Source organism: Physcomitrium patens, chromosome 6 (genome assembly GCF_059467195.1).
Source record: "Physcomitrium patens ecotype Gransden chromosome 6, ASM5946719v1, whole genome shotgun sequence".
In the NCBI taxonomy this organism is placed as follows: Eukaryota; Viridiplantae; Streptophyta; class Bryopsida; order Funariales; family Funariaceae; genus Physcomitrium; species Physcomitrium patens.
In genome coordinates, this window is record NC_143415.1 from 19421756 (window position 1) to 19492112 (window position 70357).

The 70357-nt window shown below is 35.3% G+C and overlaps 7 protein-coding genes and 1 long non-coding RNA gene across 30 annotated transcripts; 4 read left to right on the top strand and 4 right to left on the bottom strand.

The window, feature by feature from the left end:
• Positions 1-4359: 4359 nt before the first annotated feature.
• On the top strand, positions 4360-9134 carry LOC112283621 (wax ester synthase/diacylglycerol acyltransferase 11). 9 transcript variants are annotated; one of them, XM_024522565.3, is made up of 8 exons: positions 4360-4459; positions 4881-5041; positions 6582-6924; positions 7068-7628; positions 7760-7972; positions 8105-8314; positions 8435-8572; positions 8673-9134. In XM_024522565.3, exons 3-8 carry the CDS (start codon positions 6655-6657, stop codon positions 8826-8828), a joined length of 1548 nt encoding a protein of 515 aa, XP_024378333.1. In that variant the 5' UTR covers positions 4360-4459; positions 4881-5041; positions 6582-6654; the 3' UTR covers positions 8829-9134. The 9 variants fall into 9 exon arrangements, with proteins under 9 accessions (XP_024378333.1, XP_090107629.1, XP_024378336.1 ...); XM_090251503.1 differs by having other exon boundaries at positions 4881-5012; XM_024522568.3 differs by having other exon boundaries at positions 4881-5000.
• Positions 9135-16997: 7863 nt separating this feature from the next.
• On the top strand, positions 16998-20980 carry LOC112283925 (neutral/alkaline invertase 3, chloroplastic). Of its 2 annotated transcripts, none has more exons than XM_024523331.3 (5): positions 16998-18061; positions 18451-18619; positions 18802-19013; positions 19277-19770; positions 19993-20980. In XM_024523331.3, exons 1-5 carry the CDS (start codon positions 17462-17464, stop codon positions 20351-20353), a joined length of 1836 nt encoding a protein of 611 aa, XP_024379099.1. In that variant the 5' UTR covers positions 16998-17461; the 3' UTR covers positions 20354-20980. The 2 variants fall into 2 exon arrangements, with proteins under 2 accessions (XP_024379099.1, XP_024379100.1); XM_024523332.3 differs by having other exon boundaries at positions 17060-18061; positions 20085-20980.
• A 9646-nt stretch (positions 20981-30626) lies between these two features.
• LOC112283418 (uncharacterized) lies at positions 30627-38394 on the bottom strand. 9 transcript variants are annotated; one of them, XM_024522052.3, is made up of 14 exons: positions 38187-38394; positions 36957-37053; positions 36638-36692; positions 36084-36172; positions 35801-35825; positions 35121-35159; positions 34545-34662; positions 33903-34069; positions 33199-33571; positions 32915-33042; positions 32508-32703; positions 31867-32370; positions 31681-31761; positions 30627-31401 (listed from the first exon to the last, which is right to left on the bottom strand). In XM_024522052.3, exons 2-14 carry the CDS (start codon positions 37035-37037, stop codon positions 30951-30953), a joined length of 2307 nt encoding a protein of 768 aa, XP_024377820.1. In that variant the 5' UTR covers positions 37038-37053; positions 38187-38394; the 3' UTR covers positions 30627-30950. The 9 variants fall into 9 exon arrangements, with proteins under 9 accessions (XP_024377820.1, XP_024377819.1, XP_024377817.1 ...); XM_024522051.3 differs by having other exon boundaries at positions 31681-31764; XM_024522049.3 differs by having other exon boundaries at positions 31681-31767.
• Positions 38395-40797: 2403 nt separating this feature from the next.
• On the bottom strand, positions 40798-44017 carry LOC112283420 (uncharacterized). Of its 2 annotated transcripts, none has more exons than XM_024522058.3 (3): positions 42499-44017; positions 41787-42029; positions 40798-41287 (listed from the first exon to the last, which is right to left on the bottom strand). In XM_024522058.3, exons 1-2 carry the CDS (start codon positions 43604-43606, stop codon positions 41818-41820), a joined length of 1320 nt encoding a protein of 439 aa, XP_024377826.1. In that variant the 5' UTR covers positions 43607-44017; the 3' UTR covers positions 40798-41287; positions 41787-41817. The 2 variants fall into 2 exon arrangements, with proteins under 2 accessions (XP_024377826.1, XP_024377825.1); XM_024522057.2 differs by having other exon boundaries at positions 41087-41287; positions 41787-42032; positions 42499-43950.
• A 7308-nt stretch (positions 44018-51325) lies between these two features.
• Positions 51326-58611, top strand: LOC112283738 (uncharacterized). 2 transcript variants are annotated; one of them, XM_024522810.3, is made up of 20 exons: positions 51326-51580; positions 52003-52196; positions 52733-52826; positions 53172-53268; positions 53542-53595; positions 53917-54008; positions 54265-54298; positions 54504-54582; positions 54737-54828; positions 55070-55144; positions 55304-55386; positions 55549-55678; positions 56049-56138; positions 56490-56555; positions 56711-56802; positions 57002-57067; positions 57229-57295; positions 57566-57657; positions 57806-57920; positions 58026-58611. In XM_024522810.3, exons 3-20 carry the CDS (start codon positions 52759-52761, stop codon positions 58185-58187), a joined length of 1554 nt encoding a protein of 517 aa, XP_024378578.1. In that variant the 5' UTR covers positions 51326-51580; positions 52003-52196; positions 52733-52758; the 3' UTR covers positions 58188-58611. The 2 variants fall into 2 exon arrangements, with proteins under 2 accessions (XP_024378578.1, XP_024378581.1); XM_024522813.3 differs by having other exon boundaries at positions 51428-51580; positions 54749-54828.
• A 141-nt stretch (positions 58612-58752) lies between these two features.
• On the bottom strand, positions 58753-62821 carry LOC112283739 (auxin transporter protein 1). Of its 2 annotated transcripts, none has more exons than XM_024522816.3 (8): positions 61543-62821; positions 61195-61380; positions 60938-61050; positions 60577-60760; positions 60289-60386; positions 59959-60166; positions 59561-59818; positions 58753-59428 (listed from the first exon to the last, which is right to left on the bottom strand). In XM_024522816.3, the coding sequence occupies exons 1-8, from the start codon at positions 61714-61716 to the stop codon at positions 59237-59239; spliced, it is 1413 nt and encodes a 470-aa protein (XP_024378584.1). In that variant the 5' UTR covers positions 61717-62821; the 3' UTR covers positions 58753-59236. The 2 variants fall into 2 exon arrangements, with proteins under 2 accessions (XP_024378584.1, XP_024378583.1); XM_024522815.3 differs by having other exon boundaries at positions 61195-61392; positions 61543-62795.
• Positions 62822-65693: 2872 nt separating this feature from the next.
• Positions 65694-66560, top strand: LOC149989195 (uncharacterized). Its single transcript, XR_016503477.1, has 2 exons — positions 65694-65905; positions 66016-66560. It is a non-coding gene; the product is annotated as an uncharacterized LOC149989195 (long non-coding RNA).
• A 1130-nt stretch (positions 66561-67690) lies between these two features.
• LOC112283406 (uncharacterized) lies at positions 67691-68855 on the bottom strand. Of its 3 annotated transcripts, XM_024522031.3 has the most exons (3): positions 68547-68855; positions 68109-68390; positions 67691-67996 (listed from the first exon to the last, which is right to left on the bottom strand). In XM_024522031.3, exons 1-2 carry the CDS (start codon positions 68716-68718, stop codon positions 68143-68145), a joined length of 420 nt encoding a protein of 139 aa, XP_024377799.1. In that variant the 5' UTR covers positions 68719-68855; the 3' UTR covers positions 67691-67996; positions 68109-68142. The 3 variants fall into 3 exon arrangements, with proteins under 3 accessions (XP_024377799.1, XP_090107633.1, XP_024377798.1); XM_090251507.1 differs by having other exon boundaries at positions 67691-68390; positions 68547-68825; XM_024522030.3 differs by having other exon boundaries at positions 68109-68817.
• Positions 68856-70357: the final 1502 nt, after the last annotated feature.

Genomic DNA, 70357 nt, shown 5'->3' on the forward strand with positions numbered 1-70357 from the left:
TCAACTCCAAATTGTGATCCTTATTTTCTACATAAGTAATTAATGCGTCTCTTCAGCTATTAATAATGTTCTATATTATAATAATAAATCTACCTAATTATTTGATCATTATTGAGACCTTCACATTTACTTTTAAATAACACATTTTCAATGCTATCAAGTGTAGTAACCACCTCCAATAGTATCTATAAGTATTGTCTATTTCTTTTAAGATTATAGTATTACACACATTATATCTTACTATCCATTCAAGGAAGGACATGTCTCTATAAAGAATCTTCATCTCAATTTTGATGTTATGTAGATTAAGGTAAGTTAAGTACTTCATTTAGTAAGATGGTATAAAAATATAAGAAACAAGTTTGAGAATTAACTTATAGAACTTCTTTTGAAGTCTTGAATTAACAAATAACAAATTCATCTTAAGAATTGTTGTCAATAGTTAATCATTGGTTTTTATGGATGTTCTTATTAAAAAACTATAAAAATTCTTAATATATTTTTTAGATTTTTGGATGATTCTTACATATATTTATTAATATTATATTTGTATTAATGAATAAGATATTTTAATTTTTTTTGGCATTGCCTTAAATCTCAACATCTTCTACTTTAAATTCTTAGTTGTTATTAATTTCTATAGAGGGTATTAGTAATTTTTTTCTTTGCAAAATGTTGATTTTAAATAAGACTTGAAAAGAGATATATAGAATATATAATAAATATTTATTGATTTTGGTAATTGCAAGTATTATGTAATATATTTAATATTTTTTTCATAATAGAAATACTAAATCTTTAATAATCTAATATTTTAAAAGATTAATTACTCTTTGAAATTACAATGGAGTAAGTATATCATATTTTTAACTTTAAATAGAAGTTATTATTTCTTAAGAATGACTTTATTTATTTTTTGTCTTTCTTGAGCCTTGTTAAGTTATATGTTTATTTTTATTTGAATCTCTACTATTCTATCTTAATTTCTGAATGTTTTGTTATTAAGCTTTCAACTTTAATATATATATATATATATATATATATATATATATATAATTATAGATAATTATTATAATTAAAAAAATTGATTTAGTAGATAAATATCTTGTATTATTATAAATATTTTTGCAAATAATAAAACAAAGTTGACTAAGAGATAGTTGATAGTATATTACAAATATTTTTTTTAATATTTTATTTATATATTAGTTTGAAGATAAAAAATTAAAAATAACTTGTTATCAATCTTTAATTTGTCAAAAAACATCTTCTAAAACCTTCATGTATATGAAGGCACTTGATTAGATATAATGATATTTAAAAGTTTATAATTTCAATAAATATTATCAATTATTTTTAGCTATTTTTTATTAATTCCAAATTTTATATATAGTATAAAATGTGCCATTTTGGTTTGATAATCCATTGTCACAAAACAAAGGCATAAAAATTTAGATAGAAAAACCTATAGTAATTTTCATTGAAACAAATGACTAAGGCTATTTAAAAATTGGTAGAAGATAAAAAAGTTTGTAGGATCAAAAAAGTGGAGTCTTACTTTAGAATAAGTGTGGTGAGATTAAATAAATATTTCAATATATTACTACATATAAGGTCATTAAAAACATTTTGTAAAATCAGCTCCAAAGCTTAAAATATATAAAATTTTATGTTCCTAGAAAGTCAAGTTATGCTTGAAGTACATAGATATTCTTTTCATTGCTTTAAGATTCTATTTCAACCTTTATTTGAATAAGTACTTGGTTCTATATAAATATCAAATATATTTTCTTATTTTCCAACTCGGATAAATGTCTCAATTCTAATAAATAAAAATCAAAGCAATTTGTTGGTATTTGGACTAATTCTTTTAGTAATCTTTTATAATTACCAATTAATTTTAAGATTATATAATTCAAACCAATAAAGGCAAAGTTCCATTAGATTTGAAGGACATTAAATGATGTTAAAGAAATTTTTAGACTCTAATATTTTAGCACCACTTTTAATAGCTTGAATTTTTTTATAATTTTTTAAAATAGAATTATTTATATATTAATAAATTCTATTAAATATAATAATATATTTTTTCTAAATTTATTAATTTTCTTTAATTCAAAGTCCTAATCTATAAAACATGCTAAAATTTTAGTATTAAAAAAGAATTTGAGCTAAAACTTTATAACTTAAGTTTATAAAAATATAAGTTTAAAACATAGTAAAATATTTGATAGTAGCAAGAGATTTATATTTGATAGTTGTGGTCTATGATTGTTGAATTTTAAGGTCTCTATTGCAACTAGACATCTTCGTTTTCTTATTTTTTCATATTTAAGTTTGTAGTCTATATATTAAATCTACTTGATTTGATGTGGCAATCTTATATTTTATGACTTGTTTTTCCATAATATACATACAAATTTTTATAATGATATTTGGTTTTTTACTAATATTAATCACTTGATTTTAGATTATATTAATTTGTATAAATTTTGGTCTTGATAAATATCTTTACAAAGACTTTGAAGTTGTTGCTATTACTTAATTTGTCCCTTTAAAACCAGGTCTTTGTTCTTGGCATCTTTTAAAAAGCTAATTGTTACATTCAATTGTTTGAGTAAAATTTTGTTTTAAGAAATCTATTTTTATCTTATCAATATTAGATCTTTGATATAATCTTTCAAACCATATCAAAATTGATTAATAAAAGCCCTACTATTCTAATCTATATCATTAGTTATTAGAATTTGAAACATAGATAGTAATTGAATATGATTCTTATTACAGACACTAATGTTTTGTTTCTACTTCTCTTTTTTAATTGCATTCTCTAAATATAATTATAAATGCATCAAAGAAAGAAAGTAAATCATATACAAGTTTTGAATCATTTTTTATCCAAGGTACAAATAAAAATAAAAAACAATTCCAAATAGAAGTATGTCTATAAATTTTACTTAAATGGTACCATTAAAGTATTGAGTAGCATGTCATCATAAGAACATCTTGACCTACTGCAGAAATCTTTAACTATAAACCTTACTTGAATGGTACGATCAAAGTATAGAAATCTTTGACCATGAATCTTTACCAAAATCTCCTTTGACTACAAACTTTATTCTGAACAATTGATTTTTTAGACCTCTCAATCCAATCTAGATAGCGAAATTTAAGCTACCAACAAATATTAAAATTCACAGTTACATCAAACTATCCAAATTGGATACCTTGTCACATCACTTAGAATTTGGCTAAGAAATCTACTACTTGTCATCTATCCAACCTAGGAGACAAGAATATTAAATGCAAGCTATAAAACTTTGTTACAAAATTGAAAAAGAAACGTAACTATCATTATTTGTTGTTAGTGATAATAACATGTACTATCACGACGTCGTCAGCAGCGACGGCTCCTGTAATTTGTTTGTTTGTGTGTTTTCTAGTTTCCAACGGGGGTTACGATATTCTGGACACGATTAGGACACGTGATTAGTGAGGGGCGACTTTGACACAGCGTTGTCGTTTCCCGAGGCGTGGAAGACAATTTCCATGGATGCAACGCGTGCCTAGAATCGTTCAAGCCAAAAAACGGTGAGAAGAGATGGATTAAGATCATGTCAGCAGCAACCAGAGAGGAGGAATCGACCGAGGAAAGATGATAAGCGAGAGCGTTGCGATGCGCCGTGGATGAGTCGAAATACCGCCACTTATGTTTTTTACCTGGTTTGGAAGTGTGAAGGAGTGAGAAGAACAAGTTGCTCCCACCGGCCCTAGACGGCGACACGACAAAAATTGAGGAGGAACGCCTGTTGATGCTTTTTGCAATTAACACCACGTCGACCGACGACTTTCAGAGAACACCTCCCTCGCTACCAATTCACAATAGGTTCCTCCCAACGAAAGCACCGCTTATCTTGCACTTTATCTTCCGTTGATGAAGCCCCTTGCGGGCCACTGTTTGCATCACTATGAGGTGATTGGAAGCAGCTTTGTAGCCGTCCGGGGCTCCATTGAGGAACAGGCCCCGTCCAGATTTCTCGGATTTAGGGCCGAGATTGACCGTGCGAGGATGCGAGGACCGATGGAGTACGATGGAGAAGCACACGACGGTAGCGTGTGAAGGCAAGTATGCGCGAGTTTCTCATCCGGGGCTCGATCCTCGTCGAGTAGAGCCCGACTTCATTGCGCCGATGAGGGAAGCAGGTGGGATCCTCCGGCGTCAACGAAAGAGACTCTCTCGACGGCTAACTTCACGACGTCTGGGACTGTAGTAGATATTGGACCCATACGAGGGTATCAATAAAGGTCGTTGCCATAAATTAATGTTTGTGTCCGATGGACATTCCGCTCTTCGGCCGTCGTGTTTGATCGAATCCGTGAGCCAATCGACGCATGATTCATGGCATCCACGGCGACCATTCCTGCCACCGTCACCCCAGTGCAGCTGCAGTTCGGCCAGGTATGCGACATAACCCTGGAGTGCGCGAGAGATTCGAAAAATAGGCTTTACAATTTTTGGGTGCTCCTCTGAGGAATTGGAGGCGTTGAATTGGAGCTTGTAGATTGACAGGAGCTGTAGGTTGAGGAGTGGGGGGTTGCGGAGATGTGAATACTGCTAGTTCAATTGCATTGGGACGTAGTCGTGGGCAGCCACTGGGGCAACCAAGGTGTGAAGCGTGTGTGTGAGATTTGCCTTGATATGGACACGGTGGCAGGAGGGTTTTTGTTGTTTTCGCTAGGGTTTGTTTGTGGTGAGTGTTGCTACAGGCGTGACCTTATCTGTTGAGGTCGAGGAGCGATAGGTCGGGGCATGGTTGAAAAGCTGAGATGTGTGCATTTTGCTAGTTATTTTTCCCTGAACTGGTGGAGCCGTTGCGAAGGTATTTTGGTCAGGAATAATTTTACATTCAGGAGTATTTGCGGTGACGTTGTGGAGATTTTTTGTGGATGCGAGTGTGGTGAGCGATACGATGGTATCGTATCGTTTGCAATCAGCAGAGGTGCGGTTGATGGTAGGCAATGGGATTTCCGTTACAGAGAGGTGTGTTGATATGACGTCGAGGATTCGTGCTTGTGTGTAATTGCAATTCCAGTGGTCGTGATAGCTCGTGTGGTAAAATGTTGATGATTGTTGTGCGGTGTTTGAGGCTGGAATCGTGATGTGTAAGTGGAGGTAATGGGGTGAATTAAGTGAAAGATGAGGTTAAGTGGCACAACTGCTGGGAGTATGGACTGCGTGGCGTCACGAGCAACTCGTGTTTGTCAAGGCCGCATAGGATTCCGGAGGGAAGGAGCAAGCAGAGGGGAGTAGTGTATTCGTACTAGCCGCTTACACGATGGTTTGTAATACGTGAGGCGAGCTGTGAATTTTTGCATTTTTAAAAAAAAATTTTTGGAGGATGTAGTGACGAGACCAGAGGGCTATTTTCACTTAAGAGAGCGAGTAGGAGGGAAGGAGCAAACGGAGGGGAATAGTGTTTCGGTGCAAGTCGGTTACATCTTGGTATGTAGGACGTGAGACGAGTTATGAACTAGCACAGATTGATTTGGCGTACTGCATCAATTTTTTTAGTTTTGGAGGGGTATAGCGACGAGTCCAGAGGGCAATTTTCACTTTAGAGAGCCAGCGCTCTTGCATGTGAGTGAGACTTTTTCTGTTGCGCATTTGATGCCGCACTACTTTCTATCGTAGTAGCTATGGTGCCACTATTTGTAATATGTACGTTTTTCTTGTCTCGCTGTTGAAGTGACTTATTGTGCGCGCGAGTGAGAGAAAAATTTAGTGTGTGGTAGGGAAACCTTGCCTTCTATTGTCCTAGCGACTTGGCGCGCAGAGGCATGTTATACCCTTGGGACAAGATAATGGATGAGACAATTTCTGAGGGACAGCTGGGTTGGTTTGGAGGAAATTGTGCGATAATCTGTGCGAGTTAGAGATGCTGAAGAGATTCGAGAGAGTTTGTGTGTAGTTTTAGGTGGAGTGTTGAAGTATGATTTGTAAATACTAGAATGCGTGTTGCTCAATTTGTTTTCTTTTTCCTCTGGTTTCGTGTTCTGCGAGTGAAAGCTTGGAGCCTACTCCATGGGTAGGGTTACGGGGTATGGACTGATGCGTATTAGAGGGATGGTCTAGGGAGAGGTCCCTCAACCCTACTAAGGGCGGTATTGTTGATCTTTTGCTCCGACTTGAAACATCGGTTTGTACCATTGGACAGTACGGAGATACTTTTTCGATTACTGTAGGCCCCTGAAAATCCTTAACGACTCTCTCAATGATGGTCGTAGATTTGAGGAGCATCTGAGTAACTTCGTCGTTTTACTTTGGATCTTTGTGGAAAGTTAGCTGCAGTCTGTGTGTGGTTGGTTATTGGTCTCCTGAAACATTCCAGGAATCGTTTCCCCTCCTACCACTTTTTCCGATTTTCGCGATTTCTTTAAACTCTCCCTATTTGCTGGTCATTGCAATTTTTTCTTTTTCCTCTTTAGAATTAACCAATTGCTAGTGTTGGTAGGATTTTCCCCAAGTTTTTCTTTTGTCATACTTTGGTTTTGATTTATTACGGTTAACCTTTGTTTGCCAGGAGTGAAATATGTATTAAGACCCTCACGTGTTAGCATCCGAAGTTCGGACAGCACCCTACCAGTGCAGCAACCATGGGTTCCGATGTATTCCCAGGCTTGTCTTTGCGCAAAATCCATGTCAAGGAGAAAGAAGCTTTCACAGTGGACTCCACGGTCTCAAAGATACATTCAGAAATCGTAGTCGATGAGCCTGTGACCCCAGCTGGACGGTTATTCATGCAAGAAGAAATGAATGTCTACATCCTGTGCACTCTGGCATTCGTCAACCCTATTGATGTGCCAGAGTTCAAAAAGACAATGATAGCGACTATCGTCAATCACAAGCGGTTCCATAGTATTATCGTAAGCACACATTTTACACACCATAAATCCTTATACTCTACAATGAGATGCGGCTCTTTTTACTTCTTTCTAAAATTATTTTATTATTATTTTTTCAACTTTTCTGACCTTTTTTTTTTTTCGGTTTATGCCCTTGTGTGCAGTCGAAGGACAAGAAGGGGAACGATGTATGGGTTCCAGTAGACGTCCAAATTGATGACCATGTCGTGGTACCGACAGTTGACAAGGCGGCTCCTCGATACGTAGAGGATTACATCACCGACCTTGCCCTCGCTCCTCCATTGGATGTGTCACGACCTATGTGGGAATTCCACGTGCTCAACGGCACCGAATCGGGGGAAGATGGAGCAACTGCGCATATGATAATGCGAGTGCACCATGCCTTAGGGGATGGCACGTCCCTCATGTCTCTAATGCTGGCTTGCACGCGGCGACTGGGGAAGCCTGACGAGCTTCCTGCGGTGCCGGTGGCAAGGGTACGCGTGAAGGAGAAGAAGAGTTTGTTTAGGCAGATGCTGGGATTACTTTTTCTCTTCTGGAATACGCTTGTAGGCATTTTTTTGTTCACGTCGACGGCGATCTGGTTGAAAGACAGTGACAGCGTGATCAAAGGTCACTTCGGGGTTGAGAAGGAAAAGAAGAAGCTGGTTTATCAAAGCATTGATATGACTGATATGAGTATTGTTAAGAATGCTGTCAATGGGGTGAGTGGTGTCAATGAGAGCTAATTGCATTAGACATCTATGAGAGTTGGTTTTATCTGAAGAAGCTGCTGATTCTTGGACATACTGCTTCAAGTTTGATTTTGTTAACCTGATGTTTCTGGCGGTTACAGACGATCAATGACGTCCTCATGGGCATGGTCTCTGAATCGGTCCGACTCTATCTAGAAGATCGCTATGCAACAGACTCTTCTCCTATCAAGCAGGCTGGGGGTAAGGAAGGCCAAGCTGAAGCAGTGGACATGAAGAAGGTTGCCTCTCATGTAGAAAAGCTGAGAATTCGTGCTTGTGCCTTAATGAACACCAGAGCAACACCAGGTTTGCAGGTTGGGCCAGCATTCAATTGTCGTTTGAATTTCCACACCCTCTCTGATTCTATTTTTATTTATTTATTTATTTTTAGTGCTTGAACCGACTTAGAGCCAGGTCTTGAATTCATCGTTGGCCGATTGTTGCAGGAGCTGGCATCCATGATGGATGGGGGGTCGCAACATCGGTGGGGTAACCATATGGGATACCTACTGATCGATATTCCTCTAAAACACCAACTGGATCCACTGGAAAATGTAATAGCAGCCAAAAAATACACTGATCGCAAGAAATCATCGCTCGAGGGGATATTTACTTATTGGAGCGGTGCCATGCTGATGGCCTTCACTGGGCCCACTGTAAGTTCAACGCATGTCACGAGTGAAATCTGTATCGTTCCCATGTCTTGAATCTTAATGCAATTTTTTTTGCGTCACCAAAGCTGATCGACCTAACTCTCTTAATGTTTGATGTCCCAGCTACCGCTAATCTTGACGCGACGAGTCATTCTCCAAACAACACTGACAGTCTCCAATGTTCCCGGGCCAACTGAGCCTGTCACTTTTGGTGGAAATCCCATTGTCGGCATCTTCCCTATAGTGTCTGGACATCCACAGGTGAAGCGACTGCTATCACAGTGCTGCTATATGTCCGTCTTGTCATGCATGCTTCCTGCTCCCTTTGCTAACACTCCAATTTTCTTGTGGGATGGTGCAGTCCTTGTCCATATACTTGCAAACATACAATGGTAAAGCGAACCTGGTGGTCATGTCAGCTAAATCGGTCCTTCCAGATCCAGAAAAGCTCCTTAACTTGATGATTGACTCCTTGAAGAACATGGTGAAAGCAGCCAAGGCCAAGGGATCGAACTAACCGAGAAAGCATTGATAAAAAGCAGAAGGAAATACTTAGATGTGGCTATCATGTGAAATAGTTAAATATTACTGTTGGGAAAGCTTGTGTAGTTTAACCTGAGGATTATCACATGGGCTGCTAGTTTTTTTTTGCAATTGGGCGATTATTCAAAGGGGGCGTGCCAGTTGTATAGTATTGGTCAAGTGCAGCCTGTAAAATCGAGTTGGATTTGCAAATTTCATCTCTGCTGCATCTGCAGTATATTGAATTCTCTACATTGAAATTGTTTTCTACGGGAATGTTAAGAAATTATCGTTGACTCCACTTTCTTATTCAAGTCTTGGGCACCTTTCTTTTGTTATGTGGTTGTTGTTTTTAATCATTTTTTGAAATGCTGTATTTTTTCCAGAAGCAATAGCAACTTGTGTAGAATACTGGAAAGAATCTTCTTCCAAGTACTATGCTATTTTATCCAATGTACTAATTGTGTGCAAGAACCAAATTTAATTATATTGGTTACTTCTTCTGCTATAAATCTTTAATTACTTCTCAACAGAAAAGTATTTTATTTTACTTTTAATAATACTTAGGTCTCAAGAATGAAGAAAATTGTTACATCACCAAAGAATGTGAAGTCAAATAATTCTTTAAAATTACTAGTACAATTATCTAGTACAAAGTAGATTGTTGAAGCCATGAATAGATTGCTACATGATACCATCAGTATGAAGGAGCTATTTGGTAGAAATTTGTATGTGGTAGGTAGAAAATTCTACCAAATATTGCCAATTCTTTGATTAAGAACAAGAATTTAGATTATCAATGCATAATGTTGTGTTGTAAAACAATTATATGGTGAAAATATAAACAAAATGAGTTTTCAATTAATACTCTATTATCTTAATTCAACAAGAATTCAAGATATTTAAACAAGGTTTTATGAAAGTCTCATAGTTTATTTTGCTTGTCTTAATATTTAATAGGTTAAGGTTACTAAGCAATTTTTCCTTCAAGGTTGTGTTTTACCGCAAAAATGCTTCTACCACCTTAGAAAGGCCATAAAATGGTAAAAATAAGGTAGATTAGGTGATAGTTGATGTGATTAACTTGAAGGTGAATCTAAGAGTAGGATTGTGCTAAAAGAATCCTAGGATTGGATGGATTGATACTCAAGAGATATCAATTTGTTAGTGTTGGTCAAAATCAAATCCCAATCCATTAAAACAATTACCTAGTACAAAATACAAGGTATTTATAGATTAGAGTGTAGTATTGGCAAGCTAACTTTGAATTGGTTCTTGGGACAAAAGGCTTATTTCATTTGGTTTAGAAATGACATTGGAAGAGCTATTCAAAGTCAAGGTTTGTATTGACAATTTGGATAGTAGACAATAAAATTAGAGCTCACATTCTTAGCTAGTTTATTCATTCTAGGTAACATCTATGATTGAAATTTCTTTAAGTGTATAATTCATTGTGTGTAATAGACATATATAAAAATTCACGCTAATGTGTCAATTCAAGTAAGAGATATCTAATCACAAGTGCAAAGAGATACCAAGTTTAGGGCATGTTAAGGTTGGTTAGGGTTTTTGCAATATTTGAAGGTCTATTAGTTGGAATGAGATAAAACTTGGCAAGAAATTAAAAGCCATTATGGCCAAGCTATAAACCAATTTTGAACCAATGTCATGAATTGGAAGAAAAATTGTTGCTGGAATTTCTTCATCAATTTTCAAGTTGGCAAGTGAGAGACATTAGTGTGATATTTTGGCTTTTTCACAAAATTTGTAGATTGAATTGTGCTAAAGTTTTGTTGGCCTATAGAAGCCTTACAATGGTATTAGTATATAAAAATTTACACCACTTAAATAATTAGATTAAGAGTTATGATTTGCTAAAGTTTTTTAATTAGTATTAGGATTTATAAGAAAAATTTGAAATTTCAAAGGAATGAAAGTAACAAAGCAATTAGAGTTTGTACATGCTTGTGGTTATTAAAAATATTATTTTTTCATACTTTACATTAGCATTAAAATATCTTAAGTTAAATTGGATAATATTATTCTTAGTTAGCCAAAACCTATTAAGATTTTTTAGATAGTTGCAAAATTTAATTCTACCTTCTATAGCCAAAAGCCTTGTGCATTTTCAAACAAGACAACTTATAATACAACAATGCTTGAAATTTTCTTACTTTTGATCTTCTATATAAAAATATTAATTAAATAATTATTACTATAATATAATTTTAAGGTCTTTAAATATAAAAATATAAAATAGAGACTTTTAACAATATTTGTTTCGTGTTGATAAAGAAAGAAAAGTTATTTCTTTTTGTAAAGGTAAAATTAAAATTTATATTCTTACTAAGATAATTATGTGTAAAATATAAGATTAATTAACTAATAATTCTATACTAATCATGCAAAAAATTATATATATATAAAAAAAACATTAAAATTATATAATTATATCTATTACCAATATATGTGCTGATGAGTTGAATCTTTGTATCCTATAAAAAAATTTAATAAAAAGGTAGAACTTTTATTATTATATTCAATTCTTTTTTATAATATAAAATAGTGCCATCCATATAATTGATTTTTTTAATATTATCTCTACAAAAAGTTTTAAATTTCATCTCTTATATGTAAAAAACTAAAGTTTTTTTAATAATATTATGGAACTTGGCAAATGATTTATACAATAGAACATATTTTATGATATTTTTTTTTCTAGGTGTAATTAATGCCAAAATCATAATTAGAGTCTAAATTAGAAAACAAGTCTTTATTTCACAAATCAACTTGGAACCTTTAATTAAGATGTAAAGATTTTTAAATGTCTATTCTTAAATGAGTATTATTTAAATATTGAATTATTTCTGTGTATTTTTAGGTGCTCTAGAAGACTTTGAACATGCTCTATATTTTTAAGCAATATATTATGTATATTTTTTTTATATTTTTATAATACAAATTTATTAACTATTCTAAAGAAAAAAATAAACATATAGATATAAATATATATATATAAATATATATATATATATATATATATATTTAAAGTATATGCATCTCAAATAGAAAGTTTTAAAGATTTTAAAAATTAAAATAGGTTAATTCAATTTTTTTTTATCTTAAAATCTTTACTATATTTTCTTTGTATTCGAAATAATATTAAAATATTAGAGCCTTGAAACTCAAATGTACTAAGACACTATGGCCTTATAATCTATATATTTCAAAAAAATTCTACCTTAAATATACCAATTAGAAATTTTTATTTTTAAATTACTATTTTAAATTATTTAAATTAATTTAAAGGTATTTGTAAAATAAATTTACAATTTCATCTTATTGTTATTAATTAATCTTTGAAGAATCTTGGTATGTGCTTCAAAACCATTGCACAACTATTTAAAACACCTTTTGTTTATAATTAAGTAATCAAATTTTAAAATATATTTTAAAAATATTTATATGATTATAGAAAAATCAAAATAATTTAGGTGATTTATTTTTTCATGTGCTCTTGTTTATATTATTCTTTAGCTACACATGCATACTTAAAATAGAAAATTTTACTTAGTATATGTTAAAATTTAGAAGATAATGTTCACACAAAGTATTTATAAAAACTCAATATTCAACTTCTAAAGAAATAGTAAGCCATTTTTTATGTAATTATAAATAAAAATAAAAATTTAATAATTTTCTGTTATTTTTTTCTAATAATACATTACTTAATGCTAGATTGAAAATAAATCATACTTCACAAATTATTTTAGTATCACAAGATATAAAATAAGTATTATTCTTATCAATATTAAGTTTTAATATATATATATATATTTTAAAATATACTTAGATTTTTTTTAAAAAAAAATATTTAAGTATGTAATTTTTGAAACTAACATATTCATCTAAATAGCAAACATATATGCTATATTTTCCATATATGATACTTTAATAAATCAATAGATTTTCATATTAAGTTTTAATATGAATCTTAATTTTAGCAACATATTTAAGCAACACATACTTATGGCATATAAGAGGTTTTTTTTTTTTCAATTATTATTTGAAAACTTAAGAAAGATTTCTATAGAACTTGATTTTAAGGAGTTTTAAATGGCCATGACTTTGTAAGAATTATGAAAATTAATGGTTGAATTTTGAGGAATCTAATTTAAGAAATAAAATAGGATTTAAATTTAATAAAAATTAAGCATTATATAGCAAATATTCAACTAAAATATGATAGTTTTACATAAATTTTTATGTTGAAGTTGTGTCTTGAGTTTGAGTTTAATTGATTGGACAAATTAAAAGTTATTGAACTTTAAGCAGATTAAGGTATTGATAATTGGTAGTTTGAGGATTATTAAAGATTTTAAAGATTTTTAGCAATCTAATAGTTGAGTTGAAGTAAAATTGGTGAGCTAGTAGTTGAACTAAATTCCAACATTTAGTCAAATTTTGAGTGCAAGTTATAAGTGCAAGAAAAAAAGATTTGCACTTAGAGCTAATTGTCAAGGTTGGAGAAGGAGGCTATCTAATACTGAAGTAGATTATGTGTCTTTTTTCTTCATTTATTAATTAGAATTTCTTCAATTTTTTTTAGCTTTTTAGTTTTTTAGTTTTAGATATTTAGTTTTTTTATTTTATTTATTTATTTATTTATTTTTTAACAAAGAAATTAATAAGTATGAAAAGTTTAGATTGAAATCAATAGTCAATTTTAAATAACTTTTAGAACTCCATTATAATATAAGTTTAAATTAGGATATATTAGAGTTTTTTAGAACTAAAATATTATTTATAATTTATCTTTAATATTTTAAGAATTAATTAGAAATTTACTTATAATTTTTTAGGATGGATAGGTTTATTTTATAATTTAATGAAGATTATTTAAGATTTCTTTAGAGTTGATAGATATTTAATAAAATGTATTTAGACTTTTTATATGATTAATAGGATATACTTAGGATATTTGGGAGCTTGATTATTTTATTTAAGATTGTCAAAAAAGTATTTCTAAATATCTTTTGTATCATTTTTGGATTATAAATCCAACTTCAAGATAATTTAAATCCTTCCATAATTAGAAACTCAATGTATTTACAAGCTAAAATTCACCTAAAATTTCAAGGTCTTGGTTGTGCAAAAAATTATTAAAAAATCTAAACCAATTAAGCAACCATATATTTAGAAGAGTTGATTTTTTGTTACAAAAAAAGAAGTTTTTTTTGTTATTGTGACAACATGGTGACATATTTTCTACAACAACCTATAACACCAATTATAGAGAGCATAAGCTACAATATGCACTCTCATTTTATTTTTTTGTTTGGTTATACAAGTCTTTATAAGATTCTAATTTTAATAAGTACAAAAAAATAAAATTGTTTATATATAAAAGACATTGCAATATTACATTTTTTCTTCTTTATTTATTTATTTATTTATTTTTCTTTTAAAAAAAACTATCATTGATAAGAATATTATTTATTATTATTTCTAAATTTAGAGTGGATAAATTTGCCTTAAAATTTTCTTGTAATATCTATTAGAGTTTATAGACCATCACTTGTATTCAATTTTGTGACTTATAGTACTTAGGCATTTATTGCTTGTGAATTAATTTTAATAAATCTCTCTTTTAAAATCTGCTTAATATATATATATATATATATATATATATATGTAGAATTATATTAATATTAAAAAATATTTTTTATTTCATAAATATTTATTATTTTAAATTAAGTGTTGAAAGTATTATTTTAGTAATACAAACTTATGACAAAAGTAATCAAAATATAAGTTAACTAGTACAAATATAGGTTTAATTCTATTCAGTCCGATTATACTTTATTATTTAATATAAATATTAAATATTGTTTAAAAAATATAAAAAAAATAACTTTTACATTTTGTTTTAAAAAAAACAGTATTAATAACTCAAATTTTTAGTTTTATTTTTATAATAAATTCCCATTAATTTAGGACTCGTATTCTTGGATGCTGTTGTGTTTTCAAAAACTGTTATTTAGATTTCTTCAACTATGCATTAATGGGCTAATACTTTTAATTAATTTTTAATTTAAAACCAATGTGGTTATTTGAATAAAAACAACATTTATTTTTCATTTTTGTGTCTCATAAATGAATACTACAATTCTCATAATATCTTGAATATAAATATATTATTAAGATTCTACCAAAAGAAAAAAATATCTATAAAATATATATATATATATATATATATATATATAATATTACAAAAAAATGAATTTATTGGTTATTAATAATAAAAGACGTCAATTTTATTGAATAAAATTTACAAACCAATATTTAAAGGAGAATATTAAATCAATCCACTAGAATCTTAAGTTGACTTATCTTACTTCCATAATGGCACAAGAGAAGGAGGAAAATGGGGGTAGATGGTATCAAGTGAGGATGTGCTTCAATAATGTGTGTGTTGGAATTGGGTATCCATTGCGCTCCAAAATCAAAGCCAATACAAAAGCAAGGCAAGAAAGACCTCAAATTCCTTCCTTTTTTAGGATGATCTAAGTTCATCTATACCAATGTAATAACATAGATTGAGTGATGATTTATAGGACTAAGGTGGATTGTCTTAAGATTTAAATGGGCTGATTTCAAATTTCCTTATTTGACACACTACTTAGTTATTTGTTTTTGTTTTTTTCTATAAAGATGCCTTAGCTTGCAAGTAATTAATTTATATTTTTTTTCTTTTTTCTTTTGAATATCAAATGTCACATATTAGATGCAATTATTTTAGTTGTATTATTGTTACAACATGTCAATTTTTTCTATAGAATATAGAAAAATAATGAACTCATAGTGATTTATAAAACAAGTATAAAATAGCAAAAGATAAAAAAGATGATAAACTTAAAATATCAACAAAAAATGACATGGAGTTCAATACATGTATGTGTATATATATATATATATATATATATATATATATATATTTCATCCATAATAATCAACTCTCTAAAAACTATTAACATCAAATAGTTGATCAAAATTTTGGAAACCAATTCCATTCTATGGTTCATAATTAATGACCCTTTTATCTCTAATAATCAATTGATTTAAAAAATTATATATTAATGAATAGAGATAAGTACTTATATGTGATTGGGCAAGACAAGGCCACACAACTAATGAGGCAACATGGTTACTAAAGTAGAAACAAACAACCTAGATTGCAAAGCCTTAGCAAGGTTGATATCCATTGTGCCTTCAATATGCCACCTTTCATGATAAATACTCTTTTTTTTCCATTGGAAAATGTTAATGTTTTATATATATATATATATATATATATATATTTAAATTTTAATATTATATTTGAAATTCAAGAATTTTCATAAAATTTAATAATGGATGATATTGTAATAAAATCAAATCTAAAAGCATCAAAATACAACTAGGACAAATTTCACTAATACTTTCCTTCAAAGCTTTAGTTTAATCACAAAAAGTAAACATTGCATTAAAATTGAATGGTTCGATTAAGAATCTTTACTCATACACTCATTTCTCGCCATCTATTTGGTGACTTCCCATAAGTGTGAGCAAGTGGAAGCGTGCGTGTAAAAGAGGTTGAACTAAAATGTCCAAAAGCCTGATGCAAGTAAAAGTCGCGAGTGTGAAAAGGATCAAAGTTCAAAATCCAAAAGTCCGGTTGAAGCAAAATTGTGCGTATGAAAAGCGCAAAAGTTACGAATCCCGAAGCACGATCAAAGTAAAAGCTGCGATTGAGCAAACGGCCGTAGTTTAAAACCCAAAGTCTGACGGAATGGATGAATATAATCATGGATGAAAAATATGGATGAAGAAGAAGTTGAATTGTTGAGTTCTTTCTGGAATTACCCAATAAAAGACAATGTACCAATAAAAGAAAAGTGGATGTTTTATGAATGCAGAGCCACGGAGAACTTCATCCTTATCTTAAAAGATAAAGAAACATTATGCCCTTTCTTCTTTCTACTTTCTAGGAAAAGCATGTTCTCTCTGCCCCGCTGACCGCGATTCTTACAGTGTGAACGGTGTCTTACGGAATCCATGCCAAATTGGAGGTCTATAAAATCCACAATGTTAATGTAGATCTTTTCACTATATCTACGTCCGATTCGGCACGAGTGAGGAACGTGATGCTGCGACCTACAACAACACTCTGGCACACTCCTTGATCGGCAAGCCAGAAATTCGTGGCGAATCAGGAGATTGAATTTATCGCAGTCCGTGTCCCAGATCGGATATGAGCCGATTTTCGTGTGCGTCGGGATGCAAGTTTCAGTTTCATCTTTGATGAGCGGAGTAGAAAGAGCGGCGTCTGGCCCCCTGTAGTGCTGTGTCGTCGAGTTGAAGTATCGTCCCGGTGTTGTTAGGGTAATACTTCTTAGTCTGTGTGGAATCTGGTCGATTGAGCGATTGCTATCGGAGTTTGGTTGCGAGTGGGGAAGAATTCTGAGCGTGGCGGAGTTTCTAGGTGCATTGTTCGGAACAGTTCAATAAATTGAATCGAACACGAGTGGATTAGTTTAGTTGAGTCGAATCGCGGAGCTGAAGACTATCGGATCTAATCCTTATGATATGAGTTCGACGTTCCAGCTGGTGGATGTATTGGCAGCTCCAAGATGCCGACATCTTAGCTCTCGTATACACCTCCCAAAGCATGTCGTCTCTGCTTCGTTAAGACCATGTCTCCGTGGGTTGTCTTCGCTAGAGGAGCGGACATGGACATGTAAACTCCGGGAGAAGGCTCTGAGAACAACGAAGAGAGAGCGATATACCAGCGCTTCCGATGGGCATACATGTATTCGTTGTGAGCAAAATTTAGCTGAGCAAGGAAGACTTTTGGAGTTCATAAATGCTCATAATGTCACTAGTGGTTTGTCTGTTGAGGCGTTGCTCAATGGCATTGGACAGAAGGGCTCCTCTGCGCCCTCTTCTTTCAACGCTCCGGTTGAGAATGCCCTAGAAAAAGAAGCATGGGATCTGTTGAGAGAAGCCGTGGTGACCTATTGTGGAGAGCCGGTGGGAACTATTGCTGCCAAAGACCCGACCGATCCCAACCCTTTGAATTATGATCAAGTGTTCATTCGTGACTTCATCCCATCTGCTGTCGCGTTCCTGCTCAAGGGAGAAACTGAAATTGTCAGGAATTTTCTTCTGCACACCTTGCAGCTACAGGTCCGACGTCGGTCCTTTCTTCAAACATATGTGCATGGTTTCAAGCTCGTTGCTTGCAGTTCTTTGATAATTTCCATGACCATTGCGAAAGTTATTGGTGTGTGTCGCATTGGACGTAACCATTTAGATATCCAATCCCTTTGATAGCGAAGGTTGGTGATTATGTCCTGGTTTGGAAAACCAACGACTGTTAGAACGCTTTGATCACTGGCTCACGCTGGCCCAGTCTACGCTTTTGATACGTTCCGAAGAGATTCGTAGCAATCGTCGTCAATATTCCATTTGTGTTTGCCTGTAGTGTATTCATTTAAAACTTTGCACTATTATTTGTTTATTTCTTGTCTCGAACCAGTCTCAATGTGCTAATAATGTGATATCTTTTAAAACAGAGCTGGGAAAAGACAGTGGATTGCTACAGCCCGGGTCAAGGATTGATGCCAGCAAGCTTTAAGGTCCGAACAGTACACATAGATGGCAATGAAGAGAATGGAACTGAGGAGATTTTGGATCCAGATTTTGGGGAAGCAGCCATTGGTCGCGTTGCTCCAGTCGATTCTGGTGCTTAATTTGTTTCAGATTTTTTTGGTTGGTGTTTTTCCTTTAGACAAAAGTGTGCTTGTAAAGAAAAGACTAAAGCTCGAGCCTTTGTGTAGTTACGTAGGTCTTATGTTTTTTTCGCAACTTATGTGGCACTTATTGGTGTTTCGACAAGTTTCTCATTGGAGTCTCTCTTTGGATAGGGCTCTGGTGGATCATTCTTTTGCGGGCGTATGGCAAGTGCACAGGTGACAAGTCTGTCCAGGAAAGGGTGGATGTTCAGACAGGCATAAAAATGATATTAAAAGTCTGTCTAGCAGACGGTTTCGATATGTTTCCAACTCTGCTGGTGACCGATGGCTCTTGTATGATTGATCGCCGCATGGGTATTCATGGGCATCCCCTTGAAATTCAGGTATTATACGTGTTACATATCCCTCAGCCCTTGAATTTTAGAAGAAATATTATTTACTATTTGTCGATATTTCTTTCGCAAATTATTATTGCTTGTGTTTTGCTTAATTGATCGATAGTGGTTATTTTGTTCACAACTTTTTTCTTCGAAAAGTTGGATGCCCTGAGCTCTTAGAGCAAGACCAAGGTGGACTTTTGGTAAACTGAAAAGCACAGTATTCACAACTGTGTTATATTAGTGTACTAATTTGCTGCATTGTGCAGGCTCTCTTTTATCATGCCTTGCGATGTGCTCGAGAGATCCTCTTACCAGAGGAAGGAGCGCAAGATCTTATTCGTCAAATTAACTCAAGGCTGGCCGCATTGTCTTTCCATATCCAAGAGTACTATTGGTTAGACATCGTTAAGTTAAATGAGATCTACCGGTACAAGACCGAGGAGTATTCTACTGAAGCTGTTAACAAGTTCAACATATACCCAGAGCAGGTGTCGCAGTGGTTGCTGGACTGGCTGCCCGAAAGTGGAGGTTATTTTATTGGCAATCTACAACCTGCACACATGGATTTTCGATGGTTCACTCTGGGTAATATGTGGTCTATTTGCGGTGGCTTGGCTACCCCGAAGCAATCTGAAAATATTTTGAGGCTTGTGGAATCGAAGTGGCAGGACCTTGTAGCAACAATGCCAATAAAGATTTGTTTTCCTGCTCTTACGGATGAAGAGTGGCGCATCATCACGGGTGCTGACCCTAAGAATACGTAATAAGCCGTCTCTCTATGTTCTGCCCGTCTTCTTTTGTGTTGTGGCTTGGTTTGTACTCTGTCCATAATAACGCATTATATTACGTAGTAATTCCATGTCTATCAATCCAGCTTTAGAGCTTATTATTTTTAGAATACGGTATGCCAAATTTGGTTGCGACTTTCGAGAACTTGAGTGTTTTCCTTGTATCAACTCATTACATCAATGTTCTTCTGCAGGGCTTGGTCTTATCACAATGGAGGTTCCTGGCCAACTCTTCTTTGGCAATTCACTGTAGCATGCATTAAGATGAACCGTGCCGATCTTGCAGAGAGGGCTGTGGAAATCGCAGAGAAGCGCTTGTCACGCGACAGGTGGCCTGAATATTATGACACAAAGAAGGGTCGCTTTATTGGAAAACAGGCTCGTCTGTATCAAACGTGGTCGATCGCTGGTTTCCTCACCGCAAAATTGATGCTTAAAAACCCTAACGCTGCGAGTTGGCTCACTTGTGATGAAGATGAAACTTACGCCATCTTCCGTGAAGCAAATCCTCAGAAGCGGAAGTTCAAAGCGTCACCCAAGATTTTTGTTGTATAGTTGTATATTTTTTGAAAGGGTGAACTAGATAGACATTGATATTTGATTGGGCATTCTTTTACTCGATTTTTTTGGAGCTCTATTTTGAGTAGCCACAGGCCTTAGAGACACTCAATCTTTGAGTACTCTGAGCAGGCAGGCTCGTTGAGCTCCTGCCTTGCGGGCATTCTTCAAGTCATGGTAGTTCTGCCCATGTATTTTTCATGGATTCTTTGAAGTAGGACAGATTTGGAACATTACAGATAAACACTGACTATTGGTGTTGCATTACTTTAGTGGTTCGGCCGTAGAGTGAGGCCAGCAAGGCCACATATATGCATCGCGAATAACATACCGTCGATTCCTGCCTTCAAGTCGGGACCATGCAAGCCATCGCGAAAACTTTGGCCGTACCAAGTTGCACCACTCCAATGGCAACCAAGCGCTACTTTCCCGATTCGGAGGACCTCGAAACCATTGAGGGTGGACGACATAAATCTGCCACCTATTTTCCCGCATATGTGTTTATTTAGCTATACTGCAGAAGCTTCTTCGAACATTGCTAAAGGTTATGTGTGTTCAGTAAGGAATGTTCCTGTTTCAAGACTATATGGGATAATAAAGGTTGCATGATCCTTATAACGAGTACTTACTACGAGCGCTTGGGTTTTTCTTCCTGGCTTTGTTTTTCAAGCTTTTGAACTTGTAAACTTGCATGACAATTCTATGCAACATATTGATGGTGAACTTGTGAAGTAATACTGTCAATTCCAAATAACGGAAAGGAATAAAAATAATCCGCAGATGAGTGTCAGTTGTGTTTGATTCTGCTTTCCATCTTCCAAGCTCTAGCATGCTGTTGAAGAATGTTTGAAGAGCGTGCTTCGTTACGGATGAACAAATAAGACGCTACCATGGCGAGGACTACATTGTGAAGGCATTGTACGCACACATCGTAATACACCCAAAGCTTGGACTGCAATATTTCTAGTAGCCAGGGTTTTGCATCGGAGGCCCTTCCGCATCAACGATCTGTAACATCTGAACCTGGTTGAGATTCACCGAAGCGCAATCGTCAATCCTTCTTACTAACCGTGGGCTTGCTCTTGGACACAATTTCGCCCAGTTGATTTTACACCGTTTCAATCTTTTCCCAACAGACGAATCCATGCCTTAGGAATTCACTCACACCCCAGCGGAACGCATTCTCTCCTCACCCTAATAAACCCCATCTTAGAACTGTTGTCTCGCCTAAGTCCAAGGTGGGTCGTCGGGAAAGGGGGCCGTAGGTTGGTTGCAAGAATGCCCAGCCCTAAAAAGTGCCCACTGACATCAGACAGGGAGCAGACAAAAATTGCAAGGCGAGTCGATAATTGTGGGGGGGATTTTATCGATGGGCGGCGATTCCAAGGCAGGCAGACAAGCATGGATGGCCATTGGGACCCAGCAATACCTAGCGCATTACTACTTGTAAAGTGGGGCAGCTGATTTTGGGTATATTTGGGCGTTACTCAGTCAGTCAATACAAGCAAAATCCTTGCTGTGTGTTTTGTGGGCCCTAAAAATAGCTACCATTTTGACCCCTTGCTTTTGTGGCCTCCTTGAACAAGGCTACTTAGGGGTGCCCAGTCCTGATGGCAGTACATCATTTTTCTTGTCAATTTGCGTTTTCATTTATTTTTTTATTTATTTTCATTTTAATTTTTACATTCTCAATAGAAACATCTCCAGTTGTATGCACTTTTGACTTCACCAAAGTTATTGTTTATGTTCTATTTCTTAGATTAGTATAAGTCTAAATCATACAAGTTTGTCAAGCTTGTTTTGTAGAAGTTGTTAGCCAACACATTGCTAATAAATAAAACATGTATTATATTCTTGGTAATTGGGTTTTATAATCATATCCATTGCATCAAACAACATTTAGAAACTTGTAAAATGATAAAGTGTTGTATAAAAATATACTAAACAATATAATCTTTGAAAATTTTCATATAAAATAGATTCTATTTGATATGTTTATTTGAACCAAATATATTGAATGCCTACAATCACTTACAAAATAATACCATTTGTTTAGTGTGTTGGCTTCTCTTTGATTTTGTAGATATAATAGAATTGATAAGATCAATGTTATTTCTTTTGAACTTATAGATTAATCAATACAATTCAAAATCTTATATTAGTGTGGAACTTGCCTTTAAGTGCCATTGCAAGTTATTTTTATTTAATTTTCTGAAAAGTTGTGCAAAAAGAATAAAATGTGTCTTATGCATTTTAAAAATCCATTATAGATTAAACTACCTACTTTGATGAAAAATCATAAAATTATTAATCAAAGTATGAAGATGTCAAAGACATGAATCATAAAGAATCAAAATATCAAAACATTCTTTTTTCACTCAAAAAAAAAAAAAAAAATCAATCAATCAAAAATAGGATAATATTAAGACTTGAATAGCTATTATCAAAGGCAAGAAGATTAAAAACACTTAAAAATAAGATTAAGGATAAGAAATGTATTGACAAAGGTGAAGAAGGCTTCATTCTTGTCTCCACATATACTATCTAATTAAGAGCTATGTCGCAACATTCTATAGGACCTCTAACATATGTCCAACTTATGAAACAAGTGTTTAACTTACAAGACAAGTTTTCTACATGTATGCTACATAGTCAACTTGTACCACAAGCTACTAACATTTGCGATGCATTGCCAACTTGTTGATTAAGTTTTCAACCTAGCCATCAATTATAAATACATATAAAGTCAAATCCATGTTTATGAAGCTTCTAAAAACTTCTCCATAAGAATTTATCAAATCTATTTACTTTTAATTATTTCTATTTAATTATTTTAATTTTGATAAATATGTATGTCTATGTGATAGAAATATGTATAATAATATAGATAAGAAGTGTTAAGTAGAAGGTAAATGTAGCTAGATTTGATAATATCTTATGGAAGAGCTTCTTAAAAGCTTCATAGACATAAATTTGAATTTATACATATTTGTAGTTGATTAGGAGGTTGAAAACTTAGTCAATAAGTTGTCCATATGTTGCAAATGTTAGTAGATTGTGGTATATGTTGGCCATGTGGTGCACATATAAGAAACGTGTCTTGTAAATTAGATATTTGTTTTACAATTTGGATATGTGTTAAATTACATATATAATGTTGCCATATGGCTCCTTAGTTCGATAGTATATATTAAGACAAAAGTGAGGTCTTCTTCACTATTATCAATGATTTTTTTTTTTTTTTTTTTTTGTTTTTTTTAGTCTTATTTCAAGAGTCTTTAGTCTTCTAGCCATTTTAATTCTAATATTATATTATCTTTGAATAAATATCTATTCTTTTGAGTGATGCAAGAGTGTGTTGAGGATTTTAATGTTTTCAATTCAAATCCTTGACATTGTGGTATAAGACCATGAATCAAAATCAAATACTAAAGAAACAATACATTTTTATGACACTCAAGAAGAGAAAGTTGACAAATCAAAGATAGCTATAAGATAGAAACTAGAATGGTTATTTTTAAATACAAAGAGTTTGAAGATTCTCAAACAAAGACAAGAATATAAGATAGGTATTGACAAGAATGAAAAAAGGCCTCACTTTTGCCTTTATGTATATTATCTAACTAGGGAGCTATATAACAACCATAGGTCATTTGACACATTTCAAATTTACAAAAAAAATATCTAACTTGCAAAAGAGTCTCCTACATATGCACCACATGGCCAACTTGTATCAAAAGTGGCTAACTTGTAGAACAATTGGCAAATTTGTTAGCAAATTTTTCAACCTACCAATCTCCAATAAACATTTTTAAGGTCAAATCTATATCTATAAAATTTCTAAGAACCATCTCTTCAAGATATTATCAAATTTATCTAATTTTACTTCTACCAAATATCTCTTATCTTAGTAATTATTAGTATCAATATATATATCAATGACACAAACTAGAATTTGTAAGGTTTTGTAATTTTTTAATAATCTAAATATATAAAATTTTATCTTTAAATTTCTTTTATTACATCAACTAAAATGACATTATCTTCTTTAAAAGCTAATTTTTTAAAATGGTAGAATTTTTTTAGTGCTTTGTAATAATTAAATAAGATTCTATTTTATAATTTTTTATTGATTATAAATTTTATAATAAAAAAATAAGTTACAATTACTTATAAGATATTAATAAAATATATAGAAGTTTTTATAATTTTAACAAAAAGAAAAAGAAAAAGTTGTGGAGTTAGAATAATAATTTTTTTAGGCATAAAAATAATAATAAGAATAAACACATTAAGTCCTAAATTGATGTCATATTTAGTTCTTTTATAATTCTAATAGATTGATATAATAAGGAATACCACCTTTTAGAGTGACAACAATAGTAGCTCTTGCTTGTTACAATCTAGCTCTAGTTTTCTTATGCTGGCTTTTCTTTGCAATTATAAATATTATTTTTTTCTATTTTATCTTTTTAACCTATTTTATTAGAATATATTCTTTTAATATTAGCTCAATTCTGAATTGTAAAATCTTAAAAAGCTACAAAAGATACTTACCAATTTTTTGTATTACAATCCATATTTTTATTACAATCCATATATATATATATATATATATATACATATACACATACAAAAACACATACATAATGCACTATAATCAAGATCAATATCCAATTTATTAGTATCCGTAAAACTATGATGAATTAAGATCAATTAACTTTAATGTAAAAATATTATTATTTAATATTACTTTTTTACTAGTAACAATGTTTAAAAAATAATATAACCTGTGTAAGATTAAAAGAAAATGAAATCCAAATGCAATACCAACAAGGATTTCTGAATTTAATTTAAGATTAATACAATGAGCTTTTTATTTGATTTTTTATAAAATATATCAGGACGTTTTTTTTTTTTTTTTTTTTTTTTTTTTTTTTTTGATAAATAAAAAATCCAATATCCACCTTCGTATGTGGCACTTGAAAGTCTTATGTCATTTCTTTGCAAGAATCTTTCTAATCACCAAGTAAATAATGAGCTAATATTAAAAGAATTCTAATATGAATGTAAACATTAATATTGCAATTGTTAAATTCTAATATGATTGTATACATTAATATTACATAATTAGAATATCATTAACACAAACAACATGATTATTGCATTAATATACATGTGCTTGTGATTGTATTTTTCTTGTGATTTTTTTGGTCCTTATAATTTGTATATTAAGTTATAAAATATTAGATTCTATTAATATAAATATATAAGTTATTTTAATATATAATAGATATTTAAATAAATAGGTTTTGTGCACACTTGGTGCTCTTACAATGCATGTCTTTTTTGTTTATTTCAGCAAAATATCTTTAGCTTGTATATTAATCTAACTTCAGGTGAATTTTTTTTATAGATTTTTCTTCAAAAAACTTGATTTCATTTTCACATTTAGTTGACTTGTTGAAATTTACACACCCATTGACAAATTTTTAACTATTTTATTGCTAAAAAATTAATCATTATATGCAATTGGTTCTTTGTCTCAACATTGTTTAAACTAAATCATAGTGGTCAGTTTATTAGATTTGTGGTGATGTCTTTTTATTTAAAAACTAAATTTCATATTTTTTTGAATTATTATCATTAATATTATATTAAATATATTTAAGTATTTTTCTCTTTTCTCTTTTTTCTTTTAAAATATATCACTATGTCTTTATTTGCTTAAACATATAAGATTGATAATCTTTATGATTAAACTTAATTTCTAACCACATTATTTAGTCATGGAATTTATCTATATATATATATATAATTTGATGAAAGAAAATTTTATGTAAATAAATTAATATTTTTATAATATTTCAAATTATTAATCATTGTTTCAATTTCTTTTTTTAATAAACCGATCATTCATAAAAATTAAATTAATAGTCTTAGTAAAAAATCTTTAGTGATTTTCATTTATTGTAGTATAGTAAATTCATATAACTTATGTGATTTATTTTATAATAATATAATAATTTAAAATATGCTTATGTAGCCAAACCAATTGTTTTCAAATAGATTATTTTGTTACAACTTATTTTTGTGGCTAAATTGATATTGTTTTATAATCTAGAAGTTGTATCTAAATTTTTATTTTACATTATTTGAGGAAATCATTATGTGGGAACTTCCTTTTTATTGTGAATTAGAAAATTTCTTTCTTTATAAAGTTCTAAAAGCAATAATTACACAACATGGCAAATATAAGCCATATGCTCATAAGTTTATGTAGGTAGAAATATGATTTTTCTTCCAAGCTATTTTATGAATGGTTGAGTTTGTTTTCTTTAGCATAAATAGCTATAAAATATTGGAGTATTGTGAAGTAAGCTTCTCAATGTAATGCATCATAAAAGGTTGCTTGTTAAGCAAAGCAATAAGAATTATGTTCTATTTAAATAATCATCTTGTGGACAAAGATCTTATATGTACAATATTATGTAGTTTTTTCTTTTAGAATTCTATAAATAAAAAAAATATAATTTATAATAAAAAGAGATTGTTTATTTAATAAATAGAATATGTCTTCTTAGTAGTTTCTTTACTATATTATATAACTATTATACCATCTTTATGATAAGTCTTGCTAAAAAGGTTTTTATTTTATTTTATTTCTTTTTTCTATTCATTGACTAGTTGTCAATTAGTATTAGCTGTTTTCAAAGGATAGAATTGATATTTTAATAGTCTTGTAATTAAAAACTATAAAAAATACCACAATGACGTGAAAAGAAGATTGCAAGTATATAATTGTATTCATCATTAATCTCTTTTTATAGAATTATTATTTTTGGAAAGATAATTTAGGTTTTAGATTAAGCTTTATACAAAAACCTTAATTTAAACTTAGATTTGCAGAGAAAGTGAATTGAAATTTTATTTTTTATTATTTATAATTAAATATTATATTTCTTAATCTTAAATTTTTATGATAATTAAATTGTGCTTATTTTTTTAGGTTTATATGGCTTAGATTATTAGAAAAAGAAGTTTTTTCCTTTAACATTACATAGATTTTATTTAATAAATGAATTTATATACTTCTAAAAGTTAATATTACTATAAATAATTACTAAACTATAATTATTAATTTGTGACTAAAACAGTATAAGAACATGAAGTTTGAGGGGCATTATGTTGTGGTTTATTTTGATTGAATTTAAACAAATATTGAATTGGATAATTAGATTTATAAAAGAAAATTTAAGATGAAAAGAACAAAAAAAAAGAAAAAGAAAAGAAAAGATGTGGTTTTATTGGCTATATCTGCTCTTTAATATATTACAATTGATAGAATAGTTGATTTTTCAGTTAATTTTAAACTTTAATAACAGCAAACATATTAAATATCCAAAAAAATTGCAAGAAATATATATATATATATATATATATATATATTGTAATAGATTCAAAAAACTACATTTTTGTAATAGACAATGTAAAGCAAAAAAATTACATAAATATAAAAAATAAATAAATAAATAAAACTAAAATTGTAATATCTTGAACTAGTTCTTAATTGTTATTTGAAGATTTGCTATAGAGTAAAAATTCAATTGGATGATAATATTCAAAATAGAAAATTGGGAACAAGTTCACTATTTGAATTTAGATTATTTTTTGTAGTTTGATGTGTAAAACCTAATATTTATATCTTCAATTCTATAATATATCTTTCCACATGATTAGCAAAATAAGAAAAAAAAAAAAAAAAAAAAAAAAAGAAGAAGAGGCATAACAAGTAAGTTTTAAGATTATCTTGAAGATGAAACTTAATTTACTAATATAAATGATGGAAATACCAATAAATGAATTATATAAGTAGGAGGAGGTATTGTTTTCTAGTAGCTATGGTAATATTTATACTTCTTTTTTGTAACACATTTGAATTGAAGTTCAACCTACTTTATTAGCATAAATGAAGGGTGTACTGAAATAAATTACATAAGAAGAATATATTCTTTTCTAAGGATTGTTTGTTCTCCTTTGTAAATAATACTAGATGAATCCATATCATTGTCATGGAAAGTGTGACTCAAATGAAGCATTTTTTGAAAGTGTGACTAAAATAATATATATATAATAATAATAATAATAATAATAAATATATATACATATGAAGCTAAATATTAAAAAATTCATATAAAAAGAAGAAATAAAATTCTTATAAAAGCAAGATGAGATAGATCTATACCTAAATTGGATCTTTTTGCTCTTGATAGCAGCTTTTACTCCCTCCTCCTTGAATTGCAATGCATCAAATCCTGATGAAAATCCATTGTTGAATGTAGTTGCTACACATTCCTAAAATACAAATGTAATTATTCTTTAATATGTCAAGTATGCTTCTTAACAATACTAAACATTGACTCAATGCAAGAGTAATATCTTAAAATCTTCTTTAAATACTTTTTATCTAACTAGAAAAATTACAAACACAATGGTTTGATAATTTTTGAACAGAAGCATATCTAGATTACAATTGAAGAGTTGAGCTGGAAGTCTAGTAGAACTATTGACAACAACCTTTGATGGACATGGAATAAACCTTTACTATTGGTGTTTTGTTAATGCTGCTTAAGGTCAACAATTGACATGAGAGCAAGGCATTGATCTTGATCAATGACTAAAGTAAGGAGGCCCTTTTACAATTCAATATTCTACCAAAATATAAGCAATTACGCTTCTTGCAAGGTCATAGTAAGCTTGCCATCTTTGTCTCAATTATCCAAGCCACAAACTACATTTTTAGGATCATTTCTCATATTAATCAAGCTTTGAATGTGACTCCTATTGAAAGAATAGTTGAACCTTTTAAAAAAGCAAGCAGTTGGTAATGCAAATTATACTATAATATAGACTAAACAAGCTCTTCATCATGACATATGTTGCACCTTTCAAGTTGCTTAGAGACGCAGTAAGAAAACTATCTCCAATTTGGATCAAATCACAATTGAGTATTAGCAAAACTCTCAAAACTTTTATTCTTGTTTCACCAAATGTTTTTCTAAGGATTCTTTGGAAAGGAAGTACCTTCTTCAACATTCAAAATAATCTCAAAAGCTACAACCTATGAAGCTTCAACCTGCACAATTTCTACAAAATGTCTCTACTTAATACACTCATGTCTATATTAGGTGTTGACCACCACCACCACCACCATTATGGAATCTTAGGCCTTGAGAAGTCAGCTCTATAATAATGGATATTAGAAAATTTCCAACCCCTCACACAATCTCCATTTCAATACGCTATGTTGATCTACGCCTTTCATTTCCAATATTTGATGACAACTTCAACCTTGACAAATTCTCCACCATCTTCAATGTACTAAAATGCTTGCAAATGTGCATAGAGAAGTTTGAGGACAAATTGGACTCCATCAAGTTGAGCATGAGCAAGTCGAAGCATCTCATCAACATGGAGCTCCTCATGGAGAAATTGCAGAAGGAGTTGGACAATGGAGAAGGCAAGGTTGATCCCCCAAACTCATGCTCTCACATGCATGAAATGCAACAACACCAATTATATCATTTGCCACAAGGTAAACGCTAGTAACGCACAATGTATAATTTATAATGCCCATAATGCATAATCTCAAATAGACAGTTTTGTATGAAGACTACTATGAACTATTTTTTAGTCAGTGAAGACTACTTAGATCTAGAATACAAAGAACCAATGAATAGGAACACATTGAAACAATTATTGAAATTGTTCCTTTGTAAGAGTATCTGGCACAAATGTCAAAAACGCCTAGTTAATGCACTTTGCTAGATAAAAGATTGAGTTAACTTTGTTTTTTTGCTTCCCTTTTGACAAAAACAGTGAGACATGTAAAACAGTGAGACATGTGGCCATATGTAAAACGGGTTGTGAACTCTGCAAAATATGAACCTTTTTGATGAAAATGAAGACCCATCCATGCAGTGAATGAGAGCCACCACTTGTCTCCTCGAGCAATCTTAAGAGCGATGTAACATATGTCCATGTATGCAAGTTTCATGGGTTCAAAGCAGTATAATCAAGCCGCACAATTAAGGCATTTATATGGAACACTCAACTCCCCAAGATGAAGCATCTCACTCAACAGAAGCGAATTCAACATGATCAAACTGAACTGAATACTTAGTGAAGGACAAACATACTTCGTACCACAAACCCATCAAACCAATGCAGTAGACGTGCAGTTCATTCCAAGTACAACACTGGGTCGATAGATCTGAAAACAGAACATGTCTGTATATGTGTGGAAAATGTTGAATGCCATGAACCTGAAAGACAACTAACTAATTGACGACGTCACGCTAAATGACGATAAGGACCGCTGTTTCGGCAGTTGTTCAGGTTCAATAGACATACATTAACTCATGCTTGTGAGCGTCTGAACTGAGCACATAATAAGAAAAAGCCACAGCTACCCGTCATGAGCTGAACAAAGACTTGTTGACAAGTAACAAGCAAGGACAAATACATAGGCACTAAAACGTAAGATATCGGAGAAAACCTAAAAAACCAAACAAATGAAAACAAAAGAAACTACTTAGGGTGATCGTGGACCAGGACTTACATCCCTTCCATATGACACTAATCCTGCATTCTCACCTGAAGATCTGCTCCGCGATGGAGAAACACTGACTGATGGTGTCGTTGACCTGCGTCGTCGGCGATCAGGTTTATCCCTAGCATAGGAGACTAATTTCTTCCTGCCAGGTGAGAGACTTTTGGACGACGATCGACTTGGAGAGTGTGATATGGAAGAGGTGGCACTTGGAGAACGACGTATCGCTGCTCCAGCGGCTCCGTTGTTTGGTCCATCTTTAGGTGAGCTAGTACGTCGGGGCCTAAGGCGATTACGGAGGTCATTGCTGATGGGAGCACGACCTCCAGACGGGGATGCACTACGACTGATGCTACGAGAAATATCCCTTCGGCTAAGATCACGGCGGGCAGGAGGACTACGACTTCGACTCCTGCTGACATGCCTCCTGTATCTGAGTAACAGACGAAATATGACGTTATCACCAGTTAATGAAGCATTATCGTGTATTGAAAAACCAACTTCAGGTTCATCATTGAAGACACTAAGATATGCAGAAAAAAACTCTCAACGCTCTTCAGCATCAAGATGAAACAGCAAGGCTAGTAACTAGTAGTTTTCAGGATTTTAACATGATAACAAAGTTGAGAGCATTGAGAAAAAGAGCACATGCCCTTAAACATCAAGTTGAACCTATTGATAACCTTTTCAGGACAAGCGAACGCGGTCTCACCTCGGTGGTGATCGGGCTCTTGGAGGACTTCTATATCGTCTTGGGCTCCAATCGCGATTACCTTTGTAACCTCCTCCATACCTGCTACTAACGTCACGTACATATATGAGGTTCAATACTAATGAAAAACTCCAATTCCTACGAGTTAAAATGACTGAAAACTACTACCATTATATTTGACATTACCTGTAATTTCTACCTCGATCGTGCCTATCCCGATCGCCACGCCCACCATAGCCATATGTCCGCGGTGGAGACCGGTCTGGTGTGCGGTACCGACGAGCGTATGAGTACTGTTGGCTAAATCCACGACCTCTTCTGATCCTCTTCGGAGTACCTTCTCGACTGGGACTGTGCACCAAACTCCGACTACGAGATCTACGGGGAAGTTCAGCAGGTGTGGGGCTTCGCGCCTTTTCAGCAGGGGGACAAACAGGGCTCCTACTCTTACTCGAGCTCCTATTCAGACTCTGCCGCTGTGCACTACCTCGTTGAGGTTGAACACTTCGTGGATCAGGACTTAAGCTCATGTTCATACTCCGACTTTTCCTCTTGACAGATCCAGGACTGCGAGGGGCTCCACTCAAGCTTGAATTCCTGCTCAGGCTTCTTTTAATCTGAATGTGGCTCCTGATGGGACTTGGACTACGAGTCAAGCTTCTCCTCTTCTCAGGGCTTCTGCTCCGAGTACTTAAATCACCATGCCAGTTTCGTTTCAGGACAAGCACAAAGAGCGACTGAATATACCACTTCAACATGAAAAACAACTAGTAATCATGCAATACCGTTCCTAGAGCACAAACACTGGTCTGAAATCTGCAACTCACATGGATCGGCTTTGACGGGGACTGGGTGGAGGCGATAAACTTATGTCTGAAACGGCCTTCTGGGATTTGATACGTTTTGGAAATTCCTGAACTTCCTTCAAGGCTTTTATCTCAACTTCTACTTGTTTCTCGACAAGATCACCATCATCCTTCTGACTAGAATTTTCCACTGTTGCTGAGGTTTGCTTGATTTTCCCTGCAAAACGATCCTCAAGATGAGAACTTCAAAAATAGCATTGAAGTAGGCACAACGAACTTGAGCATGACGGCAACAAAGTCATCCTCCGTGACCTGAATTCGTTTTACTAAAAGTATAGTCTAGATTAAACAAATAAAAATCTTTAAACGAATATAGTCTTGAAATCAAGATCAAGGCCACAACGGTGTAAGGAAAAAAATTATATTACCTCGAATTTGAGCTTTCTGAGAGCCTTTAGACTTGACACCACGTGCACTCACATCGCTACCCGTATCACTCTCATTCTCTGAGCTCGACGTTTCACTGTCAGAATCACTACTATCACTATCAGAACTCCTGCAACAAGTACAACCAGAGTGATTATCAACAGTTAGTGCAATACACCAATATGCAAACCTTTGCTCGTCCACAAATGCTATACAAACCAGGAACACAATCACACTAGGTAAGTGAGAAACGTAAGCAGCCTCGATCAACAAGCCGAATTCGTACCACTTCGATCTTCTTCTTGTTCTTGTCCTCCTCTTTCGCTTCCTATCCTTGCGTTTCTCTCTTCTTCTCTTATGCGTTCTTTTCTTCTCCTTCTTCACAGGTTTCCTCTTTCTTCTCCGTCTCTCATCTTCGCTTGAAGAGCTTAATTCAGAAGATGAGTCTGAATCAGAGTCGGAATCGGTATAAGATGAATTATCTGAATAGGAATCTGAATCTGATGAGTCTTCAGAAGATACCGAAGAGTAGCGCCTCCTCTTCCTCCTTCGGTCTTTCACAACCTTCCTGGGTTTTCGCTTGGAACGAACAGGCTCTCTATCGTCATCGCTTGAGAAATCATCTCTACTATCTTTGTGTTTTTTTATCTTCCTTTTGACTGGGGTAAGACAAAAAAAAAAAAAAAAGCTCAGAAGTAACACAATAGTGACTTTTCCAGCTCGATACTCGCAGAACTAGTCATCTACCAAGAAGACATATTATTTTAGCTCAGTTAAAAGTCAAAATTACTATATTCACAAGATATCTACAACAACTAGGATTTTTTTTTAAAACCCGCAAACAAAGGCATTCAACATTCGTTAGTAGCATATTAGTGCAGCAACGTCAGCCCTATCCAGAAAGATTGCTGTTTCCAGAAAATAGCATACGCTCATGGAGCTAGAGAAGTGAAACATTTTTTTGACTTGTATAGATTGCATAGAGTTTACCATTTTTCTCGGGAACAGAACCATTGTCTTTGTCTCGGAGCACCTCTCCACAATCCACAATCTTTATAGGCACATCTGGCTTGTTTCTTTGACCAGATGAAGGGACAGCCTCGATCTTCTTCAAGATATCCAGTCCTTCAACTATCTTACCAAACACCACATGCTTCCTGCAGGCAGTTTGAATATATCTATCAGCAAAGACAGAGGTTTCCTTTCCGAAATTACAGAGTAAGAACAAGAAAGGATAAGCCAACAATCAGCGACAATCTCCATATTAGAACAATCATAAGTTTGCCTCACCCCGCCACTGAATGGCACATGAGTCATATGGGATGGACAATGACGAGATTCGTGGCCTACAAACAATTATCCCGGTAAAATTGTCATTAGACACAGCAGCTGCAAAGCAGCTATATACCAAAAGGGTGAGACTAATTTGAAAAAATCAAGAAACTGAGAGAGGTTGTCGCGTTTGAACCAATATGACTCAAAGTGGATAACCACGAGTGATACTGTTGTATTATGTAAACCACATACTCTATGGACTAAAATATCCCATGTCAATCCAGCGAATACAAACAGAACGCATAGAAAGGAAGTGGAAAAGCATTCTGTGCGAAGAAAAGGAGAGATGTCTCTCACCCGTTCAAATGTGGCTGCGATTTAAAAGTAAGAAAGAACTGTGACCCGTTTGTGTTTGGGCCGGCATTTGCCATCGAAAGTATCCCTGCTCCATCATGCCCAAGTTTGAAATTTTCATCTGAAACCAAAAAAAATACATTAACGCATTTTCACAACAAGTAAATGTTGTACAATGAACACAAAAATTTACAATGGCTCCTCTGTTCTTAAATTAGATCTAATATATTCAATGCGGGAGCCTGCCAGATGTGTTGCCATTCGGATAGTCATAAAAGTGACCTGTGTAAAACTACCCAATACGTGCAAATCAAAACCGCTATCTTAGACAAACCAAAACATGTATTTCCTAGACCTTAAACTTATGTTCACGCAGAAAAACAAACCGCATAGAAGTTCTGGCCACATACCTGGCATGATCTTTTCAAAACATGTGACACACACAAACCAAATATTCTCTTAGGTTTAGATTAGTTTAAGAATCCCCTTCTCTAAACATACCACGACATAACAAAAACAAGGAAGCGTTTCCACATTAACTACTGAGTCCAGCAAATAGGTTGGCTGAGATATACATACCATCAAACTTGCCACCGTAAATGCTCTCCCCGCCTGTGCCTGGAGACCCATGACAAAATGAAAATCAACCCAGTTAGCTACGACCAGAACGATACATGCACGCGAGATTGCCAGAAAAACAAACCATTCTCCTTCTCCAAACCTACTCAAGTGCTCCAGAAGCGAAAGCCGAGCTACTTCCAGGATTTAAAAAACATGTACTCCAAGCGAGTGCGCTGAATACCTATCAGCCCGAGTACATTGATCTTGATTTGGCATACCTTTGAAATCAAAACCCAATAACCAACCACGGCCACACAAAAGGCTACTATCAGCCATACAGATAACGGAATTAACCTCGCGAATTTACCAGACCTCAAATCAAACCCAACGGTTTCTGTGTCTAACATCTACCTGTAGCACAAACTTCGTATCACTGCTTGTGAAAGAAATCATCAAATAAGAGAATGAACTACGAATACCCTCTCTTAACAGTTCCTAGCAAATATCTAACGGACAACTTTGATCTCAACTTATTCGCTTCAGTGAGAAAACCAGACTAAACAAATACCTGCCATTGTGGAGAATGAGAAACGATCTGTTCAGACGGTTTCAGACCAAATTTAACTAACAAGACATGTAGAAACTTCAGACGAAGTCCCGGAATTTTCCAGCATAACAAGACAGGTGAATGGTCGTACCATCTCTTTTGGAGAAGTCTCCTCCCTGTGTCAAAGACAGCAAATTGGTATCAGTAACACTACAATTGCTCCGTGTGCCTCATCCATCTGGTGAATTAGGATGTCATATCCCTAACATCATGAAAGTCACTAATAGATACAAACCACGATAACACCTGCAACTGCCCTAGCAGTAAGCTGATGCATTACTGGAAAAGACAATTAGTGCACAGCACTCTGATAAAGTTAAGTGAGCATCATGCACGGTATTACATCAAAACAAGCCTTCATCTATTAATATTACTTGTGCCATAAATCCTGGAATGATTCGGTGGAATATAGTGTCTTTGAGGTGTAAGGGTTTCTTTGTCATGCGGCCTAAACCCTTCTCTCCTGCAGGTATCAAAAAAAAATCAATGACTGAATCATGGGAGACTGTCTCTACTAAACATGGCTACCAAGTTATCACTTACAAAAAAAAAAAAAAAAAAAAAAAAAAAAAAAATCAGAGCTACACAAAAGCCATAACATTCAACACCCACAATAAAGATATAAGTAGATTAAACAGCGCCACTCAAACTATCAAGTCCAAAAATCTTCCAAGACCTCATCCCTAATTCGTATATGCTGATATCAAGAAAAGAACGGCTAGTAATACGCAGAGATAACACGGCGTAGAGACAAACACTCAGATCTAGCACCTAACAACCCCTTCACGCAACCAAGCATGCGGTTTCATTTTCCACCTCCAGAATTAATAAAAAAAAAACCTCAAAAGTATACCCTCCATGTACTCCACAAACTGCAATAATTTCCTTGTAGATTACTGAAAGATAGAATACATGCAAAATAGTCTACCTGTGCAAAGAGCTCGGAAATTCTCTGCTGTCTTTGGCACGACATCTGCATAGAGCTGTGACACAAGTACAGCGGTTAATGGGACCGAGAGACTCTTTACGAAGGATTACTTCAAAATAAACGAATAAAATAGACACGAAGATGCACAAGAGTGCAATGAGGACAATCGATAAGAGCATTACCAAGCTAGAATATTAATAAGTTACAAAAATGTAAACTGAAACACACGTTACGAAGCATACTCGTGTGGCATCACAAGATGACTACTGGCGAACTAAACACGGGAAACGATGTAGCAGCAGGCCATGTGTGTACATACCTCCATTATCATCTTGCCAGCAGGACCACCACCAATGGTAATGTCGAGGAAAACCCTCGGATTTGAGACTGTTTTACCCATGATTCTAGACTCTATCCTGAGCGCAACACATCACATCCACAATAACGTCAAAGATGACACATTAAATAATCTTCATCGACAGCACACACTCTCATCCAAAGAAGTAAAAATGTTCAAGCGGACGAAACTGGTGCGCAACAAGAAATAATTGTTCTGTAGAAGTTACACATCGCGAAATATGTACGTAAAACATCAAATCACAATGCAAGCCAAACACAGATTCGATAAACAATAGTTTAATGATAGATCGAGCGTCTTAAATTACGGCCAGCGGCCGCTCACACAGACCGCTCTCAAGCTGGCAGAGAGGAAACTGAATTGTATCCAACCCTGAGGGGATGAAAATTTATCGATATTCCTGAATAGACACTCTTAAATTCAACCACAGAAGTTTACGAAAAACGTAAGCAGGTGGGTTCCATTACTATGGCTGCCCGTTTTCCACACACCACGAATAACATTCATTTCTAAACACAAAAAAAAAATGCATAATTGCAAACTTCTTCAAAGAGCCGATATCGACCTCAACCCTTCCAAACTACCCCACGCACAAAAAACAAACACTCTGGTAGGACAATCAAATACTCCAGCTACATCAGTATATGTGTCGCGGTATTACCTAAAATTTACCATCATCAGGCAAGAAGCTCTTGAAATTTATAAAATGCAACCCAAATTCAAACCAATAGCATTGACCAAAAAATAATCTAATTCCAACCGACCGAGACCTTGGAAAATATCCGCCTGCATGCATTTGCGCTGACTACATAAAATGTGAAGCTGCACCAGAATCACAGCTCCGGAACAAAGAACAGCTATCACATAAGTGAGCCTCGACTACTCCACGACTCAGCAGAAAACGAAGTAAACTTCAGCATAAGCCAGCAGAAAGACTGCATGATGCAGGAAGAGAAGAAGTCAACACTCGACAAAAGAAATCAACCAACTAAGATGCCGACACGACTCCACGATCTCCCAATGGGCTCTAAAAGTACGAAACCACCAACTGTCCGTTGAGATAAGTTCATCCTCAACGTCGTCGCACACGTCCCCACACCACTACACTCTCTTCCTCACGATTGTTGCAAAATCACAACCAGATTAATCAACTCAGCTGAGAGGGACCCTCGAAACAAGAAAAAGACTTACCGAGCGCCAAACAGCGGCAAAATGAGGTCGAATTGACGCGGCAGGAGAGGAGACAAATGAAAAAGAGGCTGCAGGCGAGTTCGAGATCCAGGGGAACACTGGTAGGTCACCTAATCGGCAGTGCCGAAGCCATGGCGGGCATGCAAAAATGTGAACCAGGCAAAACGAGATGGCACCGAAACAGGAATGCGATGAAAGCAAAATAGAAAGGCTCCCTCCGAGTCGAGCTGAGCAGATTAGGGCTCGCAATTCATGCTCCGGTGTGAATGGGGAGGCTTCCGCGTTCACACCGTCGTCGTAACCTGGGTCCTGTTCACACAGCGTTGTGGGAACCCCTGTGGGATTGTGCTCAGCTGCGAGGGGGCAATAAAAATAAAAAATAAAAAAACTCTCATATCGTGAGGTCAGCACTTGTGGTGGCTGGAAGGACCTGTTCACTCATGGATGTGAAATGGACGTTAAGGGCAAGATTACATTCTTGGTTTTGAAGGGATTTGTAGAAAACTAATGGAAACCCATGCCCTTGGCCATGAAAAAATATTGTAAACTATGTGTTGTAAATTAAACTTTCGTTTGAAGTTTCATATAATGTGAAATTCCATGATACGTGTCATTCTACTATGATCTATGTTGTTCCATGTTGTGGTGCTTCCAACCTCCATGCCTAATGATCTCATGGTGCTACTCTTAGTAATCTACAACAACATCACACACATTTTGATCTCCAATTGATCAAAAGTTGAATTATTGCTTCACTTTTGATGAAAATAATGAGATATGCAACCAATCAAAGATGGTGTTTGTTGCCTCTGGTTTGTTCCATTGGTTTATTTCCCATGAATTGTTTTATATAAGAGATTTGTAGAAATTTGTGGGATCTTCAATTAGAATTATAGTCATTGGCAATTTGTATGAGTGCATTTTGAAATTGATTATTCTTAATAACATAATAGAATTGATTTATGAAGAATGATATATTTTTAATAATATTTTTTCTATAAAAAAATATTGTAAATATTATTCATAAACTTTTGTACTATTTTAATTACCTAGCTCATATTTTATAATATTTTAAAATAATTTTGTTCAATATTGATCTAAATATATTCTATTTAAAAAACTAGATGTAAGTGGATTTTGTCAAAATAACAACACTATAGTAAAAATATTCATAAAATTTACTAATAATGTAATTAAATTATAATATATAAAATTTTCTATGAATAAATAAATTTATTGACAATTTTCACCACCAAATATAAAACTACAAGCATGTTCACATGCATTTGTATATAGATAAATATGTATATGTGTATATACAAAATAACATTAAAGCTCCTTGTTTTTCTTTAAAAATAATTTGTTAAAGTAATGGGATCTTAAATGCTCATGGAGGAGGTAGAATTTAACTGCTATATAGATTTATTCTTTATATTAGTATTACAACAACAATACTCTAAAAAAACTGTGTTGTGTGTCTTTTGTAGAATAGACAATATACAATATAGTGAAAGCCCATAGAATGTGGTTTTAGGCATCAACAGTGGATGTTGAGTCTCTCTCTATATTTCTTGTTTATTAAGACACTTAAATGAGGCAAAAATCAGTTTTTTTTTTTTTTTTTTTTTTTTGTTAATAAACTTATAGTTGGCAAGATGCAATAAGAGATGTTTATGCAATTTGAATGAATGCATACTAATAAGAACCATTACTTTTAATGTATAAGATACATATAATTTTATAAACTTTAAATCACAAAAAAAAAAATATAAATGTGTCTCTCACATGTATTATTTTATATATATTTTTTTGATTATTAAATTTCATATAACAAATTTTATTAATGTTCATAATAATTATTTGTTAACATAGTTGTTATAAAAACATTATAAAAAATGATAATAGTTAGTTGTATAAAAAAATAAAATTAAACTGATTATTTTATTATAAAGTATTATTTTTTATTTATAGAAGTTATTGTAGTTGATAGGCAAATATATTAGTAGTAATTGATATATGATTCTAAAAATAGTAATTAATAAAATGATTGATTTGTTGTGGTGTATTAATAATGTTTAGTACTAATTATTATGTGAAATTCTTGATATTATAACTATTACAATGTAAAAAATTAGTAATATAAATGTTCAGTTTATAATGGAATTAACAAAGACTTCGGACTTTAATAAAATGATTAAGTGAATTTTTTTTGAATAATAATCAAAATTTTATATTATTTACAAAAAAATTCTTTTTATTGTTTATAACAAACATATTAAAATTCAAAAATATTTTGTTGATTAAAAATGATAAGATTAAAAATGATAAGATTAACTTAGTTTTTTTTTTATAAGACTCAAGATATAGTTACAAATGTATTATCTCAAATTCCATCAAGAAAGTTATAAATTAAAAAGAAATGGTGCAAATCATCAAATTAAAACAAATTATTGTTATTTTTAGATATGTAAATTTTATAGAATTTATACATGATTTTTTTTCATTACTTTGTTTTGACTACAGTGTAAAAGATTGATATTACAAAGATAATCAAGAATTTGTAGATGATAGGTTGATAATATTACCCTGTAGTTATGGTGGTCCACTCAAATTTCTGTGTAACTGAATAAAATAAATATTCCCAAGCTAATCAAACCTTCATAATAGGTTAGTTGTGAACACATTTGTGCTGAAAATATATTGTTATTAGACTATAGATTTGAATTAAAAATAAAATACAAGGCTGTCTAGAAAATTTATATACTACTTTATAATTATTTCTTTATTGTTTTTATTCTAACAAATACTTTTAGTTTCATTTGAATGGGATATGTATGCTAATTTTAAATCTAAATCTTGATTATAAACTCTTTAATGAATACAATAATAAATTCAAGATATATAAATGTGTATAAATAAAATTGAGAAATTGAGAAATCAAGACAAAACTTTTTTAAGTCCAAAAATCAGATTTTGGAATTTACTGCCAAGAGGAATTCGAAATAGAAAGATGTTACTGCATGGAGATGGGGTCCAACATCTTCAAAGTCACCACCAAATCCTCCCTCAAGCTTCAAATCCACCTTTACAATACCTCCATCCTGCCAAAACAAAACATGCCATATTTCACGAATCCTAAACCCCAACCTGTTTCTCAATGGTCTTGATTGATAACAGAAGATTAGATGTAGTCAAGTGTCGACTTATACGTCAAGAGGTGCTTCTACGACAGAAAAATGTGAATATACTTATAAATATATATATATATATATATATATATATATGTAAGCGATATTTACAAGCCGCTTCCAAATGCTGATACAAAGATCAGAAGTACACAAAGACTTCGAATTTCAAATAGAGAATGTTTACACACAAGTGATGAGTCACTTAAGAAATGAGCCCTTTAATGCTCAATCAGTTTGTCGTCTGCACCAACACAGACAAAACTATTCTGATTCAACTGCCCTCCGAATTGAGGAGGATAGCATTTTAAGGGACCCTAACAATTGCAGGGACAACGTTTGAAGTTAAGGGAAAATGCTTCCGTAAGGAAGAAGAAAGATGGATGTAGTAAAAATGAGAGTGTCTCTCGGATACCTGCTTTGTGCAGAGAATGTTGGTTGTTTGCTCATCTTCTCTTTAGTTCTTGGATCAGCAATTCCAGCTTCTTACGGTCACCAAAGTTTAGGATCTGAAGCTCATCCCGTACCTCGTCGGTGGTGAGCTGTAGAAGCAGCTTTCCATCGATGTTGTTCTGTGCAAATGTAGTAGCATATCTTGCAAGTCCTTGCTGCCCCAACCACTCCATTGTCTCCCCGACTGTCCACTCCTTGGGATTAGCTGCTTTCCCACATAATACACACTTCATGTCAGCGTGATGGTGTTTGTGGTTCCGTTATCATACTGAGTGGGATGGATTCCAAGCAATCGAAGTATTCTTTTCTCCTGAAAGTCACAGTCTAATGAATCGGAAAGCAAATTCATGTTTACACTGTCCTCTCTCTCCGGCCACGCTCACGTCCAAGTCCAATTAACGATTACGTCTTTTCCCTTCACTAGATACCCCGCACAAGGTCTTCTAGTTTCACAACATAACTTCACTGGAGAAGTTTCCCCAAAGAGCCTTTGTTGATTGACTTGCTTCTTTAGGGCACAATTTTGTGGCCTACGCCTTTTCATTTTCCGTGCCGGTAAATTAGACAGTGGTTTGAAGTATTGCACCAGCGTTGAAAGGTAACGAACAAGAGATCCCTTTCGGACTGGCAATCTTTACAAGAAAGAGAGTTTTGATTTCGAAGAGCATGCTCACCGGGAAGAGTCGCTGTGCCGGAGGAAGGAGTCTGAGCTAGCAACATGTCGAATTCCTCCAGTTCTCTTAAGCGATCGATTCGGTCTCTCTCCTCCTCACTAATCTCCTTCTTCTTTGGAATTTTATCTTCTGCCTCCTTGGCAGCTAATTCCTTCGCTCTAACCACTTCCCTCAGTACTTTCTCGTTTCTGATGCGAGCCTCCTCAAAAGGCCGGTGCAGTGCGCTGAGAAGCAACGCAACATTGCTGACGAGCCCTACTTGCAGTAAAACCCACAATCCTCCACTAATCAACACAAGAAGGGCGAAGAGCCGTGGACCTTCATAGATAAGAGCGTTGGCAACGAGCGCTGCCTGCTCTTTGGTCGACAAATGCTTTTGCCTACTAGCAAACCTCAACCACAGAAACAAATTGGCGAAAGGAATGAAACTCACGCCTAGAGAGAAACCGAGATCAATCAAGCTCGGTCCGGCCGCCTTCATCTTGCGAGCCTTCCTATCACGAGGCAATTCGTCTATTTCACTACGGCTATGCTCCAACGCATACCACCCGACGACACAATTCGCAAACATAATGCCACAAAGGATAAGATCCGCCGCACCGAAGAAACCACGGGAGCCAGGCAACAGCCCCCTCAAGCTTGCCACCCACCCAACCAGAAACAATCCCTCGAACGATGCCAGCCCCAGTGGCAGAGACACGGCCAATTGTGAGAGATCGTCAGGCAGCTCCGGTAAACCTCCGTTCTTCTGCAAACCAACCTCGAAATCGTCGACATCTTTCTTGATCCTCTTCTTCTCAATCCCAGCCCTAGTGAGCTGCAGCACAGAACCTCCTCGCAATCTCCTCACTCTCTGCTGAACTCTGCAACTTTGCTGCTTGTCCAAGCGCAGCGTACCTAGAAAACCCTTGCGAAGATGTTTGTGCGTACAATAACGACAACGAACGGCTACCGTCACTGAATTCCTTACTTGTGCACAGTACGCAGAGGCTGACAACATGTGTCTACCCGACGACATAGCTCCACCAGCCAATTTCACCTCTCCGAATTGTGCAGGGTAGCGGGTGCCTACCCTGCAGACCGCACGATTCAAAGCGAGGCAATTCATGGAGGGGGCGCTGCGTCCTCACAGGATTGAGATTGCGAAACCAGCTCCAATGCTGCAACGCTGCAACTGGGACCGGCGCTCGAGATTTCGTCACCGCGCCTTCGACGCCATCCCTGCCAAACCCCAGAATCTGACGAGAGCTGGAGCGATGGAGCTAGAAAAGTACACCACCGAGTTGGCTTCACTGGACATGGATGGAGTAAGCGAATTTACCCGCAAGTAATCAGCGTCGAAGCTCGACTACTTTCATTTTTTCCTTGGTTCGGCGATTGAGGCGGTGTCCGCAACCATAACGAAGAAGCCCTTCCCCCACCGCCTGAGTGTGTGTGAGAGTGAGTGGGATTGAGCATCAGCAGCTGAGCTAGCTCCACATCCTCCTCACTCGGACCTCTTCGAAACAACGAATTTGCGAGACAAGCTTAAGAAGAGTCTTCACTCTCACAACGCCGCCCTCGAGCCTCACGACACCACACCACGAATGAATGAATGAATGGATGGATGGATGGGTGAATGGAATTGGAAAGGGAAACTCTATTATGCAAAAAAAAAATTGCGGTTCTATGCAATTCAAAGTGGCCCAACTTCTTCAATAGGGGCTTGATTTATATTGTTATTTCTAATTTTTATTTAGTGGATTATAATAATGTGAGTAGATTTGGAAGTTGTTGTATAGATTGTAGTCATATTTTTTATTATGAATATTGAGAATTTTTTTTTTTTTTTTTTTTTTTTACTTGAAGAGTTTTTGGAACAGGGTGAGCCTTGTGTTAGCATTAGCTCTTTTTATTAGATTTTTCTTTTTCTTCTTAATTTAGATGACACATGGATTAGCAACAATGATATTCCAAAGTGCCAACAATGATGTATTTATGTATAATTATGATTTTTTAAAATTTAAAATTTTTTACTAAATTTTAGTTAGTTGTGGTATTGTATTAATTAGATTATTACATAGAAAAAGTATCTCAAATTGGTATAATAAAAACATCAGAATTGCTATAAGAAACATCATAATATTTATCATTTATTTTTTTTTACGCAAACACAATAGTTGTAATACTATTTTTTAAATAAAATATATTTTATTACTATGCAAATAAATAACACAAGTGAATTTTCTTAGGTTTAGATATTTTATAACCTAACACATTTGTAAAAAATTATAAAAAATACTACTACATAATATAAGCACAATAGTTAAATATTTAGATGTATTAAATAATTATTTCTAATAAAGTATTATACTTAAGAAACTATCATAGAAGTGTTACATAAATTAGACACATGGAATGAAAATCTTGAATTTCAATACATGATTTTAATTAAAAATAGTTTTAAGAACTTATAATTAATAAATAAAAATAACCAAAAATTATCTAAAATAAGCTAAATATTTAATATAAATTATAAATAATAAGTAATAATATTGCCAAATGAATTTTTATTACAAAATAAAGTAATTTCATTGAATTACTTTTAATTTGAGCAACAACATACATTTAATCTTAAGCAAATTGATTAATAATATTAAAAAATTTAAATCTATTAATATATTAAATTATAAAATTAAATTAAAATATTCCTAACATAAGGTTTTTTTGCATATAAAATACATATATGATTAGTGATACATAAAAATTCTCAAATTTTGTTAAGAATATTAGCAAAAATTTGGAGAATATTTTAGAAAATAAAATAAATAAATTTAGTAAATTCAAAGTTTTTAAATCATCTGTATATATATATATATATATATATATATGAGGAGTTGTTAAAACCACATCTCAATGTTGTTGAAGTCATTTCCTAATGTTTTTGAAGCCACATCCCTAAAATTATATGATGATTAATTTTGGGGATAGAAAATAAGAAGTGGAGATAAAAAAATGGAGAGAGAGGTTGAGAATAGATAACACAGACATGAAATAAGAAATGGAGATGGAAGATGGACAAAATAAATCATGAGATGGTAATGTAGGATGTGATTTTAGCAACATTGGAGTGTGGCTTTAACAACTCTATGTATATATCTAAATATTTAGATCACTCAATGAGACAAGTAGTGACTCTCCTTCACCGCATGGATGGGCCTTTGATTTCATCAAAAAGGTTCATGTTTTGTAGAATTCACAACCCGTTTCATAGTTGATTAGAGAGTTCTATAGGATATTTTTATTGGTGTTTCACACTAATTTTCTCATCTACAAATTTATGCACTTCATATTGTAATACAATCATATAGACATTCTAAAGGCAAATATATTGGATATATGTTTAAGTTTCGTGTTTCCATGATTTATTAAGATTTATTAAAAAAAAAATGAAATGAGAACTCATTTAACAATTCATTAATGTCCATTCTTAATTCATTGTTAAAAACAACAATTGAGAGCTACTTGAAGTTATTCTACAATACTTGGTACATGATCCATGTGGAATGCAAAATCCTTAAGCGCCTTGCATGGAAGATGGTTGTTACACAAAGAGGTATCTAAAGGTATTCGTAAGAGAAACAATAATAGGTGGCAATAGATATCCATAATATTGACAAAGAAATAATAGAAGAATGTTTGAAGTTGAAGGAATGGTTGTTGATAATAAAGATGTTGTTTCATTTTGTCCAAAACTATCTTAGAAGTACAATTGTCATATTAATGTTGAAGTATGTGCATCTATTTGTACCATCAAGTATATCCACATATACATCTATAAGTGCCATAATTGCATTATAATGCAATTTGAAAACCAACAAGATGAGATCAAACAATATTTGGATGCAAGATACATTGGAGCTCTGGATGCTCCATGGAGACTTTTTGGCATATGAATCCATGAAGAAATGCCAAATATTGTTGTTTAGCTGTTCATCTTCCTAAAATGCATTAAGTAGTATATGATCCAAATAATAAAATAGCTGTAGTTTTACAACATGCTAAAAGATAAAAGACAATATTAACTTCATTTTTTGAGATATGTGCAACAATTGCAATGGCAAGTCAATATATATACTAATAATTTCTACAAAATTTTGTTTGGCATAAGATAAAAAGGATGTGGACATTAAAAAAATATGGATTTACTATTGAAAGATTATATTTTGCAAATCCTAGAATGCGAGAAAGATATTACTTCACGCTTCTATTAATCTATGTTAAAGTTCCACAATTATTTGAGCACTTAAAGACTATTTATGGAATCTCTCATCCAACATTTCAAAGTGCATGTATAACTTTAGAATTACTTGAAGATGATGGAGAGTTGAAGTGGCAGCAATGTTTGGAAGAGGCATGAAGAATACAAATTGGATCTTAATTGAGGATATTATTTGCTATTTTTCTATTACATGAAAATCTACTAAAGCCATTAAATCTATGGAAAAGATTTTGAAAAAGCATCTTAGATGATCTCAATGCCCGTTTGCAAAGAGAAAATAGAATTAGCAATCCAAGTGATGAACAAATTAAGGATTTTAGACTTTTTTTGCTAGATAAGATTTTACAAGACTTCGATAGAATGATTGCACATTTTCTTCCAATGCCATTATCAAAAAATAATTGGAATGCAACAATTAATGAGAATTGATTTATTGTTGAAGAAAGAATATGTGACATTCAACAATTAGAAGCAAATTTGGAATAGTATATTCCACAATTAAATCTTGAACAAAAAAAGTCATATGATGATATTGTAGCTTCTATAATGGAAGAATATGGACTCATATTTTTTCTAAACGGACCTACAAGAATTGTTAAGATATTTTTTTACAATACTCTGGCAACTAAAGTTTAATTGATGTAAAAGATTGTTATATGTATTGCATCATTAGGAATTGCCACATTTCCACTTGAGGGAAGAAGAACCGCCTATTCTACATTCAAGATTCTACTAGATTATAACAAAGACTTTTTTTATTCAATTACTAAGAATTTTGACCATGTTGAGTTTATTTATCAAACTTTGCTTACTATTTGGGATGAACTTCCAATGCAACATCATTATTATCCTAAAGCAGTTGATTGTTCTTTTAGAGACATTTGGGATATTGATTGCCCATTTGGAGGAGCTATAATAGTTTTTGGTGGAGATTTTTGCCAAATATTACTAGTAATTGTAAAAGGAACTTGAGAAGAAATTGTAGCAACATCTTTTTGACATTCAATACTTTGGCTTCAAATAAAAATCCATATATTAAAAGAGAGTATGAGGTTGAATTCATGAGCACTCAAAACAAATATTGAGTTTGTTAATTGGTTTCTTCTAATATAGAATGCATACACATATTGTATATATAAATGGTGGTGCATTTGAAACCTTTACAGTTTCATTATTATTTCTATTTGCTACTTGCTAGATTAGAAATGGCACAAACTTATTGCATGATAATATAGTTAAGCTTCTTGATCACATGATTATTGATAAAAAAAATAATGTCCTTTGTGAGTGTAAATTTCACTCCTCTATCCAAATTACAAGATGGCCTCAATTAAGAGTTGCTTATAATGGGTAGTGTGAAGTGGAAGATGTAATGAACAAGAAAAAAAGAAGAAACAACACAAACAAGTGAAAGGAATATATATAAGCAAATATACACTCCAAAACTTAGTCACAATCTGTTCACGAAGTTTTCACCTAATAAAAAATAAAATATAAGAAATATATAAATCCAAGTTACTATGAGTAAGTTTTGAATGTTTAAAAATAATAAGTAAATAAATAAAAATTAAGTAAAAATGTTTCACCTTAAAGGTAACTTGCTTATAGGTCAAGGGTTCGAGCCTCACCAAGGCTCACATGTAGTGTATATTGGTTTTCTAAAGAGGCCTTGAGGCCTTAGTCTTATCTTCCTACCTATACCCAAGGTGCTACAATCCATATGAGACTTGTGCACCTTCTCTCCTATAAGGACTAGACTAGCTGCTGGTCATCCTATTTTCTACTAGTAAAACTCATTTTTTTGTATTTTTGACTTCACCATGGTGTTTAAAAACACCGAATTAGCTCAGTAGTTTATTGTGGCCTTCAAATCTTACTCCCTTTCTTCATAATGGCTTCCGAAGTGGTAAAATTTACTTTTACCAAGATCTTAAACATTGCTCTAAAAATTCCTAAAAAATTATAAATAAATTCTGGAAAATCCTATAATATTTCTATAATGCTAATATCCATGTAAAGCTACATTTTCCTACCTTCATGATTTTTGATAATAATAAATATCAATTTAAATCTACTATAAATCCTATTTTTTATATCAATAACTAAAATGACATGAGGTTCTTTCTCATGCTTCTTCTAACTACTAATATTTATAATTTTTATAAATATTACATATAAATAAAAGACCAATATAAATATTGGTCTTAATAAATAATCCTTAATATTCAACAATAAATAAAATACTAAATCAACAAAGATAATTCCCTCCAACACTTACTAAGCCTCCATTTCTACTACTAACATTCTAATTTTCTATTTCTCAAAGGATTTCTATACTACTCACTATATATTGTAATTTGAAGCATTCTAAATGCATATTTTTATCCTAAAACAATAAGTGAGTCAATTTAATGACTCACATCCTTAGTGCATGTTGTTTATTCAATGTTGGCAAAAGACAAGATAGCAATTGATGCCTTCTTTAGAGATAGAATCATTTTATCCACACATAATGATGATATAGAAGATATTAATGAGAAGATTAAGACCATATTTCCTAGAGAAGAACAAGAATATTTAAGTGCTGATAAAGTTGTAGTTGAAGATGGTATCAACAAGAATAATGTTTATTCAATTGAATTCATCAAGTCACTTAATCTATTTGGAATGCCCATATCAAGGCTTTGTCTTAAGATTGAGATTCCAATGATGCTACTAAAAAATATTACTCCTTGTCAAGGACTTTGTAATGGAATCTAATTGGTAATTATAGAACTAATGGATTGAATTCTTGAAGCAAGAATTCTTGAAGGAAAATTTGCTAGAAACTTGGTGTTTTTTCCATGGATTACATTAACTTCTACAACAAAAGAACTTCCATTTATTCTAAAGAGAAAGAAATTTCCAATCCATCTTGCATTTGCAATAATAATAAATAAATTTCAATGACAATCAGTGTAGCATATTACTTTGAATCTACAACAATCTATTTTTTTCCATAGTCAAATTAATGTAGTACTCTCTCAATGTACTTCCTCCCTTTCTATCAAGATTCTTCTTTCTATAAATGACAATTTAAATTCCATATCAAATATTTTTTTTAAAAAAAATAATTAGATAAATATCAATAATTTATTTTTTATATTTTATATTTTAATTAATTTATTTATTAACTTTAGTACATCTTTGAATGTCTAAATATATTTTTTAATGTAATTTAATTTAATTTAATTTTTTAAATATATTTTCACAAATAATTTCTTGAACTACATTAACTACTTTTTTTTTTTTTTTTTTTTTTTTTTGTATATTATCCGTAACAATAGCATGGATTTACATATTCTACTTCATACATGAAAGCTCTATTATATAATTTTTTTTCTATTTATATTGTATAGTATTTGAATTTGAAAAATACTCTTTGGCTTGACAAAAATAGCTTCATTTGAGTCAAACTTTTTGTAACAACAACACGGGTTTATCTAGTATATATATATATATATATATATATATATATTCAAATACATAGGTACAGACATACATCCTTATATATCATAAATAAAAAATAAATAAGTATGTCATACTTTCTTTTCATACAATAATAACTTTAGAATTTAAAAGTTTGGTTACAACAAATGATTTGGATTATTTTTAGAGATCTACACTTAATATGTTTTTTAGGATATAATTTAAAATATCCTTTTAAAAAAAATAACATATTTCTAATAATATATTTCAGTTTTTTTATAATTAAATACATAATATATAATAAATTTTAAAAATATTTAATATTTAATATTTATAATATTTTTGGCATAAACAAGAAATTTTAATTAAATTAAAAAAACCTATTTGATTTTATTATATTTTTTCATATTAAAAAGTAATAATGATGTACTTTTTGTTTTAAAAGATGATTTAAAAATTACAAATATATTCAACATTAACAAAATAGTTGTAAATTAGTTGAAACTAAATTCTTCAAAACATCTTTGCATATTCTATTATTCAAAATTTATTCTACATAAAGATTACTTATTTAACTATTTAATTTTTTTAAAAGATCAATTTAACAAGACCTGTCATTCTTATGCCTTTACGTTATATCTTCACATGATTAATTTTTGCCAACAATGTAAATTTAAAAAGAAAAATGTATGATAAATTTCTAAAGATGATGTAATTTTAGACATTAAAGAAATTGTATAATATTTCAAATTCATATTTCAAAAATTTTAAAAATTTAAGAATATAATTGAAGACAAGAAAATAATTGTATATGTCAACACACAATAAATTTCTAAAGAGCATACAATTCAAGAGAATTACTTCATACAACAAGTATTAAAAAACAATGCAATTTAAGACAAAAAAAAAATTCATAAAGAAAGATTTACAAGTAAATTTTATAGAAGAGATCAATAAATAAGGTTCTAAAGAGAATGCTAATTCAAGACAAGGAAGGAGTTGTAAATGGGTGTGTGGGTTGGGCTCCCATGGCAAAGAGCCCATGTCATAATAAGTATAAGGGAGGGAGCCCAAGTTAAGGCGGGGGGGGGGGGTGGGGCGTTTGTTACGTAGAGCACTTCCCTTCATGGCCGGACTCTCGACCACCGCGAGAGCTTCTTCTCCTTCTTCGATTTCTTCATCGCAGCGAGGAAGAGAAGAGAAGGAGGAGGAGGAGGCGTGAGCAATCAGCATCATCATCAGCACGTGACAATCGGGTTGCATTCAAAGCAAGCATCCATCAGCTTGAGCAGCAGCAGCAGCGGGATTGTGCGAAGAAGACAAACGATCATCGGCATGTGTGACGTGAAGGGGGTGGGAATTGGCATCGTCTCTCTCTCTCTCTCTCTCGCATCACCACGTCGTATTTTTATTTTTTATTTTTAGTTTTTGCTCATCATCATCAACTTCGTTGCTTGGCAAGCAGGGAGGGAGGGAAGGTGGTGGGAGGATTTGTCTCTGTTTGACGTCTAGGGGAAGAGCATGGTCCCGCTGCTTTGATTCTGTTGTTTTGTGCAACTGGGTTCTGACCCATGTCAATTGTGCTGCGTGATGTCATGTCACCCCCCACTTGATCCATTTCCGATGTTCCCGGTTTGATGTCGAGGCTCTGAGGTTTCATGTAGCCCGGGCTGCGTCAATGGTGGTGCCAGGAGCCTTGGGAGTGGTAATGTTGGTGGTGAGGTTAGGGTGAGAGCGATGGTGCGGGATGGTTGAGTTTTATTGGGTCTTGGCAGGTGATCAGGGGAAGAAGACAATTCGGACGTTGTGGCTCTTGAAGCTGTCGGAGCTGGTGATGTAGGAGTGGGCGGAGCTGGGTTGTTGATTTGTTTCTGGTCCTGGTTTAGTTCATTGGATTGTTGGTTTGAAGAAGGCGGAGGAGGGGGAGGAGGGCTGCACAAGGAGCTGTGGGTAGTGACCCGCATTGATTGTAAGTGTGACATTTTTTTTTTTTTAATTCATGGTCTGCGTTTGTGTTCGTGCATGGTGGTTGATGTGGAGCGCGGTGAATGTAGGCTTTGGTGGGGATCCCTACTTTCGACAGAGTATGATGTCCACTGATCGATCCGCACGAATCATGTCATGGTGTGACAGTGAAATTAGAAGCCTATGCCGAGTCTCCGTTCCAATGCTGATTGTTTAGCTTGTCGCTCGCATCGACTTAGTTGAAAGCGTTAAAGATCATTGACCAAAATCTAACTTGATGATCCACTGGGCTGGTAATCTGCACAAGAACGCCACATATTTGTGACCAGGCGCAGTTATCATAGTTTTTACCCTACAATCCAGACCTAAGTTTCCACTCTACTTGAATTAAGCGCCTATGATTCCAGAATCAAGCCCAGTTCTCATTTTCTCTGAACGATGTAGTTATTCTTTTGCTACACTACATCACATCGTCGTGGAATCGCTGGTGTGAGGTTTCCAATCCTTGTAAATACTGAAGGGCCTTTGGTTTTGATATAGAAGTGGCGCTGTGAGCAATTTCATTCATGGACAAATTTGTGGTACATGAAGCTGGCCCTTCCTTTCCACCTATCCAGCGAGGATTGCTCTCCAGGTATGAGCCGTGCTGGAGACCTTGTTATCCATGGTGTAACCGATGCTTGAGCTCTTTTCTGCACTTAAAATCTTTGTTCATATTAGACATGGCCAGAGCTTGCAACGTTGTTGACTCCTCCATTGAAATACCTGAGACGAAGCTGGAAGCTCTTGTTCACCATACAAACGAAAAGCCTTTTCACGAGAAATTGGTTCAACGGCTCGTTCATAAGCTTCAATGCTTGTACTCTTTATGACAATGTAGGGATTTTGTGAATGCTCTGTTGTGCGAATTGTGACGCCAATGTGCTCTAATCATAATCGCTGAGAAATTCCGACATTAGTACTGCGTATTTTTTTGCAGACAAAAATGGAAGGCAGCTGCTTATCAAGTGGATGGGAAATTACCAGCTGCTTACAAACATTTTCTCCTCAATGCTCTATTGCAATCATATTCCGAGGTAGATGCTACATTCTGGATAAACAATGTCGACACCAGCAAGCGGTAGTCATTACAAGACACATCTAGCATGCATCATGCTTGCCAATTGTTGTGATTTTTCACATTAACTATATGTGGTCCAAGGACACTCGTGCGTGGTTTGTGAGAGTGGGTAACTATGCTAGTAGTGTACTGTTTGAGCACTTAAATGCCTTTGTGATGCGCTGATCTTTGTTTTGGTTTTTGCAACGTACAGTAACCTAATGTGCACTATGTCTCTGCGGTTGTGTAGATGGGAAGCTTCCCTCAATCGAATCTGAGCCGTGATTTTCCTCCTCCTGTTCACGTCAGTTGCTCACTCGCGTTGGTTCTACTATTTTTACGTCTCACTTTTGAATTCATTCTCCAAACTTGTTTTTATCATTGTAGGGGAAAATCTAGCACTATCAAAGGTCTTGTTGAGTACAATCGGTCGAGTATTAGGGGTGGTTTATGTGGTTACCATCTTGATCGGCAGAGATGCCACATTGAATCATGATCCAGTCCTGCAAACATGTGTACAATATAGGCCTATTATTGTGGTTTGTATACGAATATTTCTTTGTTTCTTGTGACGTCTGATTATGGCTAGCCCGTCCCACAATATGCACTGAATGCATGCTTGTAGGCACCAGTATGGCAAGGATCAGTTGTGGATACTTTGTCGAGCTTTACTGAGATAGTAGGGATGGCTTCGGGGAACACATTTTTTACATCAAGGTACTACTTCTAAGCTCAAGTACAATATAAAGTTTTCTGTGAAGTCATCGTCGACATCTCTTGAATCATTTAACCATACATGGTAATTTTAAATGATCATGTAAAGGCCTCCGTTTTAGAAATACTGGTAGTACGACTTTGACGTGCTGGATCATGCAAAACATGGGATATACTTAAGTTTTTTCCTTACAGTGTTTTGAAGGAACTTAAGCTGATCTTCCTTTCTCTCACGTGTCCTAATTGTTGAAATTGACAGGCCAATAGTAACATGCGTGGAGTTTGATGCTCAAGTAAGACACCTTTCTCAATATCAAATGCCCTTCTGAAGGACTGTGCTTTGTGTTTAATAGTTCTGCTCCCCGCTCATCTCTAACATCAGTTAATCTTAGCAGAACTGATGTTATTGCTAATGCGAAAACGTGGAAAATTTGCGAAATAACGACACGGCTTTGTGCTTCGAGACTACATCTAATTGTAATCAATGTTATATTGCAGGGTGTATATGTAGCATCGGTCAGCAGTAATGGATGTCTATCCATACATGACTTTGAAACTTTATACTGCACTTCTGGAGGTGATTCTTTTAACTGCGATCAAAGTTTATCTGATGCTGTATAAACTCACGCATGCCTCATCAGTAATGCATGTAGCTTAGTAGTATTTTGTGTTTGTTTATTTATTTTTATTTTTAAAGTTCCACCAAGTTATCAATCTCAATCATGACATAGGTCGTGAGGCAGACAAAGTGAAACCCACTGTCCATGTACATACGCGGCACAAACTTGAGGGCGTGCGATGGAATCCCAATAATCAAGACGAGGTATTTTAGTTTCTTGCTTTGATTAAACATGTAGACGAGGTGTACTGCAAGGTTTGATTGAGAGTGATCACAATGGTTTTGCCTACAATACTCTTCAGAAGTTTGGTTTTAGATATAAAACTTGGTATGTACTTTGACATTGTAGTAAAGTAGGTTGCCTGTAAAGGTATTTTGTACATTGGATAAGAGTTTGCTGGAGATGTGTAGCTTATGGCGTGGGTCGCTGAAAACCACTGTTCAGGTGGCTTGTGTGGCGTCAGGAAGCAGCAGCCTTTATCTCTATGATATTGCAAGCTATTCTCAAACTCCACGTCAAGTAAGCCTTCTTATTACTGGTCACCTACAATTTTACATGTTGGGGAGAGAGAGGATCGTAGTGCATGTGGCTACATGACTTTCATACTTTTATGTTCGTATAGCGGATGGAGTGACTTATTCTTGCGCTGATGTAAATCGCACTATGTTGCACCCACAGATACTGGAATACAGGTCTAAACATCACAGAGGACAACCAGCTAGTCTTTTCGATCTCTCTTATTGCACGATGGACAAAGACAGGTACATTATGAAGATACTAGAATGTCAAATTGTTGATTACAATTTTGAGCTGCTGGGATTTCTGTAACGTCATAACATCCTGCTCGCTCGATAATGTATCCAATACTATTTGTATTCTTTTTTGTAAGTTATCACTTGACTTAGAAAAGTGTCATTCTTCAGAATAATTGCGTGTGGGAACGACAGCAATGTGCATGTCTGGGATCGAAGGGTTGGAAAATTGCCCACGATGTCCATTCCTGCACCCATAGCCGGAGATCTAAACAGTATTCAGCTCTCAAGAGATGAGCAGGTAATAAACCGAATGCTTCTCATTTCTTTAATTGCTGTAGTCATGCTTTGCCCATCGCTGCTCCACCCACCAATCCTGTATTTCAGTAGTCCTCTTCCAACTACTAAGTTAACACAGTATTCAGAATATTCTCTTATCTCATTTTTTACTTAAGTCAAGTATAGCAACAAGTTATTACGCTTTTACGATTTTTGCATTAATATGAACAAAAGTTTATTTGAATCTGGGGACATTGATATAATTACCTCGTGTTTTGTGCTGACATGGTTTTATCTTGAGACTTCCTAGCTCTAATCCTGGTTATACAATCGCTAACGCAGATCATTCCAAACTTTAAAATTGCTGATATTTGAACATGCTTGGAGTGCAGCTTGTTTTCGCAGGAACTGAAGGGGGCCATATCATTCTTTGGGACCTTCGAGGAGGAAGAAATTCTGCTGCTTTTGTTGCGCCAGGAGAGGTATCTGTGATACTTAAAATCTTCGTGTACAAAATGTTTTTGTTTGTTTGTGTTGGTGTTTGTGTTTGGTTTTTGGTTTTTTTGAGCACAGCATTGTTTGAACCTTGGATCTTTGGCTGCAGTAAGCTGCTCGCTTGGCGTAATTGTCAAAGATGTAGTGCTGCTCTTTAGGTGTCTACATAGATGGAGCAACTTTGATTTTAAGAATACTTCTGACTTATCTGCAAAGCATGGAGGTTCCAACTCCTGTTAAAGTTATACAGTATTTTTCTGGATTTCTAAGTGCAGCTCTTTGCTTTTTTCATGATTTCCCTTCCCCAATCTAATCAAAGTTTTCATTCTTGATTGTAGTCATATCATCCTCCATTGAGGTCAATGAAACTATCCACTCTTCTTCAAGACATCCCTGACTTGAAGGTGAGAACACACGAAACCTCGAGTTTGTTTTGACTACAGAGCATGTGCGGGGTACTCTTTGATATCTTTGACTTGACACTTTCTCAACGTTTGCATGCTGTGCTACAACAATAACGCGGATTGATCAACACTATCCACGTTCCTTATTTCTGCAGGCCCAGACTAATATTGAAAATAGCTCCATACATTCAATCTCTTTCAGTCCCTCCTGTGGACATCATCTCGGCTTTCATCTCAATAATGGATGGTAAGTGAACATATTTTTAGCTTTCTTAGCTGTCAGATGAGCTTTCAGTTTCATTTTTATTTTTTTCTGGTGCGTGTCAATCCAAGGTACCCAAGCAACCAAATCAAATATGGCTTCAAAAATGACTTGGAGGTCGAATTTCTAGTTACTCAGTTTTTAAACTAGTTTTTAATATTATGTGCGTGTCATGACATGGCAGGTCGGGGGTCCTTAATATATTGGACTTCTCTGTTACACACATTCATTGTCCACCTCCTCCATGGATGTAAGTACCACCACCTATTTGTGTACAGCTACAGGTCATATCTACAGGCATGCAAGAAAAAAAATTCTTTTTTCACTGTCTTTTGTAATCTGTTTGTCTCTTGAAATGAGTATTATCCACGGATGCATTGTTAGCTAATTACTCCGGTTCTGTCAAAGCAGAGAACATGAGTGTGCTCCTTGGTTGACCATTCGGCGCAGAAGGCCTGCTTGGCTTACATCCTACCCTGTAAGCTACGATGTCAGCTACCTCCTGAATCTTCTAGAATTCTGTTAAGAGTTTCTGGCGCAAATTGTTTTAGGTAAATGTCCCTTTGAACGTACATGTGACGTGATGGGTGAACCGAGCATGTACAGCAACGGAGATCAATATGTTTTTTAGTTGCCGTAAACAACTTTAGGGAAAATGCATCTGAATTTTGGAGAGTACGTGCCTAGCTTAGATATATTAAGTTGACCTGTAATTTTCAAATATTATAACAAAGCACTTATGATGCAGGTTTACGCCGTGGGATGTACGATGGAGTGTCATATCAACGTATTGGACTTTACGTCTAGTCCAACGTCTCAATGCTCTGTGAACAGCAATAGGTTTGTAATACCTTCCTGAAATTCTCTAGACTGGTAGCCATTTATTTTCCAGACGTTTGGCCGTGGTTGTTTCAGTACCTGGAACAACATTGAATTATGTCTCATTACTGGTTTAGAAGCTGATTAATGTTATTTGGTTATGTTGCAGCCACATATTACAATCCAGTGTTGAAGGAAAATGGCGAAAACAGCTCCATACTTCAGAACCTGTGGTGGCCATCGCGGCCCATCCTACACACGATTCTCTACTTGCTGGAACTCAGGTCTCAGCATGTTTTACTTCTGCCTAGTTTCTACTCCCTTGGGTCGTGTTTGTTGTTGAAATAAGCCGCACACTATTTTTTAATTCTGTGATTTTTTTTCATCAGGCTGGATCACTGTTGCTGATTGCACAAAAGAAGAAGTCTGCAGCGACTGAAGAAGAAGCCTTGAAGCTGTCCAACCAGGCATCAGCAGGTCAGCGGAAGGCTGCAGTAGATGTAAGTGAAATGCTTGAGATCCGAGCTTCCGGCCACCCTAGAAGTCGATGAGCATTTCGCTACAATTTGTGACTGCGCTCAAGTTGTGGCTGTCTTTGAGAAGTACTTATCTGCTGATGCCAGCCCGGGCTCTACATTCTGGTCCAAGACCTGGCTGCTAAGAGACGATTTAAGTTTTGTATCATATGAACTGTTCCAGTTGTGTGCTCGAGTAGACCAGTATGTTTAAGTAGGAGATTTCAAAACAGCACCGTTTTCTTAAAATATCTAACGGATCACAGCATCCCGAGGCTTCTGAGTAGCAGTCATCGAATTTATGAATATGACGAAAGTAGTCTAGGTAATGATACTAAATCATCTTATGGTTATACAGTTTTTTACATCGTTTATTAGTTTGTTATGATAGTGATTTTGTCACGCGATGTTGTACAGAAGTTGTTCCTCCCGAATAATAGCATAAATTAAGTTCAGTGCACTTGTGTACGAGTGACCACCGTTGTGAATATTATCGGTGACATGCGTAATATGAACTCCATATCTGTTGCTTGTTTGGGAATTGTGGGTAGTGAAGCAAATGATTTATACAGCACACCATAGGACAAAGCGAGACGCTCTGTACAGAAACGAATGTATAATTTGTGGGATGTTGGTAATAGATACAAATGTTGAAGATGTTTTTCTCTGCAAGGTGTTCTGAACTAGCGATACTATTGCACATTCTAAACCTGGTCACTATAATGAATCCTCCTATTTGTTGAGGAGCAAGCTATGCATTGCTCTGAAATAATGGAATACTGCTATACCTACCCTTTCCCACAGGATCATTCTAATGAATTTCACTTGATATCGGAGCTTCCATTACCTACGATATGCTTTCGAATGGTCTGAATGCCATAGTGCAACAGCACGAGGGGTCGAAACTTACACAGCGTTGAGCAAGTATCAAAAACGATGACCACTGCATTCAGTGAGCAAAATAACCTAATTTAGCACTCTGCCAGTGCTTGGGCTGCAGCAATAGACTGATAATGCTCTTGAAAATCTTACGGGACATCTAGCGATGAGACAATTCTTTTTCTTACCACTTGGATGCGTCCACGCTAACTGGCCTCTGGACACTGATAGCACTTAGCAAACACTCCAAATGTTTGAACCTGTTTGATGAAAACGGAAACACTCGCCCATCCACCGAAGCCGACGCCCACCGCAACAATCCACACGATCACGAAGATATTAACGACATACACAGCCGTCCAGGTGGGGAGAAAGAACGGTGGCTTCTCAACGCTAGGCTGCCAATGCGATCAACAATTACGTCAGAGTTGAGGTTCACATGGCCTCTAACAGCAATACACCTCAAAGACAAACATTGGAGATCTGATTGTACGCAGAAGTGGTTCTCAAAAGAAAGGTGAGGGGCTAACCGCTCGGAGGGACGAGTTGCTGAAGTAAACTATGTGCGCAAGGCAGGGAATTATATACACAGTGAACGTGACGAGTAAGCAGCCTCCCACTGAATTTATAAGACCGAAGAAAGGGAAGGCGATGGCGAAGAACCAAATCGGTAAGATAACAGGCACCCGACATGTTGCTCGGAGGAGCATGTTCGTGGTCTGGTGCACACCCAGGATCTTCTCCCACACAAAATAGAGCGGCGTGACCGCAAATCCCACCGTTATGAACTGCGCTTCAAAACAAAATCCAAGTCACTAGCGGCTCATTTACGAGAGATCATGTGTTGCAAATATCACGATGTTAGAGGTTTCGTCTGAATCTCAAATGCACAGAAAACATCAGAATGATCGATTGCATGGAGTAATACCTGATGAATGAGCATGAGAAGGACGGCAACGTCTCGAGCAGCGGACTTGGGCAGCAGCGCGAGCGCATTTGCGTTCACTAGCAGAGAATCTCCGAATGCCCAATAGACCGCCATAGACGAGGGGATGGTCAGCGTGAAGATGTAGAGCGTTGCAAACAAGTATACGTACTTAAATTTCACGGGTCTGTACATGGCATGCATGATTTCCCTGCAAAAAACTACCTTAATTCAATTTTGACAAAAAACATTGCAAAACCTTAAACCCTTACAACAGCCTCATGACGGTAAATCACGTAACCTATCCATTTGTTTGCAAGCCCCCTTACTTACACTGTGACAGCATGACTTCCGAATGTATACAGAATGTTGGTAGCCCCTGTAAAGTATAGGAGTAATGAATTGGGCCCATCGTGAGTTGCTCCCGGCGCCTAAACTCAAACACCATTTCAGTTGCACTGAGTGAGTACTACAAATGCACATCGCAACCTCGCCTAAGCGAGAATAAAAGCTGAGAGAGAGAGAGAGAGACGCTAGTTATTCCAAAAGACCACGCAGCCTGGCATGGAGGATCAGGGAATCATTACATAGAGACGGCATGAAGGAAGAATTGATGGGTACCTGACCATAAAAGAGGGCAGCGACTGTCATATACCAGGACGTATATGTAATCGTAACCACTCCAAAAAATGACCACAGGCGGTAATTCCGAAACGAAGGTATGAAAATTGTCACCAAACAACAAGCACCGAAAATGTACGTCCACTCTCGCTTGTTCAGATCATTGTTCAACAAAAATATGTTGCTGTGATCAGGGAATCATAGAACATAGTCAATTTGGGTGGTTGAGGATGCAAAATACAGTCAATGCTTGTTTCCTTCTAGAATAGATAAGAATTCACGATGCGGCCAACGTTGCTTCACTCACAGACTTATAAGTACATGCATGAAGGTTGACATTGAGGCTCGAATTGGCAAGTACCTTCCGCAAGCGATGAGCTGGGTGATGGCCGAGAAAAGGAGGTACACGCAATTGAATCCCAGACCCAGGAATTTCCATTTTCTCCCAAGCAACCCGTCCAGCACTTCAAACCACTGCGATCGCCAGCAAATGACATTGAACATTAGGGTCAACCACCATCTTACGGACCTCGTGATCCAGAGCAGTCCTAATAACTTACAAGTGATCAAAAAGACCTGACAACAACTCTGCAAGGTTGAGGTGAGCATGGACCACACCTGTATGATATGTATCTTGAAAGTGTGTCCCTCTCGCTCCATCCGTGATCGATACTCCATGTACAGCCATGTTATCATGTAGGTCGCCCAGCATCCCACGATTCCGTAGAATAGTTGCAATGCCACTCCTGAAGGATACCCCAGTTGAGCGAAGGACGTCGGCAATGTCAACAGCACTTGGGCAATCTGCGATTTCCGCTACAGTCCACAATGATGTCTCTATTTTCAGTGCTACGCGACTATTGCTTCCATTGTGCCTAAGATCTCACGACTTCCATGGTGGAGAACATTTTCTACGCAATATCATGTATCGGTACTAACTGGAGGCAGTGGAACGAGGGGCTTTACCTGATTAGAGCAAGCGCTAAACCAGACATCGTAGACAGATCCTCCATAGAACAAGAACCCATTCACTCGTCCTTTCACTGACGGATCGGGGATGTTGAAGATTTCAGACTCCAGCCTCTCGTTTTGCTCCTCCATTTCGCCATAACTACCCGACAGCCTCTCCTCGCTCGCCATAGCCTCCACTCTTGGAGGAATGTCGCAACAGAAAACCTAGATAGCTGCAGCTCGACCTTGGCTTTCAAACGATTGGAGTGGTACTCGCGTACGTCTAATCTTGAGAGTGACATTCATGAAGCTCTAAAATCGCTATTTCCTACATGCAGTGCTCATTGAATTGCACCAAGCATCACTCAAAACCACGACAGATTGGATATGATGACCAAGTAATCTCGGAAACCGTGAACGTCCGGCTCTGGAAATTCGGCAGACACGCTCATACTGAGCATGAAAGAGAACACAACAGAACCGGACACAAAAGTGGAATGCTCAATCGACCGCGTAAAGGGCGTCTTCGGTGATTTAGCGCGTAACAAAACATGGTGATATTCTGCTTTCGACATTCACCTCAAGACGGAGACGAGTGCGAGCATGAGGTTGTCGTTCCAAGTCTAGAATTCTGAACTTGCTCGATGCACAGAGCAAGCATCTCTGAAGGACTTCGCTCATGGAATGCACATCCGAGAACTTGGCTGCTATCACTACAGATCTCAATCACGGTGTCAACTAAACTTAACGTGGGAAGCAATTGCTTGCTTAGTAGATAACATTTTGCAGACACAACCCCTCTACCCAACGTCAATCTCGCGATTCCGACACCACTTCATTCGGAGCAACCAAATTCATTGCAACTGCACCCATCATCTGGAAACACTTCGGCGAATCGAAACGGCCGCAAGACAGGCTCTGCCCTAGATGGGTAATCGTGTTCCTGGAGCTTGCGTGCAACCACCTTGCCCAAAGAACTGATCGAAAAATAAAAAAGAATCCGAGGTTTGCAACAACCCCTTCAATGCCTGTGCAAGCAGACGGGCACCTATCGGCGTACGAAACCCAAGACGATGAGGCAGCAACATGCCGAGTGCTGCGAGTTGATTACACTAGGAAAGCTGCGGACGACTCTATTGTTGCAATGGATACACCGCGAGCTGTGAAGGCTCGCCACCCTAGTTTCTCGCCGAATTTGTGGCGGCATGTTCCAGTAAATGGGTAAATGCGCAGCTGGTATGCGCTCATCCTTGACAGAAGCAATCTGTCTGCCCACAATGACTCATAAGTTTCCTCTCACTACGACTATGAAACCGAATCGCGATGGTCTCATCTTCATTACTTTCGGAACTGTACCTCCATCAGTTGCTCCACGTCGCCGAATTTCTAAGGCAGGTTACTCGTCGTTGGCTTTGGATGTGCGACTGCCATAAAAAGCGAACGTGATGCAAGTCAATAAACGGATACAGTCCCCGTCATCGATGCCTCGCGCTGTCTCGTTGCGCCAAAGTGGTCTACGCACGGTTGCTGTTCCTCACTGGGCCCCATCAATTACTCTATTACTGGCTCTATTACTGGTTTCCCAACAACATCCTCCGGAATTGAAAAGCAAGCTCATAAAGGATGATGCAACTGTTATTCCTTATCGTCTCCCCATCCACCTCGATAAAAATTCATGGTGCAAGAGTGGGGAATGTCACGAATCAAAATTATGAGAAATCCAGTCCAAGGCTGCAGCTCATGCAATGAGATTGAAAGAGCTCCCGCAAGAGGCCAATATAAAGGAGCGGCCACGCCGCATCGTGTTGATCGCATGGCATTAAACCTGTCTAGAATCTCATATCTTTGCTACCCTATAACCTACCATTCCAGCGCATCGTGAGACTCTACACCGTCAGTAAACAACATTACCAGTCTGCTGGCATGGCCACCACGCAACTCGCAAATTCGTGGTAGAAAATAAAAAGAAAAACCAAAGCGGCTGTAAACAAATCTTCATTATGGTCACCGATTCCGCACCAACCCAAAAGCAACTCTTCAGTGGTTCCTGCCTGAGACTTATCCAGCATGCGAGACAAGAAGCCTACACTACGTATAGATCTTCATCATCCAACGTAATTCTCCTTTTGTATTTGTCTGGACCACTGTACCCACGTCAACTCATCGTCAACGACAAACAAAACGGAAGCACAGCTTAGTTGTAGACAAAAAGTGGATACCGAAACAGTTTTCTTTTTGTTCTTTGTTTTCATCTCGTTTCTCCAATCAACTCCTTCTGTTGGTTTGGGTCGATTTTCCTCCTGTGTAAAATTTTGGATGAAGCAAACAGACACACAGTCTTCCACTGACATAAACCAAGTCAGAGCTGGTTCAATTCCTGGTTTTGAAACAGAACAAAATAAATGTAGATCAGGATTGCACACGATCCCACAAAACCCACCCTCAAATCACTCTACAATCAATCAGGGAATTGCGTGCGGCATTCAACTCTCTCTTGTTAACCACAAGTCATGGGTGAGTCTCCAATTGGCACCAGAAAATGGAGGTTAGGGTTTGCTAATTCCGAAGAACTGGCACCCACATACCTGAGGAAGGCGAAGAGTTTTTGTGTGTGCTATGTTAGTTTTTTCTGTGCTTTTATTTTACTGTATTTTCCTATCCTTTGTGTTTTTTTCTAGGGTTTTTTACTGCAATGACAGAGTTTGAGCCATTCATGGAAGGGACCCAGTTGGGCAACTTGGGCCCTGATGATGCAGCTTTGCCAATCCCAGTGAGCGTTCTCTCTTTCTTCCTTTCTCCCTTCTTTATTTAGTTCTGTTGTTTTGTATTGCTTTTTTGAGGCGAACTGGCATTCAGGCAGTAACACCTAAATATGTACTCGTGTGTATAAATATACACACACAAATTTATATATAGCACACAAAAAATATTTGCTAAAAAATATAGCACACAAAAAATATTTGCTAAAAATTATGCTTGGGAGCTTCTAAGCTGCACGCCTCATAATCTTGCAATGCTACTCTCTGCAATCTACAACAATAGCATGCACATTTTGATCTCTCAATGATCAAAAGTTGAGTTATTGTTTCACTTTTGATAAAAAACGATGAGATGTACAACCAATCAAAGATGGTTTTTGTCTCTTCTAATTTATCCCTTGAGCTATTTTATATCAGAGATAAATAATAGAAATTAAATATAAGTGTTTTGTGTTGTTAATACAGGAAAATTATCTTGCAAAGCTAATTTTACCTTCAAGAGCTTTTAAGAACATATGTCAAATGGTTGTATAACATAACAAAAAATATATTAAATGGTGTAAAATATTAAACAATTTGTAATTATAAATGAATGTAAATATTGCAAATTTACTTTTCAATTTTCTTTTCAATTTATCATAAAATACATGTATACTCTATAGTGAAGTATAAAAAGTAAACCATGATTTGTATATGATATCCAATGGTATTTTAATTTTTTAAAAGTATTTTCTTACAAAAATAAAAATAAAAATATATGTTACCTTGGGAGTGAATTGTAGTCTGTATGGTACATTTGTATATATGCAGTCCATTTTCATTTATCAAAGCACATTTTTATATTAAGGTTTTGTTAGAAATTATTTTTGAGCTTCCACAAAACTCCATAAAGGATATTGTAGCTAGCATTTTTCTTTCAAAAAGTAATGTATATATACATATAGATATAGTTGTGAATTATTTCATTGATTGATATAGATTGTAATTTTTTCAAAAAATTAAAATGTAAAAAAAATTATTAATACCAAACATGAATAAATACAGCAGTTTTTTATTTATTTTTATTTATTTTTATTTTTTATCATCATCATTGAAACACAACAGTTGCAGGTTTTTAATTTACTCTATCACTTAAAATTTTAAAATACCGGAGCAAAACAACATCTATAGTATTGATGTCAGTATTTAGCCTCCACCTTACACAAATGAAATAGCTTTCTAAATTAAATTATCAAATACCTTTTATTTATTTTGTAGCATTAAAAGGAAAACTAATAAAAAATGACCAGTTGGCTAGCCAAGTCACCTACCTATTCGTGGACACCCACCTGGAGGTTCGTCCATTGGTCGGAAGGTCTGAAGGAGCTACATCCAAAGGACGGCGTTTGATACCGACCGGCGGGCTCGTGACGGAGGAGAGAGGCTTGAAGAGCCTCGAGCTCGTCAGAATTTCGAGGTCGAATTGCGGCAATTCTCACTACAATTGTGCTTGAGAATTCAAGTCTCAATGCACAATTCTTCAACGAGATCGCGAATCGGCACATTTATTCACCTGGGTATCCGATTTCGGCATTTGATTTGCTTCGCAATTGACAGCTTCTGTGGCGGCCTGTTCCCTGGTGGGTCAAATAGGTGTAGCTCCAAAGCTCATGGATTTGGCTGAGTTTTTACAAATTCATGCACCGTTCGTGGTATTTGTGGTAAGGACGTTGCAAACTTGGTTTTGCAGCGGGGTTTCGTGTTACAGGTGAAGAGTTTTAGCATTGAAGCCGGTGAGGGCGAGCGAAATGCAGGTCGTTCTTCGATGTGGAATAGGTTATGGAGATTACGCTCATCTGACTTCTTGGTTTTGGGAAAAATTCTCTGCTTCGCTCTTACACATTCGTGAATCCCAGTGTTATCAACTTCTCCGGTTTTTGAAGGGCTCAACCCCGTGAGCTTAGAGCATTCAGGGATTGGCCGCTGCAGAATTCAGTTTCTGCTAATTCTCGAAGGGGCTTGAGGGTCCGTCGCCTACGATTAGCAGCGAATTTGCAATAGTATTCGGATTCAATCGTAGTAGGATTCCAAGTACTACCTGAGTACGTAGATTGATTTTGTATTTTAGAGGAGGGGTGTATGGTGTATGGCAGCCGATCTTTAGTCCCCGAGAATCCTCTCATTCTTACCCATCCAAGCGATACATGTACAGCAGGATGGTGTGTATTTCTCTCTGTGGATGCATACACCTAATGACATAATCACCTAAGAAACGATCTCACACTTAAAATGTCACTCAGGGTTCTGCGAGTCTGTTGGTTCATTACCGACTGTTGCCAATTTTGCGTTACTACATGTGTTTTGATCTCGAATAGCAGTAGACATTGTGAGCGAACAAGCTAATGGTTGAGCGAAACAGAAATTTTCATCTTACTTTAGCACCTACGAATCTGCATCTTAACTTTCTGGATTGATGAGTTGTATCCTTATAATTTCGGAGTAAAATGTGTCCATTGCTAATACATCTTAATTGTCAGTAAATCTTGAGATCATGACTTCTTGCCATTACTTCGCGAAGCTACAGGAGCTCGAAGACCAAGGACATATTAAGGTTCTATCCCATGTTGATCACGCCAAATTCTCACAGCATTGTTCTAAGACTACCTTTATTGGATCACATTTCTCAGTCTATGGGGCCTAAAGTCACGTAAACTAAAGAAGCCACATAGGCAGAGTCACCCGTAATGATGCATCTAGTGCGGCAAATTGAACACGCATTCACTAAAAGATAGTTTGCTTTAGTTAATTCAAATACTAACAACGCTAAAAGCTCATAGTGGAAAATTCCACCCACTTCAACTTGGTCACCTCCTTTCAGCTTTGGCAGTAAAAAGCTGAATTGTGATCATGGCAACTGAGAACTGTTTTGTTGTTGCTTTGCACTCGTTTGCTGTCATCAAGACCTTAGGAGCTGTAGCACGTATACAGATACATTTGCCTAACACAGTGGGAACCAGAATGGAATTAATCATGAATATCTGAGGTTAAGGAATCTGAAGTTTCAGGAATGTACGACCTGTGACTTATGAAGGGAGGAAAGCTTATCTACGTGCAAGGGTGGGTTTATTAGTTTGATTGCATTTTGTTTAAATTCAGTAACTACAGTAATGCAAGCCTTGACCTCGAGTTAGGTCGATGAATCTTTTTCTGTCTGTCAGGCAGAGTCGGTCCATCTAGTCGAATTGTTCAAGTGTTGCAGTATTTGTAATGGCAAGTTGATTTCTAGATAGACAAGATACTACGCATGTAGACAAAATTCTGAACTCACTGTGTCACTGAATTGCATTACCACAAGTTGTTGACTCCGAGTCTGCTCAGACAACTTCATACACTTCTTCCGACCTTTTTGAGAATTTGCAGCATACTTTTGGTTGGTGGAAAATGCCAGTTATATTGATATGCTATGGTGGTTTACATCAACGAGTGAAGCCCACTCCTAGTACTGGATCACAGCCATGCATAAAAGAAATTGTAGCACAATGAATGTTGCGCCTACACGGCAAGAATCTGAGAACAATTTGAGTTACTACTCACTTATTTACATCCAGCAATGGATCGCCATTCTCACAGGTTAATTCGTGAGCCTGACCTTAAAGCATTAACAACAAAGCAAAATGACTACTATTGCAAAATGACTACATCCTGGTTTGCAAGTGTCTACTTAACGCTGCCTGCATGGAAGAATAGCCAAGTTATTGTATCTTGCATCAAATAGGAATGTGCATGAACATTTATCTCTGAACGTTGAAATACGAGATAAAAGTTCTGAATTCAGTGTCATACCTGAAGAAAATTCTTTGTCAAGTTCAGGCATCACTCAGGACGGTGGAGACTCCGTGGACTCAGAGACCAACTTGTATGCAGGAGACTCTGGTGGCTTGTAATCAGGAGTGGGCGAATAAGGAGGGGATTTGTAATCAGGAGTAGGAGAATAAGGAGGGGATTTGTAATCAGGAGAAGGAGAATAAGGAGGATAATACGGAGGAGGATAACCTTTCGCAGGTCCACAGTCTTTGAATTTCTTGCCCTCCATCCCTTTTCTGCCCAACGCGTATTGCTGCGCCTCTTGATCCCCAGCTGCCACTGTGTGAGAAAATGCCAGAGCCAGACAAAGCAGCAGCAAGCACAATAGCCCTTTCATCTTCCTCGCTGCAGCAAATCCTACCTTGACCACGAAGCTACAACAACCATAGAAGACTTGTAAATCAGGATGTTGCTCACCATCGGTTGTGATATCTCTTGCATGTTTCCAGCTATGAGCCTGGGCTGCTGGACATATAGGGGGCTCAAGCTTGAGCATTATTTTGGGGATGTTATGGACGCTTGTACGTCGCTGAGGCAGCCAGTAGAAATCAGGTGCCACCATGTGCTGGCAATGAAGATGACAAAGCATCAACTGATAGCACCGATCCTTGATGCCGTGTAACCAACCTTCCCCCACTTCTGCGATGTATTACGATCTGTTCTTCCCGTCATGGCTTGCCGTGTAGGCACCCTCTCCGAAGAAAATAGCGCATAATGTTTAGAAGAAACTGCAAGAATACAATCAACACTCCTCCTATGATGGATCTGAAGGTGAGCCCAGGTGGACACACTTAACTCCAATCAATTCCGCACTGCTTACGGCAGGATAGTCTGTCAGACCATTCAAGCGACTCAACGGCTCCAACAGTGACCCACATCAATTGCTACGCACAGATTGTGTGTAACCAGTTTGTCCACTGACGGTGGATCTGCATCATTCGCACTCCCACCATTTCAGAGAAGCTGTCGAAGGTCTAGATCAGCCAGGTCTGCAAGAAGGGAAGTCTCTCCAAATGCCATCCAACCGGATTCTTTTTTTCTCGAACTCAAATGACTCTTATACGACATGACTTGCAACTTTAAATAAGCTGTCTCAGTAACCCAATCATGTATCTCTTATTGACACAAATACTGCTGGAATGCATTCATGTGGTGTGATCAGAGACTTCATTCATTCACCCCGCAATCAAAGCGAGGTGAAGTCGAATCAGCTGAGAAAAGTCCAAACATATTAATTCTCCTTCTCCTTCTCACCTGCACCTTGCCCATTCTTTCTCTCGTGTTCCAGACATCCTGATCCTTGCACATAAACATGTCTGCAATGAAATTCCTCGGCACCCACCTGTGTTATTACCGTGTCATGATCCTTGCCGTGAATCCTTCGCTTGTGTCGGTGCAGTGTTCGGCTCCTGTGCCGAAGTCATGGGATGATGCAACTAGTGAATCTCACGCCATGAATTAGTGAGCTCTCACAAGATCAGCAGTTGGAATCCTCCATGGATTGGTTTTCATGCACATTCCTTTTTATTTAGTCGTTAGTTTACTAGTTTGCGTCTTTTGAATGTGTTATTTTCACATTTTCAGAGTCTCTTTGTGTCAACCTGTACCAGTTCTCTTTATTATGATGTTGTTAACAATTGCAGTGCTTGGTAATGTACAATTATGATATGTCCAACATGGTGTCACAACATGGAAGTGGTTAATTTTCTTGGAAGTGGTATGGATTTTTATGTTGAGGTTAATGTAAAAACTCAATAAACTTAACGTAGTGGAGTGAGAAAAGTGGAAGTCTGAACATTTTAGAAGTTTGAATTCCATAGAAAGGAAAATTGATTGTGTAAATGTAGCAACATATAATATTGCATAATTACAAAGATAATTGGAACAAATGAATTTGGATTTTGAAATGATTAATTATTTTTGAATGTATGAAGTACCAATAAAACAAAAAATATATATCTAATTTAAAATTTTGGAAACTTTTAAAAAATTATGGTTGGTTATAAGTGACAAAGAATTGTAATTAAGATCTTTATTTTTTTATCTTACATTGTTACAAATTTTTAAAATTTTCTTTTCAAATAAAAAAATTAAATATTTAATAAAATATAAATAAATAAAAATCACTTTAATAAAATAAATGTATGTGTAAAAAAATAATCATATTAAATACATGATTATGCTTCAAATTTGATTTTATACAAAAAATTTAGAAGAATCAATAAATC

Excerpts from the sequence above, each read along its gene's own strand:
- LOC112283738 (XM_024522810.3), top strand. The coding sequence starts at position 52,759 with ATGGACAAATTTGTGGTACATGAAGCTGGCCCTTCCTTTCCACCTATC. Across the intron at positions 52,827-53,171 it reads CAGCGAGGATTGCTCTCCAG|ACAAAAATGGAAGGCAGCTG; the intron begins GTATGAGCCGTG and ends ATTTTTTTGCAG. Across the intron at positions 53,596-53,916 it reads ATTTTCCTCCTCCTGTTCAC|GCACCAGTATGGCAAGGATC; the intron begins GTCAGTTGCTCA and ends GCATGCTTGTAG.
- LOC112283420 (XM_024522057.2), bottom strand. The coding sequence starts at position 43,606 with ATGAATTGCCTCGCTTTGAATCGTGCGGTCTGCAGGGTAGGCACCCGC. Across the intron at positions 42,033-42,498 it reads CGGCACAGCGACTCTTCCCG|CAGCTAATCCCAAGGAGTGG; the intron begins GTGAGCATGCTC and ends TATGTGGGAAAG.
- LOC112283406 (XM_024522030.3), bottom strand. The coding sequence starts at position 68,718 with ATGCTTTGTCATCTTCATTGCCAGCACATGGTGGCACCTGATTTCTAC.
- LOC112283925 (XM_024523331.3), top strand. The coding sequence starts at position 17,462 with ATGAGTTCGACGTTCCAGCTGGTGGATGTATTGGCAGCTCCAAGATGC. Across the intron at positions 18,620-18,801 it reads CGTTGCTCCAGTCGATTCTG|GGCTCTGGTGGATCATTCTT; the intron begins GTGCTTAATTTG and ends CTCTTTGGATAG. Across the intron at positions 19,014-19,276 it reads GGCATCCCCTTGAAATTCAG|GCTCTCTTTTATCATGCCTT; the intron begins GTATTATACGTG and ends TGCATTGTGCAG.
- LOC112283739 (XM_024522815.3), bottom strand. The coding sequence starts at position 61,716 with ATGGCGAGCGAGGAGAGGCTGTCGGGTAGTTATGGCGAAATGGAGGAG. Across the intron at positions 60,167-60,288 it reads GGAAGTCATGCTGTCACAGT|GGAAATCATGCATGCCATGT; the intron begins GTAAGTAAGGGG and ends AGTTTTTTGCAG. Across the intron at positions 59,819-59,958 it reads TTCTCATGCTCATTCATCAG|TTCATAACGGTGGGATTTGC; the intron begins GTATTACTCCAT and ends TTTGAAGCGCAG.
- LOC112283621 (XM_024522564.3), top strand. The coding sequence starts at position 6,655 with ATGGGTTCCGATGTATTCCCAGGCTTGTCTTTGCGCAAAATCCATGTC. Across the intron at positions 7,629-7,759 it reads TTAAGAATGCTGTCAATGGG|ACGATCAATGACGTCCTCAT; the intron begins GTGAGTGGTGTC and ends TGGCGGTTACAG. Across the intron at positions 8,315-8,434 it reads TGGCCTTCACTGGGCCCACT|CTACCGCTAATCTTGACGCG; the intron begins GTAAGTTCAACG and ends TTGATGTCCCAG.
- LOC112283418 (XM_024522049.3), bottom strand. The coding sequence starts at position 37,037 with ATGGGTAAAACAGTCTCAAATCCGAGGGTTTTCCTCGACATTACCATT. Across the intron at positions 34,070-34,544 it reads TCGCAGCCACATTTGAACGG|GAAGCATGTGGTGTTTGGTA; the intron begins GTGAGAGACATC and ends AACTGCCTGCAG. Across the intron at positions 32,704-32,914 it reads TCAGAAAGCTCAAATTCGAG|GGAAAATCAAGCAAACCTCA; the intron begins GTAATATAATTT and ends ATCGTTTTGCAG.